At 40.2% G+C, this 72,089-nt stretch overlaps 1 long non-coding RNA gene across 2 annotated transcripts; it reads right to left on the reverse strand.

Annotated features, from left to right (window-relative positions):
* Positions 1-23,320: 23,320 nt before the first annotated feature.
* Positions 23,321-29,437, reverse strand: LOC122556005. 2 transcript variants are annotated; one of them, XR_006313425.1, is made up of 3 exons: positions 29,278-29,437; positions 24,436-24,582; positions 23,321-24,086 (listed from the first exon to the last, which is right to left on the reverse strand). It is a non-coding gene; the product is annotated as an uncharacterized LOC122556005 (long non-coding RNA). The 2 variants fall into 2 exon arrangements; XR_006313424.1 differs by lacking the exon at positions 29,278-29,437 and adding an exon at positions 29,043-29,267.
* Positions 29,438-72,089: the final 42,652 nt, after the last annotated feature.

The following is a 72,089-nucleotide window of genomic DNA, read 5'->3' on the forward strand; positions in this document are numbered from 1 at the left end:
ATGAAAATATTGTGCCTGCCTCTACCACTTCCGCTGGCAACCCATTCCGGGCATCCACCACCATCTGTGTAAAGAATTTTTCCATGCATACCTCCCTTAAACCTTTCCGCTCTCACGTTGAAATCATGATCCCTAGTAATTGTGTCCCCTACTCTGGGAAAAAGTTTCTTGTTATCCACCCTGTCTGTACCTCTCATGGTTTTGTAGACCTCAATCAGGTCCCCCCTCAACCTCTATCTTTCTAATGAAAATAATCCTAATCTACTCAGCCTCTCTTCATAACTAGTGCCCTCCTTACCTGGCGAACCTCCTCTACATCTTCTCCAAAGCATCCACATCCTTTTGGTAATGTTGCAACCAGAACTGTACTCAGTATTCCAAAGGTGGCCGAACCAAAGTCGTACACAACTGTTAAAAATCACATAACACAAGGTTATAGTCCAACAGGTTTATCTGGAAGCACTAGCTTTCATACCACTGCTCCTTCTTCAGATAGTTGTGGAGAAGACACAGAAGTTATTGCAAAAGATTACAGCATCATGCAACTGAAATGATATACTGAACAAACCTAAATTGTTAAGTCTTTCATCTTTTAGATTGGGTTGAAGGTTTCAATTCATTAATATGTAAATCCTAGAACTTCTTTTAAGTAACATTCTCAAGAGAACTTAATGCTTTATTAAAAATGGTGACATCACAGCTCAGACAATACATTAAAGGTGTAAGGTTAGAATCTGGTTGTATCCCAATCTTGAGTCAGACTGGTTCTATTTCCAAGATGAAATTTACAAAATACTACATCAATTAACTGCCTGCATTGACTGCCTGCAGGTTGTGCATTTTTTGAGCAAAATAGTATGTATTTGCAAATAAAATTTTGCAAATACACATTCACCCCATAGACTTATATGTATGTGCGCGTGCATGAGAGAGAAAGAGAGTGAGTGCGTGCATGTGAGTGTGAGTGCATGAGAGAGTGTGTGTGTTTGTGTGTGTGCAAGCTTGGTAAAATGTATGTATGAGTGTGATGGAGTGTAAGCCTGTGAGAGGATGCATACATGGGTGTGTGTGGGGGGTTGGATGTGTGTGTGCATGTATGAGAGGGAGCGTGTGTATGAGATAGGGTGTGTGTGTGTGTGTGTGTGTGCGTGCAGTGGGGTCACCTGTAGTGTGACATGAACCCAAGATCCCAGTTAAGGCCATCCTCATGAGTACCGAACTTGGCTATCAGCTGCTGCTCGGCCACTTTGTGTTGTTGCCTATCTTGAAGTCTGCCTTGGAAGATGGTCACCCGAAGATCTGAGGCCAAATGTCCCTGACCGCTGAAGTGCTTCCCAACTGGGAAGGAACACCCCTGTCTGGTGGTTGTTGTGCGGTGTCCATTCATCCGTTGTTGTAGTGTCTACTTGGTCTCGCCAATGTACCATGCCTCAGGGCATCCTTGCCTGCAGCATATGAGATAGACAACATTGCCCGAGTCACATGAGTACCTGCCGAATACAAGGTGGGTGATTGTTCAATATATCATTTCAGTTGCATGACGCTGTAATCTTTCGCTATAAATTCTGTGTCTTATTATCTTGCTCCACAACCACCTGATGAAGGAGCAGTACTCTGAAAGCTAATCTTGTTGGACTCTAACCTGGTATTGTGTGAAACTTTGTCCACCCCAGTCCAATGCCGACTCCTCCACAACTGGCTATAAAACTGTAACATGACCTGCTAACTCTTGTACTCAATACCCGATCCGATGAAGGAAAGCATGCTGTATGTCTTCTCGACCAGTCTATCCACCTGCATTGCCACCTTCAGGGTACAATGGACCTGAACACTCAGATCTCTCTGTAAGTCAATTTTCTCCAGGGCTTTTCCATTTACGGTATAGTTCGCTCTTGAATTGGATCTTCCAAAGTGCACCACTTCGGATTGAACTCCATCTACCATTTCTCTGCCCAATTCTCCAATTAATCCATATTCTGCTGCATTCTCTGACAGTCCCCTTCATTATCTGCTACTCCACCAATCTTAGGGCCAGCTGCAAACTTGCTAATGAGACCACCTATACCTTCCACCTTTATGTATATCACAAATAACAGTGGTCCCAGCATGGATCCCTGTGGAACACTGGTCACAGTTCTCCATTTTGAGAAACTCCCTTCCACGACTACTCTCTGTTTCCTGCTCCCCAGCCAGTTATCTATCCATCTAGTTAGTACACTCTAGACCCCATGCAACTTACACTTTCTCCGTCAGCCTACCATAGGGAACCTTATCAACAGCCTTACTGAAGTCCATGTACATGACATCTATAGCCCTTCCCTCACTGAGAGAAGGACAGTGCTTTAACCAGCTAGCCACCAAAAGGAAGCCACGCTACCAGGCCAAGATAATCTGGACTGGGATAACAGCCCAGGTCTGTGTCTGGATGAAATGTAATGCACAACACTGTAGGAAGAAGGTCAAAGATTTTTTGTGTTTCACAGGGGTCAGTGCCACAATCTTCTCTCTGCTACCTTGCATTCACTTGGCCATTACTCACACAACTACTAACCCTTCCTAACCTCATCTCTCCCACCTCAATCAGTGGGGACCAACTCTCACCAACTCTCCTGTTCCTGCATCACCACTAAATGCTCATCCATTCACTGTCATCATATTCAGTCCCTCCCTCTGTCTCCTTGCAGGAATAATTAGTTCAAAAGTTTTGTGATTGGGTGACACAGTAGCTCAGTGGTTACCACTGTTGCCTCACAGCGGCAGGGACCCAGGTTTGATTCCAACCTTGGGTGACTGTCTGTGTGGCATTTATAAGTTCTCCCCGTGTCTGCATGGATTTCGTCTGGATACTCCAGTTTACTCCCACAGTCCAAAGATGTGCAGGTTAGGTGGATTGGCCATGCTAAATTGCCCTCTGGTGTCCAAGGATGCGGAACCTAGGTGGCTTAGCCATGGTAAATGCAGAGTTATGGGAATAGGGTAGGGGGAACTGGGTCTAGGTGGGATGGTCTTCAGAGTGTCAATGCAGACTTGATGGACTGAATGGCCTCTTTGGCCACTGTAGGGATTCTATGATTCTATGAATTGGGCTGAGAGATCTAAGCAGGCATGGTTGGGGGGAGGGCGGGGGATGGAGGGGGGGGTGTGGTGGGTGGATGTGGTGTGGGCAGTGGGGTTCTATTTAGAGTCATTGAGTTGTACAGCACAGAAATAGACCCTTTGGTCCAACTCATCCATACTTATCTGATATGGAGAGAAAATTCTTGAATTAGCTGGAGCAGAGCAATCAGAAAGACTTTCACCCACACCCTCCACAGCCCGGAGGTTCCACCTCAGAAGACATCTCAAGGATGAAAGCCATTGTAATGGCCAAGAATTGCTCATCTCTCCCAGTGAATCTGCTCCTTGACAACAGATAACCTCAGACGTCATGGATCCTTGAACCATGGTATTGATGACAGCAGCCAAAATATTGCACTTTAATATGGACAATGTTGAGGTGAAACTCAATGTGCTAGGGTGTGGCCTGCACACATCATTCCACAATTACACTTACCTTGTGAGTGAAAGTATGCAATCAGTGATGATTCAGCACATCTCTGGAGAGAATATTTCATTCCATGTGTCAAACTTTCAGGGGAGTGCAAAGGTTGGGATGTGTAAAATAGCCAGCTAAGGTTTGCTCTTCACCATTAAGCATTAACTTGCTGAGAAAAACTGCTCACAAAGCTGCCCGTCAAGTTCAATACTAGCTTGCAGAATGCTCAAGCATTTCAGGGCAACTTCTTAGTCTGCACACACTTTGAAACATTTAAGGGTTGCCAATGATGGAAGGGTCTAAAGGAAATTCCTCTGAATTCCTCTCAACCTCCTGTCTATCATGGAAGTCTTTGCTGCAAAATCTTCCGATGTTACATACTAACAGAAGTCATGTGATGTTAATGGACAACCTCATTGACTGATGCTTTCTCCCCAGTGGTGAGGAGGACCTGTATATGTGAAGATACTTGAAAGTGCGACCACCTGAAGGTATCAAGATTATAATCAGAGACATAATGAAACATAAATTCAATACCAGAAAAAGTGAAGGACTGCAATAGCAACAAGGTCAACTAATGTTTTGCAATGAGCAGGGGCTGCTTGCCCTATCACCCACAGATTGTTAAGCAACTAAAGAATTCCAAACTCAGATCTTTCTTTGTAGAAGCAAGTTTCAATTCAGATTTCTCTGGCTTTTTGGGCTTGATTATGCATTGCTCTATTATGTTCTCTTGGATGTCCCTTCCAGTCAATGTTCTGATTCTCATTCACTTAGTGTTAGAAGTCTAGATGGAGCAGACTTTGTAAGGAGCATCCAGGAGAGTTTTATACAGCAGTACATTAATAGTTCAACTCAGGAAGGGGCCACACTGGACCTTGTGTTGGGGAATGAGCCCAGTCGGTGTTTGATGTTTCAGTAGGGGATTACTTTGGTAATAATGATCACAATTCCGTAAGTTTTAGAATACTCATGGACAAAGACAAGAGTGGTCCTAAAGGAAGAGTGCTAAACTGGGGGAAGGCCAACTATAGCAAAATTTGGCAGGAGCTGGAGATTGTGGATTGGGAGCAGCTGTTAGAAGGTAAATCCACATTTGATATGTGAGAGGCTTTTAAATAGAGGTTGATTAGAGTGCAGGACAGACATGTCCCTGAAAATGAGGGATAGAAATGGCAAGATGAGTGAACAATGGATGACAGGTAAAATTGTGAGACTAACCAAGAGGGAAAAGGAAGGATACATAAGGACTAGGTGACTGAAAACAGGCGAAACTTTAGCAGAATTTTAGGAAAATAGGACCAATCTGAAATGAGGAATTAAGAGGGCTAAAAGGGGTTATGCAATAGCTTTAGCAAACAGAATATAGCGCTAAAGACTTCATTGCTGTTATACATCAATAACATTTACACAATTCCCCACTTTTCAGCAACAAATGCTTCTTATTTTAAAGGCCATTAAAAGTGGTTTGTCACATTGACCATGTTAAATTGCCCATAGTCTCCAGGAATATGCAGGCTAGATGGATTAGCCATGGGAAATGCAGGGTTACAGGAATAGGGTGGGGGAGGGGGAGGGGTGCATCTGGGTGGGATGCTGTTCGGAGGGTCAGTATGGACTCGATGGGCTAAATGGCCTGCTTCCACAATGTTGGAATTCTATCATTCCAAGAACAGTGTCATAGAACTCAGATGCATAATCACTGAGGGGAAAAGTGGCAGAAAAGTTATTCCAAGCCATGGCAGACTGGACACCATGAATGTCACTGGACAATACAATATAACTTCAGTTGAGAAGATTCAACTACATATGTTTTCCAAATATTCACCTGCTTCAAATAAACTAATTCAGTTAAGGTCTCCGTTAAGCAGATGAATACCAGATAAATAAACGAAACTATATTTAGCTCATTTATAGAAAGCAGGAAGAAATTCAGACTGTGATAGATTCTATCTAGTCAAATCACGTTTTCTTGAAAACTAAGCTTTAAACTTTTATGCCATTTAAATTCTGCTGAATCTGAATGTTAATCATATATCCAATTCAAAGGTTAGTATTGGTTACTTGTACATTATAGGGGAGGTGGTTGTGTTGTGGAAATGTCAATAGCCTAATAGCTTGGGAATACAGGGTCAAATGCTACTATTTAAATGTAAATTCAATAACTTAATAATTCTGGAATTGAAGAGTAGCTTTAATAAATGTTGTTAAATGCCCACCTGATTCACAGATGTCCCTTATCAGCTGGTCTGGCTACATGTGACTCCAGACCCATAACAATGTGGCTTACTCTTAAATACTTCTGAAATGACCCAGCAACCAATTCAGTTTGATTGCAGATGTTGGAAATCAGAAATAAAACCAAAAAATGCTGGAAAACTTCAGCAGGTCTGGCAGCATCTGTGGAAAGAAAGCAGAATTATCCTTCTTCAGAACAAAAGGATCACTGGACCCAAAATGTTAACTCTGCCTTCTTTCCATAGATGCAGCCTGGTGAGTTTTTCCAGCAATTTTTGCTTTGATTACAAAAACAACCTGTGTGCTAAATCCTAAGCAATACTGTGTAGACGTTGAATATGAAATAAAATTCAATATATGTGATTTATGGATCCCCTATTGTAAAATGGGATCAAGACAGGATTAAAGGAAAATACTGCATGAAAACTAAATGGTGTGTCCCAAATGACAGCAAGAAAAGAAAGCTAACCACTCTCATCGGCTATAATTTCATGTATTAGAATTAACTGCAGAGCTGACAATGAAGCAGGGAAATTAATATCATGATAAATGATATTATTATAAAAGACTTGAGAACTGATATTGTAGCTCTGAACAGTCTGATACCTTGATGTGGCTAATTACTTCTGCAACCTTACCTACATAAATGCTAAAAGTAAATAGAAAAATCCCAGATAATAATCAAACTAATATACACTCTGAGCATTTCTGGTAACAATGGAATAGTTTATGACAAACCACTTTTAATGGCCTTTAAAATAAGAAGCATTTTCTGCTGAAAAGTGGGGAATTGTGTAAATGGTATTGATGTATAACAGCAATGAAGTCTTTAGCGTTATATTCTGCAGCTGAGTATTTTCTAATTATTCCACCGGAAATTGTTTGCATTGCTATTCTACTGTCTATCAGAAAATTACTTTGCATTCTTTAAAGTGATTCCCATGCACTAATTCACAGGTGTAGTTTAATTTGCCAAAGAGCTTTAACAATTGAATTGAAAGTGAGAAAATGCAAACAGTGCTCTAAGAGTGTAATCATCTTAAATATATCAATTTAAACAATTCAACTGAGTATTAGTAAGGAGGCTAAGAGCTACTTTTAACCAACAGTTCACAGCAGGTGTGCGGTTTATTTATTTAATTAGTATTCCTTCTTACTTAAATCAATTGAAATATTAAAAGCAAGGAAAAGGCTCACAAACAGAAGGATGATTTTATACTGAGCTTTCCCAGACTTCAGCTAAACCTCATCTATTCTTGTCAGTCATGGTAGACAGTTGAGAGCAATATTAGAGGAGGTAATTACATGCATCAGTCAACATCCTTTGTCCCACAGCAACTGAGACTTACAGTAAAGTTGGTTTAAGGGAGCACTGTATGAGAGCTTTCTGGAATTTCACTCAGTGCACCAGCTGTTGTTCTCAACCATATGCAGAGACTTTAGCATATTTGAAAGAAACAAATAAATACATTAGTAGGCTTTTATGATGAATGTATTTAATTCATCTTTACTCAGGGAATAGACTAAGTAAATGCTCATTATTGAAAAATCTACATAGCAATTATTAACTGAGCCACTTGGATGGAATATTATGCTGCTTATAAAGGTGTTGAAATTGCTATCCTGGGACTTTGAGCAAGTATAGTGCTGATGTTTATCAGAGATACATTTAATTAACCAGTTCAGATATGCTATAACACCTCTAGAGGAGGTAGGACTTGAAACTAGGCCTCCCAGCTCAGAGGCAAGGACATTACCATTGTTCCACAAGAACCCACCTGATTTTTCTTGTATACTTTCTAAAGCTTTAATTCAGTTTGATTCACATCAAGGAAGTGATGACAATGTAGGGAGCATTTCCACATTTCCAGCCCCTTCCCTAATATCAAATTCAACCAGAGCAGATATTGCACCTTTTGAAGCAAAGTAAAACTGACTTTATTTTGTCATGACAACATGTCATCAATATAAACGGAACAGATGTACTGCACTGACGTGCCTTCTTTTCATTTTCCAGCTGATGTATAGCCTCTGCGAGCAGTAACTAATTTAGTGCCAGTTAGCTCTAAATTGAGGAAGATTTTATAGTATACCCTCATGTTGACAAAGCACTGTTCAATGTTAATTTACAAAAGGATCTTTATAGAAAACAAAGAGAGGAAATTTTCATTCACCAATTGGGGCTGTAGTCAAACTCCAATCTCTATGGTGGAAACGCAAGTTTACACCTCAATCCATTTGCTGTAATTACACTTTTGGAAATAAATTACATTTTCACAAAGCTCTCCCCAAAGTTGAGACACACTTTGCATTGTTTATATATTTGGCAAGATATTCACAGCTTGATTGCCTGACAAAATAGAATGCCAATTTAAGAATAAGGGTCCTGAATAAAGCAGTCAGTACACTTTGTGGAATAACACAGTATCTGCTTTTCCATGAAGTTCAAAACCAACAATTTAGACTCTAAAAATGTTAAATCATAAAGCAGAAGACAGATAGTGGTAAACCTATCAGGCTTAGATATGTTAACTAGACCACCAGAGAAATTTTGAAGCAAATCCAAACCAATGCCTTCAAATTATGTTTAGACTCATCTTATATCTTTCCCTTATATGTTTCATTAAAAGGGAGAGTGACAATACAGCATCAGGTTAATAGCAGTTGAGAATGCTGGAGAGGAGACTACAGACATTTATAGAATCAAATAAGTGCGAGGACATATCTAAAGGATGAATCTCTATTACTGGACTCAACAGGTGAACTAATTCAGTGATATGGGAAACAATAGGGCAATGGATTTTGTGGAAATTGGTACAAGTTTGGTGGCACGGTGGCTCAGTGGCTAGCAATACTGCCTCAGGGTCCCAGGTTCAAGTCCAGCCTTGGGTGACTGTCTGTGTGGAGTTTGCATATTCTCCCTGTGTCTGTGTGGGTTTCCTCTGGGTGCTCTGGTTTCCTCCCACAGTCTAAAGATGTGCAGGTCAGGTGAATTGGCCATTCTAACTTGCCCATAGTGTTAGGTGCATTAGTCAGAGGGAAATGGGTCTGGGTGGGTTACTCTTCGGAGGGTCAATGTGGACTGGTTGGGCCAAAGGGCCTGTTTCCACGCTGTAGGGAATCTAATCTAATCATATGCCATTGCCATCCAAAAACATCTTATTTATTTCTTTACAATTCAAGAATATCAGAAAACTACAGACCTGTCAGCTTGACATCAATAGTGGGAAAAATAATGGAGGCCATAATATGGGATGGGGTAAACATAGAGAAAAGTAAGTTAATACTAGGCAATCATCATGGCTTTGTCAAGGGCAGGTCATGTCAAAAAAATTTGATAAGTTCTTTTCTGAGGTGACATAGGCAATACAGGAACATAATGCTTTGGACCTTGTACATGTGGACTTTCAAAAAGCATTTGATATGGTGTCACATGGTAGGTTGGTTAGCAAATTTGAAATGTTTGGGATTACAAGTTGGCTAAAAGACAAGAAGCAGAGGGTAGATATAGATGGACACTTCTCAGATTGGAGATGTGGTGAAAGTGGTGATCCCAGGGATCAGTAATGGGACCCTTTTTCTGATATATATATATGGCGTTGAAGGCAAAATCTTTATATTTGCAGATGATACTAATTTAGGAAGAATAATGAATTGTCAGGATGTTGCTGAGGGACTTCAGAGGGACATTGACAACTTGACCAAATGAGTAAACACCTGGCAAATGAATTTCAATGCAGAGAAATATGAGGAAATGCATTTTGGAAGAAGTAACATGGAGTGACAATGCAGTATCAGTGGTAAACTTTTGAGGGGAGTACAGGAGCAGAGGGACCTTGGAGTTCATGTGCATGATTCTCTGAGGTGGCCAGGCAAGTTGGAACAGTTGTTAAGAAGGCTGATAGGATTATTGGGTTTATAAATAGAGGCACAGAGTTCAAAAGCAACAAAGTGATGCTATAGTTCATTGGTCAGACCACAACTGGAGTATTGTGTCTAGTTCTGGGCACCTTATTTAAGGAAGAATGCTAAAGCCCCGGGAAGAGTTCAAAGGAAATTTACTAGAATAATACCAGGAATTAAGAATTTTAAATACAAGGAATGATTGGAGAGATTCAGGCTTATTCTCTTTGGAGCAGAGAAGATTGAGAGGTCACCTTATTGAGATGTTCAACATTATGAACAATTTTGACAAAATAAAGAAAGGTATTCTGCTTCTACTAGTTGTCGTGTCAGCAACTAGGGGTCACAATTTCAAGATTGTCAGCAAGAGAACTAGGAGTGAGATGAGGAGAAACAGCTTAATCAAAGAGTTGTTCGGATTTGGAATGCACTCTTTGGGGAGTAGTGGCGATGATTCCTATAGGAGGTTCAAAGGAGAGCGGTTATGTATAAAATTAAAAGTGATGAAGTTAGAGGGCTACAGAGATAGGGCTGGAGAATGGGACTAGTTGGGTAGCTCTTTTGTGAACCGGTACAGACACAATGGGTTGAATGGCCTCCTTTTGTACTGTAAAATTCTATGATTCTATAATATTCCCAGGACCCAAGAAAGTCAAAATATCCCAATAAGTCCAACTCCATATCCCATTTTGAATTAGGATTTAAGATTAACTTTACACCCCAAAACCCCTTATTACAATATCATATAAGCTGTGACTGGTACTATTTAAATGCAAATAAAAGATAGAATTCACTGCAGTATCTTTAAAAAATAATTTTCATATCCTGCCTTCCGTTAGTAAGAATGTCTATTTATATGATTCATTAACAGATCATTAGGATGTCACAATGCACCTTGCAAGAAATGAAAGATGACATTGTTTTTATGGAAAATATAATGGGCTGAATTTTACCAGAAACTAACTAATTGTCAATTTTGGTGATCCTTATGAAAGATTTCGTTGTATGCACTAAACAAAAAAAAAACAAATAACTACAGAATCTGGAAATTAGAAACAGAAACAGAAATTGCAGGCAAAACTCAGCAGGTCTGGCAGCATCTGTGGAGAGAGTTAATGTTTCAGATCCAGTGATCCTTCTTCAGAATTTTCTCTCCACAGGTACTGCCAGACAGACCTGTGGAGAGAGTTAATGTTTCAGATCCAGTGATCCTTCTTCAGAATTTTCTCTCCACAGGTACTGCCAGACCTGCTGAGTTTTGCCAGCAATTTCTGTTTTTGTTTCTTTCCATGTGTCCTGACTTTGTGTCTGTGCTAAACAGAAAGGCAAGACAGAAGTATTGTGAGCTCTTAAGCTCAATCTTAAAGGTGTCCCTGCCCTTTTCACAAAATGTCACAGTAGCAACAGTCAATGAGAGGTGCTGGTGGACTCCAAAGTGCAAAATTGTATTGTAACAGGTTGGAGATGGGTCTGGAGGGTGCAATGAGTATGTGTCTGATGCCAGTGTACATGGATGAGGGGATTGCAAGCATTTGCTGCCATAGAGTGCGCCCGGAAACCTTGAGGACTGCTATCAAAGATGGAGGTCTGGAGGAGTGAGCAGTGAGGTGGAGCTACCAGGTAGCTGCCCTGACATTCATGTTGCAGTCACCATTTTACTTGAGTGCCAACCCTCACATTCAGATATGGCGATGGGGAGGGGGACTTAAATTTCAACCCATTTGATTATTTATATTTGTCTGTGCATAGAACCAAACATTATCTTTGATTTGTGTGGCCAGACAGCTTTCATTCTAGCTGTACACTTAGATGCAAAATAATTGAGCTCTTGCAGTGAGAACACAGCTTTCCCATGCTGGGAGTAATTTCTTTTCCTTTGCTTGATCTGCAGTATCGGCATCCTTTCCTTTGTTCAGGATTATTCTGTCCTTTGCGCCTGGAGTATTTGTCAGCATAACGCAAAGCCTGGAATATTCTATCATGAATGTGCTTTAGCTGCTGATTCACAAACTCACATGTCAGTTGCTTCCCTCAGTGTAAGTTTCTCCTTTATTATTGGACATCTTCGCACTGTAGGATCTCTTATATCTAATACAGTCCTGTTTTTAATTAGATCAACTTTTACTTCTGCAAATTCACAGGATTCTGTGAGTTGAGTTAAGTCACGTATTGAAGTCACAATTGACTCTTTTACAACTTGGGCCCTAATATTGAACATATACTATTCATATGTTACATTCACTTGGGGTTCAAAGCATATCTTCAAGGCTTTCAGCCTGTTTCTATTTTCTGTTCTTCAGAAAGATTCAGGTAGAATACACTTTGCACAATCTCTTTCCAACAGTGATAAAAGTGTTGCTACTCTTAGCTGTTCTAGGATCTCTTGCTATTTCATAATTTTGCCATTGTGCATAGAAAAACAGCCAGTTTTCCTTCTTCTCACTTTTCATTTTGACCAGAACTTAGAGAGGAAAAGCTGCGATTCATTTGTGATGTGCCTTTATGCCTACATCTGAGTGTTTGGATTCTGGGAGGGGACAAACTCAAGCGCTGTTTTGAGATTAGATTAGATTAGATTAGATTACTTACAGTGTGGAAACAGGCCCTTCGGCCCAACAAGTCCACACCGACCTGCCGAAGTGCAACCCACCCAGACCCATACCCCTAAATTTACCCCTTCACCTAACACTACGGGCAATTTAGCATGACCAATTCACCTAACCTGCACATTTTTGGATTGTGGGAGGAAACCGGAGCACCCAGAGGAAACCCATGCAGACATGGGGAGAATGTGCAAACTCCACACAGAGATTTAAGCTTCCTCAGAATGCTACTTATTGCATTTATTAGCAAATACAACTACATATGCTAATCGGAAGTATAACAGACCCTAAACTTACTTTCACATTGTTAAGAGATTATTTTCTACATGTACACTTTTTTTCACTCTAGTCTCTATCAATCTCATCCAATGTAATCTTAACTGTTGTATTAATGCCCAGTAGGTATGTGATGATATTGTGACTTGTGTGTTTTGTCCTGGTTTCTTTGACAGCAAACTTGGGGGGCAGGTTCCAAGCAGTCTATGGGATGATAAACAACTTATGCAGTTTTCCATGTCTTTTTTTAAAGTTGCAACAATAGAAGTAGCCTGAATGGGTGTGGTCAAGCTCCCCTGCAAAGAACCAGGGATTTTAGGTTTGGCTTTCAGTTGCTGCTGGGGCCCTGAAGAAGTAAAAATTATTCTATCCCCCTCTCAGCTGGAACCAAAAGCTGGGGGTCACCTGCCTACTATGGTACTTGCATGTGAGACAATTTGTTTTCTGAATTTGCCAAGGGTGTATTTATGGGATGTTACTGTATTGGAACAGTTAATTAGTAATAGTTACCGTATCTACTATTCTATTAAGTTTTCCAATAGGGCTAAGTTTTCCAATTTCTTCTTTCTTTGGTTGTGTTTTAACTATAATGCATAAATAAAGTGTGTTTTGCATCAAATCCAGTAGTTTGACCAATCAAATTGCTTCTGGAATATGACACCTTAGATTTACCTTTAAAATAAGAGATAAATAGGGTCTAGACTATCTTCTGAATATTTTTGGGGTGTTTGGTCTGGCCCATAACAGGCAACAACTCCGTGATATCATTACAAGTTTATTTCAGGGTCCCAAAGCCCTTACACGATAGTAGCCATTGTCTCTGACTTGGTGTTTCAGTTGCACCTTGTTTTTTAAAATTTTTGCTTTCTTCCTTCTGTTGAAATATTCAATCACAGCTTCACTTCTGACACCATGTTCTGTGTTCACCAAACAGCAGCCATATCTGTCCAGTGTATTTAGTGAAGTACATGTAAAATGGCTGCTTCCAGTGCGTTGCCTCATGGTAGAGGTCACATGACTATGTCAGACCAGGAAGGATATTTGTCCATGATTGCATTCCTTTCCAAACAACCTTAATGTTTCATTCCACAAACAGCCCCATTGCCAGTGTAGCAATGACTACTTGAAGTTACTATTCCAAATTATAAATTCAAATTCTACAGGGATGTTTGAACCTATCATTGTTCAACTCAAACAAGACTGCTATCTCTGAACCAATCTGATATTTATAATCATAAGGCTGTGAACAAATCTTAGTCCAAGTTATGAACACCACATTTATCACTTTCAATTTAGTTACTTGCTTTGTTTTCAATATTTTTACTTTATTGAAGAGAATAGGTCAAAATGAAAATTGTTAACAAATATATTCTGTGAACATTAAACCAACACTACAACACCATCTCACAAAAGGAAACCACAAAGATATGTTCAATCACAGTGATGGAAGCAGATTAGTCGCTGTGCAATAGATGAAACTTAGATATGCAAACTGCATGTCTATCAGACTCATAGCAGGGCAATACAACACTCACTAAAGTCTGTTGGTATTCAAGTTTTGTTATAAATTACCTGGTCCAGGAGTGAACTTGTATGTTTTGGCCTGTAATGAAAATTCCTTTGTTGACTCTCCATAGGATTTCCCACCAATTTTCCTCTGATGAAATTAACTCCCCATGGTTGGTCCAGCAGGATAATCTAATTTTAGCCAATCAGCTTGGGAACTGCCATTTATTTCACAAAAGAGAAAATGTATCTGCTGCTATGGTAACAATTGGCTGGGCTCTGAGCATATTAGGATACTTTGACATAATGAAAGCCACCAGCTTGCTTTTTAGATGATTAATCTTTTCCCTTGTGAACCTGGGAGAATACATTAGCAGAACTAGTATGATAAATTTGTTTATCCCAAGACAATCATTAGAAAATTACCTGTGAACCAAATTCTCATTACTGTATAGTTCATGAATGACTGACCATATGGTGAATGATACCAGTCAGACGTGATAATGTCTGTTTCAGCAACAGGCTGAAAATGTTTATGAGCTGCCGCCAACACTTTTTAGATCTCTGTTGGAGCAGGTTAATTTCAGACACTGTACAAATGATATTGTTAGGACACAGCTGGTACTTAATCCACATACAGTCAATACCTCTTTAAATGGGTAACCAAGTTTCAGTATTTCACAGATTTATCGGCATTTCATAACAATAATCATTTCTGAACATAAATCCCTGTACATTTTAATTATAAAGTATCATTTTTAAAATTGTATATGATCTATATCATCATGTTCAAACTTGCCTAACTGGGTAGATTGTTAAAAATCACGTATCAAGCAACACACTACACAGAATGTAGTTGTATGGTTTTTGTTCTAAATGTGTAAAGTAATCAATCACTTAAAGAGAAACAATTAATTCAAATTATAGTCAGTACGCTTCATGTCTGTGATGTTTCTAACTCCAGGTTTTCTGGTAATATCTCATTTCTCTATGAACAGTTTTTCAGCAAAGTCACATTCATGTACTGAAGGAAATCTCCTAACTCTCCATTTAAACCGACTGAATTAGCCACATGTTCATCCAAGGCTTGAGAAAGAAGAAAGACAAAATGTTCACCCCAACCTCCCGCTCCAGCCTTGCCCACCTCCACCTTCCATCAGCTTCCACATTGAAGTCAACATTTCTGTTGGAATAAACTCTACTCCACTCTTCACATATAATTATGACTGGGAAAGAAAAGTTAATCAATCCATTTTAAATTATTTTTCATGGGATATGGCATTGCTGGCAAGACCAGCATTTCTTGCTGATTCCTAATTGCCCCATACCTTTCAAAACCATTTCAGAGACAGTTAAAAGTCAACCACATTGCTGCAGATCTGGAATCTGGAATAAGTCAGAGAGGGTAAAGATGGCAGATTTCTTCTTTTCAGAGGAAAACAACGAATGAGATGTATTTTTACAGCTTCATACTAACCATTACTAAAGTCTAAACTCATAATTTCAAATTTAAAGTTCAATTTCTCCCAAAGTCCACCCAGGTTGAAACCAAAGCAATGATACCACGTTAACAAAGGATTACCAATGATTAGATTTTGTTATAGCGAGACACTGCACGAGCTCCCCCCATTAATTATCATTCTGGACAGAATATCCCAAATTGTTAAGATTAATGAAGACTTAAAAACTGAAGATGATGTACATGTGTTTTAAAAGGAGCCAATTTAACCAGGCAATTTTTGAATTAACAAAAAGAGTAAATATATTAATTACTACGCATGAGAAGAAATTTTATTGGAATATACATTCACAGAATTTAGAAACAAGAGATGAGTCCAAAAATATAAAAGTAAAAGATAGGCTATGTGGATCAGTTTCTGAATTGCTCATGAAGAACAGATATAGTGATGTTGCAGCCATTTTTGGGATGCACTTGCAGCATTAACGCTGACAGTTAAACAGTTGATTTTTGAGATTCTTGGTTTTGTTGGCTGATTGAAGATCCTATGTCCTGATTCTTGTTTATACTGGTTCATAGCACAGAGTCCTTTTAAACTTGTGGCGCAAGCAGGTTTACTGACTGAACTGTGAGTTCTACAGTATACTAGACACATTGTAGTCCATAGCAGCCTTATAATAATGCACAAATTAGTGCTGGAGCTCTCTGTTAACCCTTCTTTTGCATATTCCTAGAAGGGAAACCATAAAGATGTCTGCAAGAAGTAGCTGTCTGCCAACAATGAGATTGGAGAGGGGATTGTCAACCTCTTCATTATTTTAAGCGGTGGTCTGTCTGCTCGAAATCTCTTTGATATTTTGCGTCTTACATTCCATTTATTTTTGCTCACCAACCATTGAATTTACAACGAAAGCCTTTTGTCTCTGTTGCAGTCCGAATTAAGAAACACATTTTGGAATTAAGATGAAAAGTACGCATAGTTTTGTCTGGGTTCCAACTTATTGTTGTAATAATTTCCAAAATACACTTAATAAGGTGGCACACAAGATGCTATAAATATAATGAGGGCATGTAGATTTGGTGTAAAATGTTTTCATGGATTCAGGATTGATTAATGTTTAGAAAACAAAGGAGGGATAAACAAATATTTTTTAGGTTGGCAAGCTATAATTAGTAGGCTACTGTAGGAGTTAATGCTTGTACCAAAATAATTCACAATCTATATCAATGACTTAGATATATATACCATATCTAAGTTTGCTGATGATGCAAAGTTCAATGGTAAAATAAACTGTGAAGATAATGCAAAAGGTGTCCTCACAAAAAAGATAAACAGATACGGCAAGCAACTGGGAAAATAATTGATATCTTAACTTTATGACAAAGTGGTTGAGGTATTTGAGTTAAGATGCCTACCAATAGTTCTACAGAGTCTTGGAAAGATAATGTGCAGTTTGTTCTCTTTACCAAAGGAAGGCATTACTCAGCTTAGAAGCTGAGAATCTTCTACAGCACCTCATTAGTCACCACCTTCCTCTTTGAGGAAGGCCCATTTATTCCCAACTTATTTCCTGTCTGCTAACCAATTCTCAATCCATACCCATAAATTGTCACCAAACCCAATGTTTTGATATTGCACACTAACCCCAAACTTCAGACCCATTATTTTTTCCACTTTTTTTAAAACTAATTTCCTTTAATTCCTCTTTGCCAATAAACCTTTGCTTCCACAGCATTTCTGGGAAGTTATTTGTGTCTTCTTCTCTGAAGACAGCTTAAGTAGTTGTTTACTTTTCTGCCATTTCTTTGTTCTTCATCATCAATTCTCCAGAAAGTAAGGTGTTTTTATAGTCTTTAGTAGTCTTTTCCTTACTTATTAAATTATTTATACTTTTGAAGCTTTTATGTAACTGCTTTTATGTGAATTACAAACTAACTCTATAACTTTATTTTCCCCTCTTAGTCAAACATTTTTCCTCCTTTCCTGAAGTCTAAACTGCTCCCAGTCCTCAGGCTTCTATATTTTCTAGAATTTTATATGACTCCTCTTTGGAACCAATACTATTCTTAATTTATTTTGATAACCATGGCTAAGCCAGTTTTCCTGTTATGTTCTTTTTCTCAAAAGGAAAATATAACTGCTGCAATGCATGTAGTCATTACTTAAAAATTAGTCATTGCCTATCCACAGTCATGACTTTTAATCCAATCTATCATAGCTAATTCCCACCTCTTTCCTTCACACTTTCTTCCTTTGGTGTAGGACTCTAGTTTTGGGTTGGGTTACCAAACTTTCTGTTCCTATGAAGAATTCTATCACGATTATATATTCCTAAAGGAACTCTCACAACAACCATTATCAATCACCCCCTTATTGCACAAAATCAAATCTAGGATAATATGTTCCCTTGTTGGCTCCTTAACTTTCTGGTCTACAAAATAAGTACTGTAGCACCTTTGTTGCCGATACAATTAATTTACTTTTTCATCTCATCCTTATCCCTTATATTCTCTGTAATTCTTTTGCCAATATAAGGTCCTCCAAAGTCCAAATGTGGCAGTGACTGCCACATGAGGAAGTCAGTGCATTAACATGCAAATCAGCATGTGCAGAACTCCGAGTGACTGTCCAACTGTGTAGCTCAGAGGGAATATTGCTTAATACTAACATACTTTGTAAGCCACACAACCATATGACACATCAATTGACATCACAATCAATGGCTTCTGCTTCTGGAAAAATGCAACAAAGATTTTCTGCCCCTTGTTGCTATTTTTCTTGACCCAGACCGATTCTACATCTACATGTTTTTATGCACTGATATTTTTTCTCAGTATTGCACAGATTTCATCTTTCATCAACAACATTAACTCATCTCCTTTTCGTTTTCACCTGTTCTTCCTAAAGATTGAATAGCCTTGGATGTTCAGTTCCCAAACTTGGTCACCCTGCAGCCATGTATCCATAATTGCAGTCACAACATACTTCTTTAAAAATTTTTCACTTTGTTAATTCATTTACCTCCTGTGAATGCTCCACATATTTAAATATAGTATCTTTAGACCTGCTTTGTTTGACATTTTTACACTTTTTGCATTGTTGCCTTGTTTCCTCAGTCTTCCACTTACATTTTCTACTTTTCTATCTTTCACCCATCTTTGTGATTTTTACTTTTGTCTCTCCAATCAGGATCCTGACCCTTGCCACTCTAGTTTAAACCCTCTGCCACTGTACTAACACATGTCCCTGTGAAAATATTTGTTTAGGTCCAGCTTGTATAGATTCCATCTTGCCAATAATTGGTCCCAATGCCTCAAGAAACTAAATCTCTTCCTCACACATTATACCTCCTGCACTTCATTCATTTGGTCTATTCTCCCCTATTCCTGATCTCAGTAGCACATGGCAGGAAAAATGGCCCAACCATGGCAACAAAAGAATTCAGGTTAGTGTTAGATCTGAAGAGGAATCATATAGAGTTCTAGAAAAATAGCAAGCTTAAGGGCTGGGAACAGTTTGGAATTCAGCAATGGAGAAACAAGAGGGAAAAATGAAGTGTGAGGGCTAGTTTAAATGCACATAAAAACAATTGCAAGAGCTTCAGTAAGTATGCAACAACAAAAAGACTAATGATGATGAAAATAAGCTGCCAACAGTCTTGAGTCAAAGGAATGGCAGAGCAATTAAACAATTAATTTAGCTTTGAATATGAAAGCCAAATTGTACATAGTAAGTTTTTATGAAACAAGATGAACTATCAATAGTATGTTTGAGGAATAAGTGTTGACCAGGGCAACAGTCCATAGATTTAATGTTCTTCTAACTTGTCAATCTTTGTAACTAAATTGTTTATGTAACTGACCCCCCCCGCCAACTCTGTCAAAAGGTCACCAACTGTCTGAAAGAGATCAAAATATCTACTTTTGGTAAAACATGGAGGAGAGTTTGACTAGATACAAAGAAGTGCTATTGAGGTTTACTATATTAGGTGGATGCTTGATGCATTAACGCATATCAGGCACATAGGATTAAGGCCTGCAATTCAGAGATATGCTCAGCAAACCCTAAAGCAAGAAGCAAAGAAAAGAATTTGGAAGTCTATAACATGTCCTGCATTGGGTTATTTAGGATCCCAAACTTGCTTTGCTTGATTAATTCACCAACTTGTCATGTGAATGTAGTATTTGAGCACCTTTCCAGATACACAGCACCTAGCTTCAATTAGGCACGAAAGGGAGGGTGGAGGGAAACCTGCAACTGAAAGGTGGCCTAACAAATTCAAGTACCTCTACACTTTCCTTGGTATCTCTGCAGCAATTTCCTACTGCCCAATGTCCACTTTCCCATGCTAGGTAAGTGCTTATTGCACAAGAGGAAGCCAACAGTTCTTTGTAGGCTGCTGATATTCAACAGTGCAACTCTGGCATTCCCAGTGCTTCATGAACAATATACACCGGAGCACCAGTGATTTGTGTAAATAATCTGACCTTGCATTATCCTGAGGTTAAACCATTTGTATAGAGCACAAATATTACCTTGGCAGCATCAGTGCCACAGTACATGAGTGCATTATCAGCCCCATTATCTATAACCACTGAACAATATCCACCAGGGAGAGGATTCTATAATTAATTACTGAACCACAGGTAATTAGTTACTGAGTGTGCTGTGCAAATTGGCCACAGACCCCATCTAGTCTGCCAAGTGTGCCCAACCACATAATATTATGCAGTTTTACTGCTTCTGGGTGATGCCAGATCACACTGCCATTGACACCGTACACAGTCTACTTCATCAAACAAATGCAATCCTCCAGAAAGCTCTGGAATGTCTTGGGGCTGTCATATCCCACCCTATTTGGGCAAGTGTCTCTTGGTCATTGACATTCTTCCAGGCAAGCTACTTTAGGATCCGGTGACATGCTTTAACACCCTTCACTGGATGGAAGGATAGTCCACACTTAACTAGCCTTCCTTGAAACAAGTTTATATAAATCAGAATTTTCCCAATGTTTCATCTGTGTTCAGAAAAGTGATTTTGAACTCTCTACCAAGATAAAGGAAAGATCAACTTCAGTCAAGATTGTAAATGTCAATAGAAATGTTGTGGATCTTTGGAAGCAGACATGTTAGATATCATTTTGGAAAAAACTGGAGCAACTACAAGTTATTGTCAAAGAAGTTATTGGTATTCTGTTTAAGTTAGATTTATACACAAGGTTTTTCAATAAATATTATTATGGAAGATTGCACAAAAAGACAAACTGTAATCTAAACAAACTGGAACTTCAAAGATGCTTCAGATTCTGGACTGATTTTGAAGATGTTTGATATGCTTTATTCCAAACAGGATAGACCTTTTCTTCATCATTCCATTACCACAGTAATATAATTTTCATTACTAGCTTTGAAATTCCACAGTTTGAAAGCCCATTCTGGTTATTGATTGTATTTCAATAATCCTACGTTATTTAATAAGCTTACATTGTTTGCTATCATTTTTGGAGCTCAATGTCTATGCAGATGGCTTTTCCTTGGATGTTTATACAATATTCCAAAAGATGTCCTACTATTTTTAAAACTGCTTCACAAGAATAAATATCATTGACAGGAAGAAACATTTGATTCAATTTTCTGTATGCCAATAACAGCATATTTATCTCCATTATTAACGTAAATTATCATTCATTGTTATATATACATAGTATTGATGAAGTGATAACAAGAAATAACAAGAAAGAATAAAAACATTGTATGTATGTAGAATATTTCAATATTTCAAGACACCTCAATGTCCTTCATGGCAAATGAAGTGTTTTAAAGTGTTGTAATTTAAGAAAATGCATCAGCCAACTTACTCAGGGCAAGACCACACAACAACCATGTCATGTTTCTGGTTCTGATGGTTGAGGGATAAGTGCAGAACAAAGAAATCACTTCCATACTAAGAACCTTCTGTCTTTTTTTTAAACTTTGTTTTCTTGGTAAATCAAAAGATTGACTTTTTAGGAATTTCAGCCTTCATGCTTACAATCAAAGCCTAGGACTAATTCTAGCATGTGCAGGGTTGATCATCTCCAGAGAAACTGCTCCAATGCTTTTTTAAAACAATATCTTCATTTGAATTCATATGTTTTTTTAAAATAATCCGAAGTACAAAATGTTTATAACCAATAAATCATCTTGATTTCTTTTCGTTCATTTAAATGTTTCATTTGCCCATTTTCCCTCTTTGTAAACCTACAATTCTTCTGCTTCTGTTAGCTTTATGGTACTTGGTAAAGTTTTTCACTATAGGTTTCCACTAGGGAATGTTCACAGGAGGTGCACATTGGGTGCATTCAGTGGTCATATTAATTAACAAAATGCTTAAACGTGTCTTGAGATGACTTGAAGATCAAGTTCTGTGAAGGATTATTCCACTAATTATTTGCGCTTGTAAAAAGGGAGTTAGTGAAAAAAACAAGTTGGGCTGTATAGAGTTAGAAATGTTATAGTGTCATAGAGTCATAGGGATTTACAGCATGGAAACAAACCCTTCGGTCCAACTCGTCCATGCCAACCAGATATCCTAAATTAATCTAGTCCCATTTGCCAACACTTGGCCCATATTTCTCTAAACCATTCCTATTCATATTCCCATCCAGATGCCTTTTAAATGTTGGAATTGTACTAGCCTCCACCACTTCCTTTGACAGCTCATTCTATACACACACCACCCTCTGCATGAAAAAGTTGCTCTTCAGGTCCTTTTTAAATTTTTCCCCTCTCACATTAAACCTATGACCTCTAGTTTTGGACACCTCCACCCAAGGAAAAGACCTTGTCTATTAATCCTATCCATGCCCTTCATGGTTTTATAAACCTCTATGAGGTCATTCCACAGCCTCCGACACTCAAGGGAAAACAGCTTCAGCCTATTCAGCCTCTCCCTATAGCTCAAGCCCTCCAACCTTGGCAACATCCTTGCAAATCTTTCATGAACCCTTTCAAGTTTTACAACATCCTTCCTATAGGAGGGAGACCAGAATTGCATACAATATTTCAAAACTGGCCTAACCAATGTCCTGTACAGCTGCAACATGACCTCCCAACTCCTATACTCAATGCTCTTAGTAAAGAACAATAAAGCTTAGTCACTTTTGGGCTCAATGTACTGCTTAGAAATATTTAATTGTTAACTTGAAATTTTGTAGAGACATTTGAAGCTGTGGACATTTTTTTCTGCTCTGGAGACTATGCCAGTCAAGTGGAATATCCACCAAGGAGACATGAGTATCTTGCAAGTAAATGTTTGTAGTGAACTGAGAAAACAGGTATTGAACTTTCTCAAGAAATGTAATGTCTTTCGCAGTATCTGGGTTGTAACTAACTACTCCATACTCCAAGCAGGATCCAACTAGTATCTGGTGCAACATTTCATTGCCTTGTTGTCTGCGTATTGACTTTGTGCATGCAACTTTATATTATTTTGGATTCTGAAGTAAGTCTTATCTCTTTTCTTTTGCTTTTCTAACTCGGCAATCACCACTTAGCCAGTTAGTACAACACACTGCACTGGACAAAAATGTCCTTGAGGATTTTAGAAATGAAATACATAAGATAATTAATTTTCTTCCAACAAAAAAAAAATCTATCAATAATTTAGACATTTAGAATCAACAAAATCCTGTAGATAAGTAAATAATTTCTGAAACCTTTATTTGCTTCAATCAAGTAAAATAAGAAATCCTGAGAGAAACAGAAAATAATTGTGAAAGATTAGTACAGGATTATACTATCACTTATGAGCCCCAAGAAATTTGTAGAATAATAAAAACAGACATTTCTCTACAGCTTAAGCAGTTCAGTTGTTCTAAAATAATATCCAAGTGTCTTTATGACAAATTTTTATAAAATTTTCATCTTTCATATCAAGTGATTCAATGATGTCACCCAATCATTTGGTCCTTGAATCTCTTCAAACAAGCTGAGGAATCCAATCTTCGTACTTCTTCAGAAGGCATCAAAATCTCATTCATAGTGCACGGTACACCAACAATCAGTATAGATAATAATATGGTAAGGGGGAAAGTATCTGAATAGATGTAATTTAATTCAACCAGCCATATTTACTAAATTATTTCTATTTAGACGGTCTTCCACAGCTAATCAGGCTGTGTTGGCAGCACCATCTGGTGCCACAAGACTGGAATGCAGTGAAGTGCAATGAGGAGGAACAGATTATTAACACGATCTGTACCAAAATCCAAAACATTCTTCACACTGAGTCTCAGAAGACAATAAATACTTTGAACATGATGACTATCTGTATACTGAATTGCTGTGTTGACAAGTGCAAAAAATATGGAAGAAATCATAGTCTTCTCCCAAGACGTCATCTGTCAGGAACTAATATCCATGAATAGAATCAGGCCTGGGTGTGGTAGATACAGGCATAATCTCTTCAGCTGCCTCCCTCATTATGCCACTAACAGAGACACATACAAGTAGAAAACTAATGTACTGCTCCACTGGGACCGCAGTTTTTCCAATAAGGATCCTCCTTCATTCTGTTCAAAATTACCTGAAGTGAGAAGAACAGAAGAAAATAGCATGATCAACACCATCTCAGAACATAGCAGAACTAAAAGTTTCCAAGTCTGTTTCTTCTAAAAATTCATTTTCCAAATGATCTTGTGTGAATGAGGAGGAGAGTGACATTGTAGCTATGTTACTGAACTTGTGATTGAGAAGCTTGAATTATAACTAATGATCTGCAGATATAAATTCAAAACTTGTAATGGCAACCAGAGAACATAAATTTGATTAATTAAATTATAATCAAATTAAATAAAGCTACCATCTATGACCTGGACTTGTCATAAAAATCCATTCCGCTCACTAAAGTCTTTCAGGAAATTTGTTATCCTTACCTGATCTGGGCTTTATGTGACACCAGAACCTTGGCAAAGTGTATGACACCTAACTGCCCTATGAACTGTCCAGAAGACCATTGAATTGTATCACAAGGGCAATTAGAGATGGTAATAATTTTTCATCTTAACAGGAATGCTCAAATCCTGTGCATAAAAACAGAGGCAATAAAGATAGATATCAGAACATAAGACCATAAGACATAGGAGCACAAATTAGGCCATCCAATTTGCTCTGTCATTCAATCATGGTTGATAATTTTCTCATTCCATTCTCCCACTTTCTCCTCATAACCCTCAATCCCCTTGATACTCAAGAACCTAACTATCAGTCTTAAATTAGCTCAATGACCTGGCCTCCACAGCCTTCTGTGGCAATGAATTCCATACATTCACCACTGTGTTGATGAAGAAGTTTCTCCTTATCTCCATTCAGAAAGGTCTTCCTTTTACTCTAAGACCATGTCCTTAGGTCCTAGTCTCTCTAACAAATGTAAACATTTTCCCAACATCTACTCTGTCCAGGCCATTCAGTATTCTGTATGTTTCAGTTAGATCCCCCCCTCATCTTTCTAAACTCCATTGCCTATAAACCCAGGGTCCTCAAACATTCCTCATTTGTTAAGCTTTTCATTCCTGGGACCATTCTCGTGAACCTCCTCTGAACATGCTCCAAAGCCTGTACATCCTTCCTGAGATATGGGGCCCAAAACTGCACAGAGTACTCCAAATGTGGTCTGACCAGAGTTTTATAGAACCTCAGAAGTACATCCTTGCTTTTATATTCAACTACTCTCATAGTAAATGTCATCATTGCATTTGACTCTACCTGCAAGCTTACCTTGAGAGAATGCTGCCAGACCTGCTGAGATTTTCCAGCATTTTCTCTTTTGGTTTCAGATTCCAGCATTCGCAGTAATTTGCTTTTTACCTTGAAAGAATCTTGGACTAGAATTCCCGAGTCTAGCCAGAATGCCCTGAGTTCCTACATCTAGATTGTTAATGTATAAAGTGAAAAATTGTGGTTCCAACATTGAGCCTTGCAGAACACCACTAGTCACTGGCTGCCACCCTGAGAGGGACCCTTTTATCCCTACTCGCTGCTTTCTGCCAAGCTTTGTTCCATGCTAGCACATTGCCTCTGACTCCTTATCATACTCAGTAGTCTCCAATGTAGCACCTTGTCAAAGGCCTTTTTGAAGTCCAAGTAGATAACATCCATTTACTCTCCTTGGTCTAACCTGCTCATTATTTCCTCAAAGAATTCTAGCAGATTTGTCAAACGTAGCCTCCCCTTGAGGAAACCACACTGACTTTGCCCTATTTTACCATTAACTTACATGTATTCAGAAATCTCGTCCTTCAAAATGGACTCTAGCATCTTACCCATGACCGAGGTTAGGCTAATCGGTCTGTAATTTTCCATCTTTTGCCTTACTCCCTTTTTAAACAGGGGTGTCACATGAGCAATTTTCCATTCCTCTTGGATTCTTCCGGATTCTAGAGAATCCTGAAAGATCACCACTAACTCTTTAGCTTTCTCCCTTAGAATTCTTGGGTGTAGTCCATCTGGTCCAGGCAATTTATCCATCTTCAGGTCATTCAGTTTTAATCCTTGGTAATACCATTATACTCAGCTCTGCCCCTTCACTCTCTTGAATTTTTGGGATATTACTCATGTCTTCCACCGTGAAGACTGGCACAAAGTAATTATTCAATTGCTCAGCTATTTCCTTGTTCCTCACTACTATCTTCCCAGCATCATTTTCCAGCCATCCAATGTCTACTTTTGTTTCTCTTTTGCCCTTTATATATCTAAAGAAATTCTTACAGTCTTCCTTTATTTTACTGGACAGCTTAGCCCCATACTTAGTCTTCTCCCTCCTTATTTCTTTTATTGTTGCCCTCTGATGGTCTTTGTAAGCTTCCTAATCCTCTGGCTTCCCACTGCCCTTTGCTTTCTCGTTTGCTTTTATGCTATCCCTGACTTCCCGAGTCAGCCATGGTTGCCTCATTCTCCCTGTACCAAGCTTCTTCTTCCTCAGGATGAATCTCTGTTGTGTCTCCTGAATTACTCCCAGACAGTCCTGCCATTGTTGTTTCACTGTCTTTCCTGCTAAGCTCCTCTCCAAGTCAATTCTCCCCAGCCCCTCCCTCATGCCTCTGTAGTTGCCTTTATTCAGCTATAATACTGTTACTTCTGATTCTGTCTTCTCCCTCTCAGATTGCAGAGTAAATTCAATCATATTACAATCATTGTCTCCTAAGGGTTCCTTCACCTTGAGTTCACTTATCAAATCTACCTCATTGCACAACACTAAATCCAGTATTGCCCATTCCCTAGTGGGCCCCACCACAAACTGTTCCAAAAAGCCATCTCGTAACATTCCACAAATTCCTTTTCTTCCCATTCATTACCAACCTGATTTTCCCAGTCAACCTGCATATTGAAATCCCACATGATCACTGTAACTTTGCCTTTCCAACACATCTTTTCTATCTCCTGGTGTATCTTATGCCCCAGCTCCTGTCAACTGTTTGGAGGCCTGTAAATAACTCCAAATGTTTTTTTTAAACCATTGCCATTCCTCAATTCTACCCACACAGATTCTACAGCATCTGACCTTGCTTTGTTTTTTACTATTGCTTTAACTTCATTTCTCACTAGTAAGGTAACTCCACCATCTCTGTCCACCTGTCTATCTTTTCAATAGGATACATAATTTGAATATTCAGCTACCAATCCTGATCCCTTTGCAGCCACGTCTCCGTGATACCCACCACATCATTCCTGCCAATTTCGATCTATGCCACAAGCTCATTTTCCTAATTCCTTACTATGGGTGCATTCAGATATAACACCTCGAGTCCTGTATTAACTGTCCCTCTTCTCATTGTCATTTGTTCAGTGTGCTTGAAGTTTGATTGCTAACCCTTTCCATACACTGTCCTATTTGTGTCTGTGCTGGAGATTTTAATAACCTTTCCTGAGTTCTGCACTCTTATGTTTTCCTTTAATTTAGGTTGTCTAATTTCCCCTATAATTGAACCCTCCCCCTGCCAATTTACTTTAAAGCCCTGTCTATGCCCTAAATTATATGATTCGCTAGGACTGTGGTCCCAGCACTGTTCAGATGAAGATCGTCCCATCGGAACAGGTCCCTTCTTCCTCTGTACTGGTGCCAATGTCCCATGAATTCAAACCCATTTCTCTGACACCAATCTTTCAGCCATGCATTTACCTATCTAATCTTATTGACCCTGTTCCAATTTGCTCGTGGCTCAGATAGTAATCCAGAGATTATTACCTTTTGGTTCTGCTTTTTAATTTAGCTCCTAGCTGTTCATATGCCCTTATCAGAATCTCTGCCCTAGTCTTATCTGCAGCCCAGAGGAGATATGCCAAACCCCGAGCACTGGGCAGGCAACACAACCTTTGGGACTCTCGATCCTGGTCACAGAGAACACTGTCTATGCTTCTAACTATACTATCCCAGATTACAACAACATTTCTCTTCTCTCCCCCCTATTTGAATGGCTCCCTGCACCATGTACTGTTGTCAGTCAGCTCATTGCCCCCGCAATCCCCATTTCCATCCACACAGGGCAAGCAAAACCCTTAAACTTGTTGGACAAGGAAAAGGGCTGAGGCTCCTGCAACTCTACCTCCTGGATTCCTCTACCTGCCTCACTCACAACCACACCCTCCTGCCCCTGACCACTGGCTGAATTCAAGTTAGTTAGTCGACAGGGTGTAACTGTCTCCTGAAACATAGCATTCAGCTAACTCTTCCCCTTCTCTGATGTGTCACAATGTTTGAAGCTCAGACTCCAGTTCATCAACTCTGAGCCAGAGGTCTTCCAGCAACCAACATTTATGATAGACAGGGTCACTGGGAATCACAATGGGACACACCAGCTACCACATCATGCAGAAAAGACATATCACCTGACCCTCCATCCTTATTTATTTAATTTGTTTTGAATTTGTTCTTTTTTCAAATTTTTAACTGTTTTTGTATCTCTGCTTATGCAAGTTGCAACCAATAAATTAACAAGATTCAATTTAACACTGATTCAAATGTGGCAGACTCTTTATTAGCCAATCAAATCATAGTCCTCCTGTGATGTCACTTTTCAGTTTCTCCTCAGTCAAAACCATTTTGAATCAGAATCTCTTACCTTCCCAGGCTGCCCTCTGCTCCAGTCCCAAAGAGGAGGCCTCAAATCTGCAAGGTAAGTTTTTATATCTCTAATCTTCCCAGGCTGCTCTCCACTCATCTCCAGTCCCAAAGTGAAGGCCTCAAATCCACGAGGTAAATTTTTATAATCTTTTATCATGCCAGACTAGTCTCCATTTACACCCACTCAGCTCCAGTCCTAAAGTGCTTCCAAAGCCATATTATTAGATATAGTCCTTCATCAGAAACTAGGAGGTACACTATAGTTCTTTATTACACCAAGCACCTAGAATGAAATTTATCCTAAATAGAAGCAATGAAAAATCCATGCTTCCCAAGGATGCAATGCTGTTAAAATTTCATTAAGGCAACCACACTGAGAAAATGGCACTTTTAGGCACTGGAAAGTGGGGTTAAGACACTTACCAATCCAAATAAATTATGCAACCTGTTTGATTGAATCTTCAAAGGCTGTCCTGCTGAGGAGAATACAGTAACAAAAACCATAGGGAGAGTAAGACCATCTTTTATTAACGGTCTAATTGCCGCAATGCTTGCTTTAGGATCCCAAATCCAAGACACAATAATTTTTTGGAATTAGTTCATTTGGAAAACCGTTACTGAAAATCTGAAGGAACCAGTCCAAAGACCTCTCACATACCCACTGTTTATGCTCAGAGAGCGCGGGGGGACATCATAAGAAGATATCCTTCAGAAGTTGAATAGGAACAGCCAGCTAGCACGCACTGGGTTTTTTTCCCATTATTTGGCTCTGCACAAGCGAGAGTAAGGACCACTTCTAAAAGCAAAATATAAGCCACTCAGAAATGACAATTTTCACATTGATGCATGCCCATTAGAATTTGCTGCAAAAAATAGCAATGAGCCAGTATGTGCCCAGTGATTGGTCATGCAACCATCCAGTCATATTTCTTTCCTTAATTAGGAAACCACATCTCCAAAAGAAAGCTTAGCACTTTCAGAGATTCAATACAAGTGCCAACAAATGGGCAGAGACATTTCTAATTTATGATAACTGTGGCTATTATGATATATGTACTTCCCTCACTTCAAAGCTGGCAAAAAACAAGTAAGGTAAAAAGTTGATGTGACTGCTTTTCAGGATCAAGGCTGACAACATGCCTAGTCTCGTTAGGCAGACAGCTTGCATTCCTTTATGGTACTATGGAGACCATTGTTGCATAAAGTTATTATGGAGTGGCTTTTCAATGGTAGCTTTCATTTTACTATTTTTGAGGATGGTGCATTTATGGACTGAAAGGTGGAAAATAGTAGAATAGTTGTAAGGTTGGTTTACAATCTCAGGGGAACTGGAGTCAGAATTTTCTCATAATCAGCTCGTGCCCTTTTCCTACCTTCTCCCAAGCTAGGCTCTGAACATCTGCAAGAGCTGCATTCTCATGTTAATAGGGTTCCTGAAGATGCAGCAGATCATCATGAACTTGGAAACTCATTCAATGAGTACTGGAGAGGTTATCCCACACCGCCTAGACAATAGAACTACTGCTTCAGCTCATGGTTTGCTCCATGATATTCTTGATTACTTCATAGCTCTTCATAGCTCTCTTTGTTCAGCAACACTTCCCAGGGCCATAACATTAACTGTATAAGGCCTGCCCTGGTTTGTCTTACCAAAATGCAACACATCACATTTATCTAAATTAAACTCTATCTGTTGTATAGTAATTGGATGTTAATCAACAGATTGTTCTTTCCACAACAGAAGATCCCCCCATTAAAATGTGGGGTGTAGAGTCAATTTACATCCGTAAACCTGACAATAGCGCATTCATCTCCATCACCCAAGAACTAACATATATTGTAAAAATTGTGGCTTCAGCATTGATTCCTGTGGCATTCCATTGGTTACAAGTTGCCAATCTGAAAATGCCCCTTTATCCCAACTCTCTTACTTCTATTGGTTAGCCAATCTTCCATCCATGCAAATAAAAACCCCAAATGACATGGTCTCTTATTAAGTAGTTCACATGCAGTAACTTATCAAACTCTTGGAAATCCAAATTACATTAATCTATCCTGTTTGCTACCTTTACGAGGAATTCTAATAAATTTGTCAGACTTGATTTCTCCTTCATGAAGCCATGTTGACTGGTCATATTATACATTTCTAAATGTTGCTATTAAGTTATTTAAAATATTTTACACCTCTTCCAATAATAGTGAACTCAGCATTCCAAATGGGTCTGCAAACCAAAATGAAAAACTTAGAACCTAGCTGACTCTCCCTTTAATTTGTAATCACTGGTCCCTTGTATAGCTGAATACATGTTCAGCCGGAATGCTTAATAGAGAGCAGTCACTGGACCTGAGTAAGCCAAAATGGCAGATCATCTTGTGCCAAATCAGCAGTAGAGGTTATTTGACATTATAGTTCACCAAGTCTGAACGTTTTTGGTGCATGTACAGCACACCAAGCTTGCAGCCTGTCAGGTTCAGCACACTGTGGAAAGCATCCTGGTTGATATTTTTGGAGTTCAGCCCTTTTGTAGCCCTGGCACCAGCAGCAGTATAGAATTGAATTTCACAGCCATACATTTCATGGTTTTGTTTTGCCTCCAGAGCCCTGTAGGCAGCTAGCAGTAAAATTGCCCCAATCACAACTCAGACAGATACCTCAGTTATGCTGGAAGCAGTGATAAAGATAGCGAATGAAATGATTCTGACTAGAGGATTTTTAATGGACTTAATTTCATGGAATTGGGCAGGCTGAGGTCAAATGCACCTGATCCACATCACCAAGATTTACTCAGAAATTTCAATAAAACTTTTACTTTTATTGGTACTTTCTTGTTTTTATGGATGGATTTCCATGTTAATTGTTTAAATTGTGTTGAAAACATTGAAAGCAAAATACAGTTAATCGAAGGTAATTTATTTTAAGATTCACCGTCAACTATTTTCTCATTTTACTAATTTTAATTCTCCTTATGAAAACTAAGAAAGGGATTGATCATGATTTAATGCTTAACATAGTTTCCCAAAGTTCTTTGAAACTTCAGCTCCATAATGCAGAAAATATTGATTACTTGGGAGTAATTACAGTGGTTTAATCTCGGGCTACAGATGATATCATGTACAGTGAGAGCAAAGGTCAAGTGATTGATAGCAACAATCCTAAATTCCACATCAAACTACAGCCTTAAATTCTCTCCATGATTTTTTTTCATAAAATGTGCATGATTTTAATTGTACGTGGGGAATTTATTCTATTATGTTTCTGCTGTTTTGCTGGCAGTAGCACTGAATGCTGATTGCTGCTATGAGTGACTCAGCTTCCAGCAATCATGTTGTCCTGCATGACGTGAGAACACCACGGCATTGTGCAAATGAGCACAGGCTTTGGTGACAGTTGCATTTATCCTGTTTCAAAGAGCGGCTGTTTGTGGATGAACAAATAAAATAACTTACTTGAATAAATGTACATTTAAATTCTTAAAGCAAAAGGATGACAAATAAGTTCCTGTGAACCTTGTCTCGGTTTCTCCTTTCACCTTCTTTCACCTTTGGTAAAATAAGTGATAAGGAGAAGAACTTGTGTATGTCAACAGGACTATTTAAAAGGACATTACACCTTTAATTTCAGGAAATATTACATTTGCAAAATAACAAGTGTCGCCAAATCAACCTGAAGAACCTGATAAAAGTGGTTCAGCTGTATAACTAATCATGAGTGAAGGAAGAGTACTTTCTCAATTTACATTAAATAAGCTAAGACATTTATAAATTAAATAGGTGGAGTTATGTCCTGCCAGCTGCCAGTAATTTTAGCTCAATCTGTTAGACATTTACCAGAAATGCGTGTGCAGGAAAGATAAGGTTAGTGAGATTCCAAGAAGGATAAATATGAATAGCTCTTTTTATCCATTAGTAAATGACATTTTGAGTAGTTGTTTTCTATGCAGACTTAACAGCCTGTCAATTTAAATCATCTTCAGATGGAAGCTACTTGGTTAGCTTTGTTGGAGTATCCACAAATACATCTGAATGTTTACAGGTGTGCAGAAAGACACATGGAGGATTAGCTGTTCTCCAGGAAGCTAAATAATGACCTGAAATTCGACGCCTTTGACGAACTTATAATTCACTTATTGCTTCTGCCAGTGTTTGAAGCTGGCTTTGATCCAGCGATACATGAGGTGTTTCTGTTCACCAAGATAGGTAGCAGTTGACTTCACATTCTAATTAACACACAATGTGGATTTTAATTATAAATAATACTTTACAAAATTAGCAATCCAGATTCAAAATTGTAAAACAATCTGAAAACCATATGAAACACCAAGGTAACAAAGAAAAATAAAGCTTTTTGTTTGTTTAAGATGTAATTTTCTGTAATTTTGTCATGGCACAGATGGAGTTAAAAGTCTGTTTCACCTACTGGAAAGAAAGTGTTCTAATATATTTCAAAACAGTAGTTACAATCAGTAATTTGTTTCACTAATGGAGTGTTGGGTCAAACCATAAAGTTCAAATAGAATCTTAACAAGATTGGTTTATGTATGTGTGTTTATTTAAATATATATTTTTTGATTACATGTTGTTTAGAAATTTAAAAGCCAGAATTTACATTTATTCAGCTCCAACTTAGCCAGGCTAGAAAGTTTCTGTGGACAATATTCAAAAAAAAGTCTTGCAAGAATTCTCTGTGGCTTGTTTTTTAAGTCAGCTATTACTACAATAGTGTTTGTCAAATATTCTAGGAGAGATTATGCTGAAAAATGGCAGTCAGATCTTCAGTTTTTCATGGCTACTGATTTATTATTTTGTGAGTTAATTGATTTGTCTGGCAGTGAAGTGTCAATTCATGGCATCAGGGTACAGTAGAATACAGCACAGGAATAAACCTTTCGGCCTACCAGGCCCACACCAATTCCTACCCTTATTCAGACCCACCACTTATTGCCCATGGGCATTATCTATGCCTCTTATCAAGATATGCCTTAAATCTTGCTAACGTTCCTACTTCCACCATCTCCATTGGTATAGTATTCCAGGTACCCACCACCCTTTGTGTGAAATATTTTCCCACACTTCTCGCCCTCTCACCTTGACCAAGTTTCCTGAATCCTGCCATTCCTGTCCTTCATTTTCACAGGAACATGCCTGTCCTGCACTCTAATCAACTGATCCTTAAAAGACTCCCATATATCAGATGTGAATTTACCTTCGGACAGCTGCTGCCAATCCAATTCTTGCTTAATTCAGATATAATTGCCCTTCCTCCAATTTAACACCTTCATCCGAGGTCCACTCTTGACATTATTCATAAGTATCCGAAACCTTAAGGAATTGTGATCACTATTCCCAAAATGTTCCATCACTGAAACGTTGATCACTTAACTGGGCTCATTTCCCAATACCAAGTCCAGTATGGCCACATTCCTCACTGGATTATCCACACACCGTTTCAAAAAAGACCCCTGGACAAACCTAACAGATTGCTCCCCATCCAAACCCCTGGCACTAAGGGTGTACCAATCAATATGGGGGAAATTAAAATCACCAACCACAACAGCCCTGTTACTTTCATATCTTTCCAGAATCTGACTACATCTCTCTTCCTCTATCTTCCACTGGCAACTTTGTGATTACACCTTTCCTACTCCTGCGCTCTACCCATATATCATCTGTGTTATTATGTCACATTCAGAAGTTAAGAAGTTTCACTTGAAGATCACACCTCAGATTAAAATAGCTTAACTTTTACCAAGTTGCTTCAAATGTTTCCATGATTTTGAAACTGTTTTAATAGTTGCTGGCCTTGATTTTGTATTATAAGCCATAGCAAAGTCAAGTGAATTATTTGTTTGATTCCTATTTCTGCAAATCAATAAACTCTTTAGGGATCTGGAAATGAGGGGTGAGGTCTGGGGTGGTTAATGACACTGAGTGGAAGATGACTTTCATCATGCATTCATGGTATATGCGCATTACTAGCAGCGCAGCACAAATGTGTACAGCACATCTGCGACAGGTCAGTGTGGTATAACTTCGCCAAACTTCAGTTAAAAGGCAAAAAGAAGCATATATAAGATTTAGAAAGCTAAAATTGGACAGGGCCCGTGAGGAATATAAAGAAAACAAGCAGGAGAGCAGGAAGGGGCCAAGAAATGACCTTGGCAAGTAAAATTAAAGAGAATCCCAAGGCATTCTATTCATATTTTAAAAAACAAGAGGATATCTAGGGAGAAGGTAGGATGACTTAAGGATAAAGTAGGGATCTTGTGTTTGGAGGTAGAGGATGTGGACAAGATCCTAAATGAGTACTTCACGTAGGTATGCACCCAGAAGAAGGATATGGAGAATAGTGAGATTTGTGTGGAGCGTGCAAATACGAAAGAGCATTTTGAGTCATAGAGTCCTACAGCATGGAGTCAAGCCCTTTGGCTCAAACTGGTCCATGTCGAACAAAATGTCCATCCACGCTAACCCCATTTCCCTGCACTTGGCCCACATCCTTCTAATTCTTTCCTATCCATGTATTAATCCAAATGTCTTTTAAATGTTGTTAATGTACCCTCCTTAATCACTTCCGCTGGCAGCTCGTTCCATATGTGTATCACCCTCTTGTGTAAAAAAAGTTGTTGCTTGTGTTCCTTTTTATTCTTTACTCTCTAACTTTAAACTGATGCCCTCTAGTCCCCGATTCCCCAACCCTGGGGAAAAGACTGAGTGCATTCACCCTATCCATGCCTCTCATGATCTGATACACCTCTATAGGTCCCCCATTAGTCCCCTACGCTCTCAAGAAAATAATCCTAGCTTGTCCAATCTCTCCTTGTAACTCAGACCATTGAGTTCAAGCAACATCCTTGTAAATCTCTTCTGCACTCTTTCTAGTTTAATAACATCCTTCATATAGTAAGGTGACCAAAACTAGACACAACACTCCAGCCTATAATCATACCCACTCCAGTGACTGTCTCTGCCCCCACACCCATCTCCAGCCCCTCCCAGGTCCTAGCTCCCAGCCCTGTTGTGTGTTTACTATTCCCCCAGACCTTCCCCTCATTGAGGACCAACATTTAGTGCTCAGCAAGTGCCTCACCTTCATCCCTCTCCACTCCCAGATTAATGAGTTCGACACATGTCGCAACCTTGAACATTGCTTCCGCCGCCTCCGTCTCCACCTCTCGGCCCACTTTTTCAATCAAGACTCCTGCCCACCAACTGGGAACCCCTTCTCTCACCTCCAACACACTCCATCCACCTGGACACCCTGTGCTTGCCTGTTACCCACCCTCGATCTCTTCATTTCTAACTGTCGCCATGACATTGACCACCTCAACCTGTCCCATCCGCTCAAACCTCCAGCCCTCTCAACGTGCAGCTCTCCACTCCCTCTGCTGCAAACCCCAAACTCTCCATTAAACCTGCAGACAAGGGGGGGGGGGGGGGGGGGGTGCGGTTGCAGTAGTAGTAGTAGTTTGGTGCACCAACCTCTACACCACTGAGCCAGGCGCTAACTCGCAGATACCTTCTCCTACTGCCCCCTTGACCACGACCTCACCTCCCATCACCAAACCATCATCTCCCAGACCATTCACAACCTCATCACCTCTGGGGATCTCCCATTCATATCCTCCAACTTCATTATCCGTGAATATCGCACCGCTCGATTCTACCTCCAACCAAAAATTCACAAATCTGACTTCCCCGGTAAACCCATTGTCTCATCCTGCTTCTGTCCCACTTAAGTTGAAACTTTAGCCTGTGCCCGAAACGTCGAATCTCCTGTTCCCTGGATGCTGCCTGACCTGCTGTGCTGTTCCAGCAATAAAGTTTCAACTTTGATCTCCAGCATCTGCAGACCTCACTTTCTCCTCTGTCCCACTTAACCCATCTCTGTGTACTTTGACACCGTCTTGTCCCCCTTATTCTAGGAACTCCCACCTACGTTCAGGACACCACCCATGCCCTTCATCTCCTCCAAGATCTTTGTTTCCCTGGCCCCCATACCTTATCTTCATCTGGACAACCAGTTCCTGCACACATCCATCCGCCATGATAAAGGCATCTAAGCTATCCGTTTCTTCCTCTCACGCTATCCCAACCAGTACCCTTTCACCCTCATCCGCCTGGCTGAACTGGTCCTCACCCGTAACTACTTCTCCTTTCAATCCTCCCACTTCCTCCAAACCAAAGGGGTAGCCATGGGCACCTGCAAGGGGCCCAGCTTTGCCTGCCACTTTGTATGGTGAGTGGAACAGTCCATCTTCCACAGTTACACCGGCACCACCCCCCCACCTGTTCCTCCGCTACATCAATGACTGTATCGGCGATACCTCGTGCCCCCACAAGGAGGTTGAACAGTTCATACACTTCACCAACACCTTTCACCCTGACCTCAAATTCACCTGGGCCATCTCGGTCACTTCCCTCCCCTTCCTGGACACCTCCATCTCCATTGCTGGCGACCGATTAACCATAGACATCCACTACAAGCCCACCGACACCCACCGCTACCTAGAGTATATCTCCTCCAACCCTATCTCCTGTAAAAACACCATCCCTTATTCCCAATTTCTCCACCTCTGCTACATCTGCTCCCAGGTCGACCAATTCCACCTTAGAAAATCCCACTCGGCGATCTTCTTCCAAGATCGCAATTTCCCTTCCCACGTGGTCGACGATGCCATCCAGTGCATCTGGCCCAATTCCCACACCACAGCCCTTGAACCCCTCCCCTTCCAATGCAACAAGGACAGAACACCCCTGCTCCTCACCTTCCACCACACCAACCTCTGCATACATCGCATTATCCTCCGCCAACTACAACAGACCCCACCACGAGAGACATATTTCCCTCCCCACCCCATCAGTATTCCAGAGAGACCATTCCCTCCACAACTTCCTCGTCAGGTCCATACCCCCCCACCAGCTCACACCCAACTCTCGGCACCTTTCCCTGCCACCACAGGAAGGGCAAAACCTGCGCCCACACCACTCCGTTCACCTCCATCCAAGGCCCCAAAGGATCCTTCCACATCTGACAGAAATTTACCTGTACCTCCACCAATGTCATCTACTGTATCATTTGCACCCAATGTGGTCTCCTCTACATTAGGGAGACAGGATGCCAACTTGCAGATCGTTTCAAAGAACATCTCTGGGACAACCGTACCACCTAATCCCACCGTCCCGTGGCTGAACACTTCAACTCCCCCTCCCATTCCGCCAAGGACATGCATGTCCTTGGCCTCCTCCTTACCACCCAGCGCCTGGAGAAAGAACGACTTGTGTTCCACCTTGGGATTCTGCAACCACAATGGATCAATATGGATTTCAACAGTTTCCTCAATTCCCTCCCCACAATATTATCCCAGTCCCGAGCCTCCAACTCGGCACCCCTCTCTTGACCTGTCCATCACCTTTCCCATCTATCTGTTTCTCCCCCATCTTCATCTACCTATCACTTTCTCAGTTACCTTTACCCCCAACCCCATCCCCTTCCCATTTATCTCTCAGCCCCCTAGCCCACAAGCCTCATTCCTGATGAAGGGCTTATGCCTGAAGCCTTGATTCTCCTGCTCTTCGGATGCTGTCTGACTTGCTTTGCTCTTCCTGCAAGACTCCCTCAACGATGTGCCAAAAGCTGCCTTCACTGCTCTGTCCACCTATGACTCCACTTTTAGAGAACCGTGCACCAGAACTCCAAGGTCCCTCTGTTCCACTACAGTCCTCAAGGCCCTATCAATCACCATGAAACTCCTACCTTGATTTGACTTTCCAAAATGCGAGACCTCACACTTACCTATATTAAACTCCATTTGCCATTTCTCCTCAGCGCACTTTCCCAGCTGATCAAGCTCTTGCTGCAATTTCTGAGAACCTTCCTCACTGTCCACAATACCACCTATTTTAGTTTCAACAGCAAACTTACTAACCATTGGACATTCCCATCCAAATCATTGATATAGATAACAAACAGTAATGGGCCCAGTTTCAACCCCTGAGGCACTCCACTAGTCAAGGCCTCCAGTCTGACAAGCATCCTTTCACTATTACCCTCTACTTCTGACCATCAAGCCAATTTTATGTCCAATTTTCCAGCTTGCCCTCAATTCCATGCGATGTAATCTTCCAGAGCAGCCTACCATGTGAAACCTTATCAAAAGCCCACTGAATTCCATATAGACTACATCTACTGCCCTGCCTTTGTCAACCTTCCTGGTCACTTCTTCAAAGAAGCTGGAATATGCTGGTGGTGGTGGAAGCAGATACAATAGACCTATTTAAGATAAGCTCATGAGTACGTAAGGAATGGAGATTATGGACTAAAGGCAGGCAGAAGGAATTAGTTTAATTTGGCGTCATGTTCAGCACCACACTCATCGATTCTTGATTATTGATTTGTAAATCTTTCCATGATACCTGTGGCAGGAGATAAAAGTGGAACAGCTTCCTGAGAAGCAAAAACCATTTTGTAGTTACAGTGCAGTGCCTCCTCGTGTTAAAAGATTCCATGCACAGCTTTTTGCAATGAACAAGCATCACCATGGTTCCAAGGTATCATCACACAGTCACAATTCCATGTGCCTGTCCCAAATATTTATTTTCCTATTGAGAATACTCCAATATGATTGCCTGCTGATCCTGTTTGATGATATCACTGTTGCTGGACTTCAGGAGGCCTTCTTAACTTTGCGCTAAATTCAAATTGGCACTGGGAAAAAGGGAATCACGCCATTAAGAGAAGGAAAGAACAGGAAAAATGGTTAAGACCTGTCATAAATGGTATATCTTTGTGAAAGAGTTTTTGTTTCTTTGAAGCTCATAATATAGACTGACTGAAGTAAGTAATTAGACATAAAGAGAAATGGACAATTATGGGGCCAAAACACCCTGTGGTATCCTCTCCCTGTTCTATACTGTGTCCTATAATTTGGACTCTGCCTCTGTCCTCAGTACTCATAAAACTTCTGCAAAAGTTGTAAGCATGTAGGCTCAGTCCGATCCTTTCCCTGGTAACAGAAGGAAAGGAGGACACAAACTAAATAATGAAGCATCGTTGACTCTTTGCATGCACCCAATCAAAATTAGCGTTCTACACCATTTAGAAACCAACTTACAGACTTGGCAATGAATAGTGGAAGAAATAAGTTCAAAGTGATTGGAAGGTTCTTGAGTAATCTCGTATGGTGGCAGGTCTCACTTAATGTACAATTTTTGAAATCCTGATAATTAAAATTGTAGATGTTGTTAAAGTTGACATTCTGACATAAACCCATTAAATATCACTCAACTATAAGTTGTCATCCGTCAAGGTGTGTGTGTGTGTGTGTTTTGAGAAAATCTAGTATGGTGTCATGGGAAGATTAAGTGTGATGTCACGGGAAAACATTTTGATTGGTTTGTTAGTGTTTTACCCAAAACTCAGACAATTGTCACAATTGTACATTTTTATTTACAGAAGAAAGTTAACTAATAGTTGCAAAATGATTAGATAGGCTGGTGAATATATCCTGTATATCTTAACTAAGGAATTTTGATGAAGTAAATAAAATACTCATTAAGATTATAAGAATGTAAGAACAGGCAGGATTAAAGATATTAATTAAAATGTAATCAGTAAAATAAGTTATTAGTAATAAAGTAACTAATTGCTATAAAGATGGTAGTGTAGGTGATGTGCTGTGGCTATGAGTATGGGGAATGATGGCAATGGTTAACTTTACTAGGCTAACAATGCAGAACCCCAGCTTAATGCTGTTGAGACATGGGTTCAAATTTCCACCCCTCGCCGGCTGGTAAGCTTTGCATTGAATTGCCATCAGTAATCATTCACCAATGAGTTTGATTGTCCACCAAGAAAATTCTGTTTCATTGGTCATGGATTTTTTGGGTCCCTCTATAGCTGATGAGCTTGATCCTTGACCCACATCTCTCACTACACACTTCGTAAGTGTTTCCGGAGGTGAAAATGGTTCTTGGCCTTGAGATCATTGGCATTCCTTTTCTGTATTTGTCCTTGCTTCTGGGTTGTTTCAATGAATTTCATCCCTTTATAAAAGAGTTTCTATTAAGTCAGTTTCTCCTGAACAAGGGTGTTCTATGCATTGACATCCATGTTGTATTTCTTGAGAGAGAAGTCCTGAGGGAGTCTTTGAAAGGCTTCCTTTACCTTCTGCTCTTTCAAGTACCTTCCTAAACTGGGCAAAGAAGATTTGCTTTGGTAGTAAAAGTTCAAGTATCCTCAGTATGTTTGCGGCCTAGCAGAGTGACCATAGCCTTGATGCTTGTTCTGTTAGCTACTGCTAGTAAGCCTATCCTCCCAGCTGAGGTTAGGTGTACTAGTGTTGATGGTACTTCGCAAGGATCTTGAGGTGGCATCTAGACGTAGTCCATGATATAGAGCCATTTGGAAGAGTCAGAAGAATGACTTCCTTATACACAAAGATCTTGGTATCAGCACAGATGTCACGGTCATCAAAGATACTCATCCTTAAGTGTTCAAAAGCTATGGTCACAGATTGGATATAATGTTAAATTTCTGCATCAATTCAATTTGAATTCAATTTTGAAAAAGCTAGCCTAACAGTGATTCTGTAACCGGTGTTGATGGTTGTAAAAAACCCATCTGGTTCATGAATACCATTCATTACCCATTCTTCTAACAACACCAATTCTTTTATTCCCTCGTAACAGATATCTCCAGCTGCCATTTGGTTCTGCTCGGATTTTCTTTGGTTAAACTTGCAACAAACTCTTCTTATAACATAAGTCTATAGGACTTACTAGTATTAAATGGTGAAGGGTTGATTATTCTGGCAGAAGAGGAATGCACTTCAGTAAGAAGCAAAACCTTATCACATGCTAGTAAGATAGCAACTTAACTAACTTGGTTAGTAAGATGGCAACTAGCAACTGGGGTGGGGGGAGGGGAGGGGGAGATGAGGGTGTGTAGCACTGCTACTCAGAGTGTGTCACCGCTACAGAAATTAAGGTTGTCGAGAAATGTTTGTCTACTGAGTCAGTATGGATGGAAGTTAGAAATAGCAAGAGAGCAGCCAACCCATTGGGGGGTTATCCACAGACTCCCTAATAGCAGCAGAAGAACTCACAGGCTGGCAAATTTTGGAAAAATGCAGATGTAGTAGGGTTGTTGTTATGGGTGACTTCAACTTTTCCAATATTGACTGGAACTTCCTTAGTACAGATGGTTTGCATAGAGCCATTTTTTTTCAGGTGTGTGCAGGAGGGTTTATTTACTCAGGCCGACAAGGGGAGAGGCCATTTTGGATTTGGCGATCGGCAATGAGCCAGGACGGTGTTAGATCTCACAGGGGAGAATACTTTTGTGACAGTGACCACAACTGCCTCACATTTACCATAGTCATGGAAAGGGAAAGGAGTAGTTACCGTGGCAAGATATTTAATTGGAGAAAAGGAAATTATGATGCTATCAGACAGGAGTTGGGAAGTACAAATTGGGAGCAATTGTTCTAAAGAAAGGGCACAACAGACATGTGGAAACTGTTTAAGGAATTGTTGTTGTGAGTGATCCATAAATTTGTTCCTCCTGAGGGGTAAGATTAAAGAGCTTGGATGATGAGAACAGAGGAGCTTCTCATCAAAAGGAAGAAGGCAGCTTATGTAAGATGGAGGAAGCAAGGATCTAGCACACCTTTAGAAAATTACCGGTTTGCTAGAAAGGAGCTCAGAAATGGACTGAGGAGAGCCAGGAGGGGGCACAGAAAAGACTTGGCGGGAAGGATTAGGGAGAACCCAAAGGTATTTTACTCATATGTGAGGAATAGGGGAATGATCAGGGAGAAGTCGGGCCATTCAGGGATAGCATAGGGAACTTGTGCGTGGAGTCTGAGCAGATAGGGGAAGCCCTAAGTCAGTTTTTTGCTTCGGTTTTCACTAAGGAAAGGGACCTTGTTGTGAATAAGAACTTTGAGGAGCTGGGAAACCGACTTGAACAGATTGAGATTGAGAAAGTTGATGTGCTGGAAATTTTGGCAAACATTAAGATTGATAAGTCCCCAGAGCCAGACCAGATTTATCCTAGGTTGCTCCGGGAAGGAGGCTGCTAAGCTGCTGATGAACATATTTGCTTCCTCACTTGCCACAGTGGTTGTATCAGAGGATTGGAGGGAGGAGAATGTTGTTCCCCTTTTCAAGAAGGATAATAAGGAAATCCCTGGCAATTATAGACCAGTCAGTCTTACCTTGTGGTCAGCAAGGTTTTGGAAAGAAATCTGAGGAATAGGATTTATGACTATTTCGAAAAGCATAGTGTGATTAAAAGCTGTCAGCATGGCTTTGTGAGGGGCAGGTCATGCCTCATAAATCTTATTCAGTTTTTTGAGGAGGTGACGAGACAGGTTGATGAAGGTCAGGCAGTGGATGTGGTGTATATGTTTTCAGCAAAGCATTTGATAAGGTTTTCCACGGTAGCCCCATTCATAAAGTCAGGAGGTATGGGATGCCAGGAGATTTGGCTAGGAGAAAGTGAGGACTGCAGATGCTGGAGACCAGAGTTGAAAAATGTGGTGCTAGAAAAACACAGCAGGCCAGGCAGCATCTGAGGAGCGGGAGAATCGACGTTTCGGGCATAAGCCCTTCTTCAGGAAACTTTGAGTTAACACTTTCAAGCCAACTATCTTCTATCACAGTAAGTACATTCTATTCTTAGTGACCATACCCATCAATCAAATGACATCTTATTGTAGTCATGAACGTAATGATTGAAGAATGTTTGAAATCTATAGCTATTGCTACTTAGAGGTAAGCATTGCCTTCCCATAATAGCTACTATCCTCACTAGGTTGAATGAGGAAGTCGCTTAACTCTGACATGGTTTCCAGTTATCTGATCCAACATCTAAAATGATGGTTCATCAGACAGGTAAGGATTGAAAATGTGTATATTTACACATGTGAGTTTCCATTTAGAATGCAACATCACCTGTGCTGGCTATGTGCCTGCAGAGAGATTTGCTTGCCCTCCCACTATATCTAGATATGGTCCCATGGTCTGCAGCTAGAGTGGAGGGAGCTTGTTCTATTGTTGAGCCTGTTGGTGTACATGATTTGGGCATATGACCCTGTAGGTATTTGTGGTTAAAGCAGCCAGACATATTTAATTTCCTGCCCAGGTGCAGGCTCACCCTTCTCTGCTGCAACTTTCTCAGGGCTCTAGATTGCAGGCAGAGTGGAGATGGTTTGGCCTATCACCTCTGGAGTGTTCTGAGAAGAGACTCTGGGGATCAACGAGATTCTTCCTCTATCAAAGTTCCTCCTGGCACCATCCTGATTCCTTGTAAAAAAAGAGTACCTGAGGTCAAGGTCCTTCAGCCCCATGTCACCTTGCTGCTGCAGTCGAGCACCAATGGAGAAAGTGATGCAGTTCAGCTCTGCGTGCATTTTTAGCAACCACTAATTGTTCTACTCACCTGGCTTTCCATGGTGAGCAACAACCTATCCATGGATACAGCCGGATCCATACATGGTGGAGCCAGCATTGTTCTGATCTTTTGGTGAACTCCTCGAACCTTCCATTCAGTTTACTCAGTGTCTCACTCAAGGCTGCCTGTTGTCCCTGTCACTAGCTGTAGCATTAAGCAAAGTTATTCATGGTTTATACAATGGGAAGTCATCTCTTGCCTGAGGCTGAGCAGTACCTGGTTTCCAGTAATCCTCTGAGTGTAAGGGATCTGCGGCATTACTTTCTTGACCAGCTGGCGAGACATGTCAGTGATGTACTCACCAGATTATGGCCCTGAGTCTAATCTTGATAAACTATCCACTGAGATGAAAATTTCTGAGCAGGTTGTTTTGAATCTGAAAAGAATAAGTTAATTGGAAAAGACAAACATGAGCAAGTCAGAGAATGAAGTAACTCTGAAGAATTAAATTTCATTTATTTCAATGCAAGAGGTCCAGTAGGTAAGGCTGATGAACCTAGGGCTGTTTGGGAACATGGGATTGGAATGCCATTGCTATTACAGGAACTTGGCTGAGGGATGAACAGGACTGGCAGCTCAATATGCCAGATTTCAGATGCTATAAGAAACATAGAAAGGGAGACAATAGATGAGGGAGAATGGCGTTTTTGATGAAGGAAAACATTATTGTTGTAACTAGAGAAGATAATTTTGTAAAATCGTCCAGTGAAAATATTTGGGTTGAAACTAGAAATAAGAAGGAATGATCATCTTGATGGGCTTATACTATAGACTCCCCAATAGTCGGAAGGAAATTGAGGAACAAATATGTGGAGAAATCTCAGGTATATGTAAGAATAATAAGGTTGTAACAGTAGGTGATTTTAATTTTCCAAACATTGACTGGGACTAACATTTTTAAAGGTTTGGATAGTGAAAAATGTGTAAAATGTGTTAAGAAAATTTTCATTATCAATACGTAAATGTCCCGACTAGAGAAGGAGCAAAACTTGACCTTCTCTTGGATAAAAAGACAGGGTAAGTGACTGAAGTGATAGAGGAGAAGCACTTTGGGTCTAGTGATCATAATTCTATTTGTTTTAAAATAGTTATGGAAAACTTAAGCCTTCCATTAAAGTTCAGGCTTTTTTTAAAATTGGAGTAAGGCAAATTATAATGGCATGAGACAAGAACCTTCAAATGTTGATTGGAGTAGATTATTTGCAGATTATTATGTATCTATTAGAGTACAAGGTAACATTGGCAGGATTAGAGAACAAACGATGAAAAAAAATGTAGAGGTTCTAGTAAAGAATGAAAAAAGTTATATTGATATAGACAACTGGATTCAAATGAATCTCTGGAACAATATAAAGAGTGAAGGGGAATTCTTAAGAGGGAGATCAGGAAGGCAAAGAAAAGATGAGATAGCCTTGGCAAAGAAGGTTAAGGATAATCCAAAGAGATTCTGCAAGTACATTAAGAGCAAGAGAGCAACTAGAGAGAGAGTAGGGCCCATTAAAGATCAAAGGGGTTGTCTTTTGTTAAACCTCAGGAGATGGGTGAGATATTAAGCGAATATTTTGCATCAGGTTTTATTGTGGAGAAAGAAATTGAGCTAGAGAACTCAGGGAAGTTTGATAACAGTTCATTTACAGAAGAGGAAGTGCTTGAGTCTTAGAAAATATAAAGGTGTATAAATCTCCAAGACCTGATCTTGTTTATCCCAGGACATAGTGGGAAGCTAGGGAAGAAATTGCGGGGCCCCTTTGCAGAAATGTATGTATCATCTTGAACTACGGATGAAGCACGGGATGACTGGAGAGTGGCTAATGTTATGCCTTTGTTTAAGAAGGGATGTAACGATAATCCTGGAATCTTTAGACCTATGAATCTGAATTCAATGGTGGGTAAGCTTTTGGAGGTAATTCTGAAAGATAGGATTTACATACATTTAGAGAGGCAAGGAATGACCAGGGATAGTCAGCATGGTGTTGTGTGAGGGTAATCGTATCTCATGAACTTGAATGAGTTTTTTGAGGAAGTAACCAAGACAATTGATGAGGGCAGAGCAGTAGACACATTATACTTGGACTTTAGTAAAGCCATTGACAAGGTTCCGCATGGTAGACTAATTAGTAAAGATAGAGAACATGGGATTCAAAGTAAGCTTGCCAATTGGATACAAAATTGGCTTAATAACAGGAGGCAAAGAGTGATGGTCGAGACTTGTTTTTCAAACTGGAGGCTTGTAACCAGCGGTGTTCCACAGGTATCAGTGCTGGGTCTACTTTTATTTGTCATTTATATAAATGATTTAGATGACAATACCTAAGGTAATGGTTAGTAAGTTTACAAATGACACCAAAATTGGTGATATAATGGACAGTGATAAAGTTTATCAAGATTACAAAGAGATCTTGATTAGTTGGATCAATGGGCTGAAGAGTGGCAGATAGAATTTAATTTGGAAATAAGGGCAGGATTTATGTCATTAACAGTAGGGCCTTGGGTACTGTTAGGAGAAAGTGAGAACTACAGATGCTGGAGATCAGATTCGAAAAAGGTGGCGCTGGAAAAGCACAGCAGGTCAGGCAGCATCTGAGAAGCAGGAGAATCAACATTTCGGGCTTAAGCCCTTCATCAGAAAAAGTCGATTCTCCTGCTCCTCGGATGCTGCCTGACCTTGGGTGCTGTTGTAGAACAGCGAGACCGAAGAGTCCAGGTACATAATTCCACATGTTAACAAGGTGGTTAAAAAGACATTTAGCATGCTTGCCTTCATTACTCAGGCCTTTGAGTATAGGAATTGGGATGTCATGTTGTGGTTGCACAGAACGTTCGTAAAGCCTCTTCTGGAGTACTGTGTCCAGTTCTGGTTCCCTGTTATAGGAAGGATATTATTAAGTTGGAAAGGGTTCAGAAGAGATTTATCAGGATGTTGCCAGGAATTGCATTATAAGTAAAGGCTGGGACGTTTTCACTGGAGTGTAGGAGGCTGAGCCGTGACCTTATAGAAGTTTATAAGATCATGAAAGGTAGAGGTAAGGTGAATGACAAGTGTGTTTTTTTCCACTAGGGTGGGGAATTCAAGACTAAGGGGTATACTTTTAAGGTGAGAGGAGAAAGATTTTAAAAAGACATAAGGGGCAATTTGTTTTTACAGAGAATGGTTCGTGTGTATAATGAACTTCCAGAGGCAGTAATGGATGCAGGTACAGCTACAATGTTTAAAATAAATTTGAATAAGCACATGAATAAGAAATGTTTGGAGGGAAATGGGCCAAGTGCAGGTAGGTGGGACTAGTTTAGTTTGGGATTATGGTCAACATGGACTGGTTGGATGGAAGGATCTGTTTCCATGTTGTATGACTCTATGGAGAGTGCAGGCAATCTTATTAGTCTTTCCTCTGACGGACCTGTGGCTTCTGTCTCCGAGAGGGAGCTGGTTGCTTGAAGACTAGTCTTTTAAGGGCAGATGCTGTGTGGATGCAGCTGGTGTCTGCATTCGGGCAGACAGTTGTGCAATAGGAATAGAAACTTCAGCATGGTGATAAGGTGAGGGGAATGCAGCACAGCATGATGAAGCTTCTTGGGTTTCTTCAATTTTGGAGATCTCAGCATCCCCACATGAGTGCTTGCAATTCTCTTCTGTTAACTCAAGCATCTTCTATTCACGGGGGGGGGGGGGGGGGGGGGTGGTGAAGTGAAACCATCACCTATCTTTGCATTTTCTGATTGATTATGATACATTTTTACTACAATGAGAAATATAGTGGGATTGATTGAGATGAGAGCTGGTGGTGGTGGTGCAGGAACAGAGAAGGTAGTATGGTGTCTCCAGGGAGTGAGTAGGAAGTGCAAAAGGTGGGAAGACTTCATAGATTGAGAGGATGAGGTGGTCGCGAACCTTTGAGGAATGATGCTGCAGGCAGTAGTGAGATCTGTAGCCTTGGTGGGAAGAGGTTGCTGTGGCAGAGTTAGATTTTGTGGATTCTGAACAATCCAAGATGGAGGACGGGAAAAACCTGTGGCTGTAAAAGCTGCTCCCTTTTTGAAGTATTCTCAAATTTGGAGTTGATTTCCTTGAATTCTAGGATCAGTAATTGCTATTTTATTAGCTGTTGTATTATTTTGCAACTTTGGGAATTCAAATAGGGAAAGAAACCGACATTGCTATCTGACCCAGCAGTGTAGCTGCACAGCCACTGCATCTGTTGTTTGATTTTCAAGTATCTCTGGACATCGGAGGTTGTCTAAGAAAAAATAACAAACAGCAAAATTCACAGCTGACCTTGGAGAAACCTGTGTGTGGGAGAGCTCACAGCATGGGGAGCAGCTAAGTGGTTTTTTAAAGTGTAACCTTACGGCTTATTTTGTAAAGCTACAACAATGAGTAGAGTAGGTTCTTTTTGAGTGCAACAGTGACGAGAGTGGGATTTGAGCCCACGCGTGCAGAGCACAATGGATCGGCAGTCCATTGCCTTAAATTCTTGGCCACCTCGTCACACATCTGACTTTTGATTAAACTTTAAAAATATAAAACATGGGTACTAAGTTAGCCTAGAACAGTATTTTATAAAACAGTAAGACTGAGCTATTTTCTGGGTCTGCAGACTGTTAGGGTGCAAAGATGGCCTTTAGTAGAGTGATGTGTTCTTCCTGTTGGATGTGGGAGATTATGGAGAGCTTCCATGTTACTGATGATTATGTCTATATGAAGTGTTTGGTTGAGAATTTTATTGGATAGCATGGATCAGTTGGAGTGGCAGTTAGAAGCAATGAGGAATTTACTGGAGCTAGAGGGTGGGATGGATGGCAGTTGTAGGAAGGGAGATAAGCTGCAGATACAGTCAGGTAGATTGGTTATCTCCAGGAAAGGTAGGAGAGGGAGGCAGAGTGCAGGAGTCTCCTGTGTTTATCCCTGTCTCAAACAAGTTTGCTGTTTTGGAAAATGTAGGAGGTAATGAACACTCAGGGGAATGTAGCACTGACAGCAAGATTTCTGGTACTGAGACTGACTCTAACATACGAAGGGTACGTTAGGTTCCAAGTGATCGATTGTGATAATGGTCTCTCTCAAGTAAGGCACAACAGATGTTTCTGTGACTGATGGCGAGACATCAGAATGTTGCCTCCCTGTTGCCAGGATCAAGGGTATCTTGGAGAGGGTGTAGAATATTCTCAAAGGGGAGAGGGACCAGCAGGAAATCATTGTGCACATTGGAGCTAAAGATATAGGAAGAGAAAAAGACAAGATTCTGAGGACAGAATATAGGAAGTTGGCAGGGATTTAAAAAGGAAGTCCTCGAGGGTAGTATTATCTGGATTACTCCCGGTCCCACGATCTGGTGAGGGTAGGAATGGGAAGATAAAGCAGATAAATATGTGGCCGAGGAGCTGATGTAGGAGAGAAGGATTCACGTTTTTGGATCATTAGAATGTCTTCTGGAGTAGAAGTGACCTGTATAAGAAGGACAGATTACACCTGAATTGGAGGGGGACTAATATACTGGCAGGGAGATTTGCTACAGCTGCTTGGGAGGACTTAAATTAGTAAGGTAGGCGGTAGGACCCAGGGAGATAGTGAGGAAAGAGATCAGTCTGAGACTAGTATATTTAGGCAAAGGAACGATTGAAACAGTCAGGGCAGGCGGGAACAAAACAGAGAATTTAATTAATCAAACCCTCAATATCTCTAGTCATACAGCTTTCCCTATACCTCCCAGTCCTGCCCTTTTCCTTAACAGGAACATACTGTCTCTAGACTCTTGTTCTCTCATTTCCTATATTGAGGGACTGATAAATTAAATTAAACTGCATTTATTTCAAAGCAATACCTAACAAGGAAGGCAGATGAACTCAGAGCATGATTGGGAACATGGGACTGGGATATCATAGCAATTACAGAAACATGGCTCAGGGATGGACAGGACTGGCAGCTTAATGTTCCAGGGTATAGATGCTACAGGAAGGATAAAAAGATGGGGGGAGAGGGGGTGGCGAGACATGAGGGATAACATTATGGTTTCTTATGAGGGATAACATTATGGTCGTGTTTAGGGAAAATATTCCTGGGAAGTTATTTGGGTGAAACTGAGAAATAAGAAAGTGGTGATCACCTTATTTGGATTGTACTATAGACCCCCTCATAATTGACGGAAATTGAAAACCAAATTGTATGGAGATCTCTGCTATCTGTAAGCATAATAGGGTGGTTATGGTAGGAGATTTTACCTTTCCAAACATAGATTGGAATTGCCATCGTGTTAAGGACTTAGACAGAGAGGAATTTGTTAAGTGTGTACAAAAACATTTTCTGATTCAGAAGGTGCAAAACTTCACCTACTCTTGGGAAATAAGGCAGGGCAGGTGACTGAGGTGTCAGTGAGGAAGCACTTTGGGGCCAGTGGCCATAATTCTATTAGTTTTCAAATAGTGATGGACAAGGATTGACCAGATCTAAACATTAAAATTCTAAAGTGGAAGAAGGTCAATATTGATGGTAAAAGTTTTCAAAAGTTTCCACACTGTAATCTAATCTAATCTAATCTAATCTAATCTAAAAGTTGATTGGAGGGAGATGTTTTCAAGTAAAGGGACAGCTGAAAAATGGGAAGCCTTCAGAAATGAGAGAACAAGAGTCTAGAGACAGTATGTTCCTGTTAAGGAAAAGGGCAGGACTGGGAGGTATAGGGAAAGCTGTATGACTAGAGATATTGAGGGTTTGATCAAGAAAAAGAAGGAATCATATGTAAGGTATAGACAGCAGAAAACAAGTGAATCCTTCGAAAAGTATAAAGGCAGTAGGAGTATACTTAAGAGGGAAATCAGGAGGGCAAAAAGTAGACATGAGAATCCTTTGGCAAATAGGGTAAGGAGAAGCCACAGTGATTTTATAAAATGCGTTAAGGACAAAAGGGTAACTAAGGATAGAATAGGGCCCCTTAAAGAACACCAAGGCCTCCTATGAGTGGAGCCACGGGAGATGGGAGGTGGGTGATACTAAATGAGTATTTTGCATCAGTATTTATGCTGGAGAAGGATCTGGAAGATAGAGAATGTGGAAAAATAGATGATGTCTTGAAAAAATGTCCATATTACAGGGAGGAAAGTGCTAGATGGCTTAAATCACAAAAAAGTGGATAAATCTCAGGACCTGATCAGGTATACCCTAGAATTCCGTGGGGAGCTAGGGGAAGTAACTCCTGGGCCCTTTGCTGAGATATTTGTAAAATCATTAGTAGCAGGTGAGATGTCAGAAGGCTGAAGGTTGGCTAATGTGGCACTATTTAAGAAAGGTAGTAAGGAAAAGCCAAGGAACTATAGACTGGTGAGCTTGACATTGGTGGTGAGCAAGTTATTGGAGGTAATTCTGAGGAAGAGGATTTACATGCATTTGGAAAAGCAAGAACTGATTAGGGATAGTCAACATGGCATTGTGTGTGGGAAACCATGATTGAGTTTTTGAAGAAGTAACAAAGAGGATTGATGAGGGCAGAGCAGGGGGCGGCACGGTGGCTCAGTGGTTAGGATGGCTGCCTCGCAGCACCAGGGACCCAGGTTCGATTCCTGCCTCGGGCGACTGTCTGTGTGGAATTTGCATGTTCTCCTCGTGTCTGCGTGGGTTTCCTCCAGGTGCTCCAGTTTCCTCTCTCAATCCAAAGATGTGCAGTTTAGGGTGGATTGGCCATGTTAAATTGCCAACAATGCTAGGTGCATTAATCAAGGGTAAATATAGGGTAGGGGAATGGGTCTGGGTGGGTTACTCTTCAGAGGGGCAGTGTGGACTTGTTGGGCCGATGGGCCTGTTTCCATACTGTAGGGAATCTAATCTGGATGTGATCTATATGGGCTTTAGTAGGATGTTTGAAAAGGTTTTCCATGGCAGACTGATTAGCAAGGATAGATCTCATGAAATACAGGGAGAACTAGCCATTTGGATACAGAGCTGGCTTGAAGATAAAAGATAGGGAGTGTTGGTAGTGGTTTGCTTTTCAGACTGGAGGCCTGTGACCAGCGGTGTACCACAAGGATCGGTGCTGAGTCCACTGCTTTTTGTTATTTATATAAATGATTTGGGTTTGAGTAAGTCTGCAGATGACACCAAAATTGGAGGTGTAGTGGACAATGAAGAAGGTTACCTCAGAGTACAATGGAATCTTGATCAGATGGGCCAATGGGCTGAGGAGTGGCAGATGGCATTTAATTTAAATAAATTTGAGGTGTTACATATTGGAAAGGCAAATCAGGGCAGGACTTATACACTTAATGCTAAGGTCCTGGGAAGTGTTGCTGAACAAAGAGACCTACGGTACAGGTGCATAGCTCCTTGAAAAGAGTTGCAGGTAGATAGGGTGGTGACAAAGGAATTGGCATGCTAGCTTCATTGGCCAGTGCATTTAATATAGAAGTTTCAGTGGTTAGCACTGCTGCCTCACAGCGCCAGGGTCCCAGGTTTGATTCCTGCCTCAGGCAACTGTCTGTGTGGAGTTTGCACATTCTCCCCGTGTCTGCATGGGTTTCCTCCGGGTGCTCCGGTTTCCTCCCACAATCCAAAGATATGCAGGTTAAGTGAATTGGCTCTGCTAAATTGTCCATAATGTTAGGTGCATTAATCAGGGGGCAATGTAGGGGAATGGGTCTGGGTGGGTTACTCTTCGGATAGTTGGTGTGAACTTGTTGGGCCGCAGGGCCTGTTTCCACACCATAGGAAATCAAATCTAATTTAATCTTTAAAAAAAAGTTCGAAGGTCATGTTGCAGATGTACTTTTAGTTAGGCCACTTTTAGAATATTGCCTGCAATTCTGATCTCCTGCAATAGGAAGGATGTTGTGAAACTTGAAAAGGTTCAGAAAAAATTTACAAGGATGTTGCCAGGGTTGGAGGGTTTGAGCTATAGGGAGAGGCTGAATAAGCTGAGGCTTTTTTCCCTGGAGCATTGGAGGCTGAGGGGTACCTTATAGAGGTTTATAAAGTCATGATGGGCATGGATAGGGATAAATAGACAAGGTTTTTTCCCTGGGGTGGGCAGTCCAAAACTAGAGGGCATTGGTTTAAGGTAAGGGGGAAAGATTTTAAAGGGGGCAACCTTTTCACGCAGAGTATGGTGCGTGTTTGGAATGAGCAGCCAGAAAAGTGGTGGAGGCTGGTAAAATTACAACATTTAAAAGCATCTGGATGGGTATTTTCCTTTGAGATTAGTGGTGAGCATCATCATTTCACAGCCTACAAATACTGGCTTAAAAATTACACATGAATACAGCCATTCACACTCAATTATTTTTTGACTGCATTGCAAACATAATACTGCATTGCAAACCCTACTATAATGCAAACCTACATAAAAGGCACAAAATTCAGTTACATAGCTGCCTTATTTTTGGTGAAATGATTACCGTTTAGAATTAAATCAAATATTTTTATTTAGAGATGTCTTCACCCTATCGACAGGGACTTCACCTTTTTTTCAAACCCACATAAATGTCACATGAGGATTGACCTCTTTCTGGCTGCCTCGGCCCTTCTGGCTTCGATTATGGGTTGTATAATTGGGAATATAGCTATCTCTGATCATGCGGCAGTATATTTGGAGGTTAAGGCCAAGAGTGAAGGGCTAGGTTTGCGGCACTGGCATTTGGACCCTTTTCTCCTTGAGGATTCCAAATTTGTGGAATACTTTTTGAAGGAGTTTCAGGAATTCTTGACTATCAACTCAGGCACAGCTAGTAGTCCATCCGTGTTATGGTAGACTGCTAAGGCCTTTGTTAGGGGATTAGCTATTTCCTATTCGGCTAGCCGGAAACAACAGAAGGAGGAACAGCAGCGTCTACTTGAGACGCGGCTGAAAGCTGCCAAGGCAGCACATTTTGCACGGCGTTCGGTGACTAACTATAACAGATCACAGCCCTCCGGGCTGCCTTGAATTCAATACTGACACAAAGCGCAAAGAAAGAAGTTGCTTTTGCTAGACAAAGGCTGTTCGAATATGGGGATAGGCCAGGGAAGTATTTAACATACCTGACTAGGAAAAAGCGTGCTCTCCAATTCATTACTGCAATCAGAGACAGCGCAGGGGTCCTTACATACGATACTAAAAAATTATTCAGGCTTTTTGGAGCTTTTACTCTGAATTGTATCGGTCTGAAGGTTGCGAAGACAGGAGGACTAAATTGGAGACTTTTTTTAAGAACCTGGACCTCCCAGGGGTAACCTTGGAACAGACCTCTCTCCTTAAGGCCCTCTTGACAGTTCAGGAAATACAGGAGGCAGCTAGGCAACTTCAGAGTGGGAAAGTGCCTGGCCCTGATGGTCTCCTGGGTGAGTTTTATAGGGAATTTATAGGGATTCTGTCAGGGCCGATGTTGGAGATATACAATCACTCCTATATGCATGAATGTCCACCACCATCTTTGAGAGAAGCTAATATTTTCTTAATTCTTAAGAGGAGGAAAGTTCCTGAGGATTGTGCCTCATACAGGCCCATTTCTCTATTAAATTCAGATTTCAAGATTCTGTCTCAGATCCTGGTGCTGAGATTGGAAAGGGTGTTGCCCCATATTATTAAAAAGGACCAGACAGGCTTTATACAGGGCCGTAGGTCCTCTAATAATATTAGAAGGTTGCTGAATGTGGTCCAAGTTGTCAGCCACGATCAATTCAGGGGTTGGTGATTTCCTTAGATGCAGGTGGAATGGCCGTATCTTTTTTATGTCTTAGAACAATTTGGGTTGGGTAGAGTCTTTGCTAGGTGGGTGGAGGTTTTATATCACTACCCTCTGGCCGCGGTCATCACCAATGGGGTGAAGTCTTGGAATTTTAGGCTGGTTGGGGTAGTTGGTAAGGCTGCCCCCCTCTCACCATTGTTGTTTACGTTGGTGATAAAGCCGCTGGCAGAGGCCATTCAAGAGAACGTCTACATAACCGCTCTGGAAGTGGGATCGAGGGCACACAAGATTACACTGTATGCGGACAATGTCCTTCTGTTTTTATCGAACCCGATCACCTCCGTACCTCATTTGATACAATGTTTCAAGTCATTTGGGGCTATTTCAGGATATGAGATTAACTTTGCAAAATCGGAGGCTATGCCTTTGGGAAACCTTAAGGATGTGCCAGAAGTTGAAGGTGGCCTGAAGTTCCCTTTTAAGTGGTCACGGGCAGGGTTCCAATACCTAGGCATTTTTATTACCCTCAGATTTGATCTGTTATTTCAGACTAACTTTGCTCACTTCCTCGACAATATTGGGCAAGATTTCCAGAGATGGGAGGCTCTTCCAATTTCATGGCTGGGCTGAATATCTCTCATTAAGATTAATGTTCTTCCTCATTTGCTTTATCCTATGCGTATGTTCCCTATAATGTTTCCCAGGTCAATGCTGCGGAAGCTTATGGGGTGGTTTGGTTCCTTTGTCTGGCATCATGGGCGGCCCCTCATCAAACTTACTAAATGGCAGTTGCCTCAAGGAGGGGGAGGAGTTGATTTCCCAGACATCAGAAGGTATCAATTGAGTTCCCTGCTGTCCTTTGTCTGCGATTGGGTAAGTAACGATCCAAACTCAATATGGCTGATATTGAGGCCTCCTCTTATTAACCTGTTGTTCATGGATAATATGAGGACAGTTATGGAACACTGCCAGAACCCCATTGTCACTAGTACAGTCAAGGCATGGAGGGCAATGCGTTAGAGTGAGGGTTGTTTATCCAAGACTTCGCCACTTGCACCTATAGTTGGCATGCCAGGGTCTGACCAGGGATGATGGACTCAGGGTTCAAACGATGGGCAGTGAGAGGAGTTTCTAGTTTGGGAGACTTGTTTGAGGGGGAGGTTATGATGTCTTTTGAGCAACTGAGCCACAAATATGGGTTACCCAGCAGAGATTTTTTTCAGGTTAGGGATTTCATCCAGAAGAAAACTACACTTCTCACTGAGGACCCTATTGGATTTGCAGCCAAAGTCTTATTATGCTATTAACAGAGATAAATTGGTTTCAATTTTACCAAAATTCGGCTGTCAATTTTGAGGATTTTCTTGGAGGTTTTCTCTCCAAGCTCTAATAAGTTATCTCACCCAATTCTCCACTGCTGACCTCATTATGTACGTACCACACCTCTATGGTACCACCCTTGTGTTATCTTCCACTCACCAGTGAGGGAGGCTATAGCCTAGTGGCTTTATCTCTAGATTTATTAATCCAGCAACTCAGCTAACATTCTGGGGAGTTGGATTTGAATCCTGCCATGGCAGATGGTAGAATTTGAAATTGATTTAAAAAGTAACTGGAATTAAGAATCTAATGATGACCATGAAACCATTGTCAATTGTTGGAAAAACCCATCTGGGTCACTAATATTCTTCATGGAAAGAAATCTGTCCTCTTCACCTAGTCTGGCCTACATGTGACTCCAGACCCACTGTTATATTGGTGACTTTCAACTACCCTCTGAAATGGCCTAGCAAACCATTTAGCTGTCTGAATTGTTATGGAATCTCAACAAAGAAATCAAACTGGAGAAACCACTAGGCATTGACCTAGACATTGGAGAAGACAGCAGCAGAAACAACCCTATCAACCATGCAAGGTCCTCCTTACTAACATATAGGTGGTAATGCCAAAACTGGGACAGCAATCAAGCAACTGCCTGACAAAATCATATTCAAGAAATCATACTTTTTAGACAATTCCCAGACACCACCATTGCCAACTCTGGCCTACCAGCAGGACAGACCCAGCAGAGGTGGCTATATAGTGGTATACAGTTGAAAGGGAGATGCCCTGGTGTCGTCAACATTGACTCTAGACTTTATGAATTCTTATGGCTTCAGGTGAAACATGGATAAGGAAACTACCTGCTGATCACCACAAAAAACCCTCCCTTGGCTGATGGATTGGTACTCTTCAATGTTGAACAACACTTGGAGGAAACACTGAGGCACATGTGGTGCAAAACATACTCTGGGTGGGGGATTTCAATATCCACCAAGAGTGGCTCGACAGCAGCACTACAGGTCGAGCTGGTTCAGTCCTAAAGGACGTAGCTACTAGACAGGGTCTGCAGCAGGTGGGGGAACCAACAAGAAGGAAAAACATAGTTGACTTCATCTTTGCCAATCTGATGACTGCAGATTCATCTCTCCATGACAGTATCAGTAAGAGGGACCACTGCATAGTCCTTGTGGAAACAATATCCTGCCTTCACATTGAGAAGACCTTCTATCGTATTGTGTGGCACTATCATTGTACTAAATGGAACCAACTTCAAACAGATCCAGCAACTAAAGACTGGGCATCCATGATGCACTTTGGGCCATCAACGGTGGCAAAATTGTACTCCAACATGATCTGCAACCTCATGGCTTGGCCTCTTATGAATCATCACCATGCTTATGAACCATCAATGTGTAACTCTGCTAGCCCTGTTATAAAGCTCTGCCTATTCACATGCAGACAGAATAGGCAGACATGAGAAAAATGCTGTTATGAGCAGAGGGAAAAACTCGGAAGAGAGTTCAGTGCTCCTTGTTCAAAGGATTGGTTGAGTGATCATTTTGGCTGATCAAGTCTTGCTGCTGCTCAATCTTCCTTCTCCAGGTACTTCCTCTTGCTTGCAAGAGGCACGGGGTATGTTTAGACTTATGAAGTATCTAACTTATTGGTTAAGAGTTTACAACACTTGATTAGGGGAAACTCTTAACCAATAAGTTAGATACTTCATAAGTAGGGGAAATAGGTTGGCTTTCTTCAGGCTTAGTGCACTTTTTGTTGCAGAGAAAATGGATTGCACCTTCCTTGTCAGAGGTCCAATGGCTTCTGACTAATCGTTCACACTCACAAGCTACTCTGCATCATGCTTACTACTGGCAACCACAACAAGTTACCTAGTGTCATGTCTGTACTAAAAAAGCAAGGCAGAGCAAAGTTCTTCAGCTTGTGAGTAGAACTCGTGAATTTACCACTGATATCCACTTATTTGTTGTTTCTTTCCATCCTTACAGCATCTGGTGCTATATAATCAATTACATTTCTTCCTCACTCAATAACCTTGTCCCTATTTGTAGTAAACATGGAATTGTTTCCTTTTTAGAATTAAATTCCCTTAACAGTCAATTTTGAACAAGTGAATATTGGAAGGAGAAATGCTATACTATAAGACATCATTCATTAATTTACAGACACTTTCAAGCAGTTCATGCACTATCACATTCAACATTGACATCAATGTAAAGCCATAACATGCTAGAAACATTCTGCTGATCTCTAGTATTGATGGAGAGCAGAATGTAGGGTTAATATTTCAGGTCAGTTGTCAGACATCCTAACTCTCTCTCCACATGGCACACTGTCAGTTTCCAGTGTTTTCAGGTTTTATTTGAGACTGTCAGTACCTACAGCATTTTGCTGTTTCTTAATTTCAATAGGTTGTGACTTGCAAAATAGTGGAACAACAGAAAAAGCAATTGTTTACCTCATAAAAGAACTTTGAGAATTGATAAACATAGGAGAAACAATTCAAATGTTTACTATTAAAACTGTTCCAAGCTAACATTATGTAATAAAAGTATAAAATACAATTGTTGAAGAGGTCAACAAGAAGGCATAGAAGACTACAAGCAAGTCGAGACTGAAACTACATGCATAGGCTGGCTATTGTCAGATGTAATTACACCGTGCCACAATGAACGATGTTTCAACAAATCACAATTACTTTAAGAACAATTTTGTTTGTGAATATCGTTGCATTTCCCTATTTAGTAAATTGTTTCTGGTGACACATAATTTCACAAACCAGAATTATTCACTTAACAAGAATTTACTCTAAATCTCAGAATGTATTTTGTGTAAATCAGGAGATGATTATTTTCAGGTGTAGCTGTACGAAAGTAGATTACGGTCTTGTACTTTTCCTGACCTTGATTGTCATACATCCACTAACCAGGTCTAACAAACAAAGGGCAGAAACCTGAGACAGTCTTTTTTTTTAGAACGAGGTTACTCTCCACGCATACAACTCTGTATATCACGAAACTTCTTATGATCAGCGGCTGTAAGCCAAAAGTATAGTCGGAAAGACAGCTTTACTAGCAACTCATCACTTGAAACTGTACAGCAAGTTTTATTTCCAATAAAAGCTACATCCTATTGCAGGTTAAAAGAAACTTTTGACACCACTGAAGCTCTTACAATGGAATAAGGGTAGGTTTCTCACTCACACACAAATAACAAGGGTACATTTACATCATTTTCATGGACAAGAGAACTGACACAAGATTATGTAGATGTTTGCTGATCTGCTGTTGCTGGTTACAGAACCATTGTAGAATCTGCTGATTTTGATTCCATCAATTCCAAATCAAGTTAATTGCACAAAAACAGACAACCCATTTTCACTAGACCACTATTCAGGTGAGGAGGGTAAAATTCTACACTTTCAGTCCCTCTGTCAGACTTCTGCTATATCCAAGGAAGAGGAAAGTTTTCTTCGATTTGATGGGGCAGGACAAGTCAATCCATCAATAAATTTATATCATTTTAATTGTGCTCCAGATACAGAGGTACCCCAGTCTTGGAATGTCCAGTGGAGTACATGTTGACTGGGAGTAAAGTAGTTAAACTCCTGGCCCTGATGGTAACCAATCAATTCTCCTACTAAGATGTGACCCAGGTTAAAACCTGTCATCATAAACTGCCATTTGGCTCTGGAAATAATCTAGAGTATAGTCAGCTAGATGGAAAGTTATGAAAAATAGAATGTCTCACAATGCAAAGAGGTGAAGATTTTTCAGAATTTACTTTTAAAACAACCAGCCCACAAAAGGTTTAATTTGAGTTTGCTTTTTAAATAGTGCTGGACAATTAAACAACTCGCTGGAGGAGCGGGCTTCACAAATATCCCCATCCTCAACGATGGAAAAGCCCAACATATCAGCACAAACGATATGGATGATGGATTTGCAGCAATTTTCTGCTAGAAGTGCAGAGCGGACGATCCATCTCAGCATCCTCCAGTGGACTCCAGTATTACAAATACAAGTCTTCAGCTAATTTGATTCACTCCATATGATATCAAGAAACAGTTGGAGGCACTAGCTCCACAGCAAAGCCTATGGGTCCCGTCAACATTCAGGTTGTATGTTCTGCAGCACAAGTCTTCAGTACTATCATACCCCTAGCCAAACTGTGCCAGTACAGTTACCACCCTGGCATCTAACCAACAAATTGACAAGATTTGGCCTGCACACATAAAAGCAGGATAAATCTATCCCAGCCAATTACCGCCTTATCAGACTACTCTCAATCATCAGTAAAGTGATGAAAAGTACCACCAACAGTAGTATGCAGCAGCTCCTGCTCAGCAATCACCTGCTAAGTTACGCTCAGTTTGAGTTCCACCAGGGCCACTCAGTTCCTGATCTCATTACAATCTTGGCTCAGACATGGACAAGAAAGCTGAATTCCAGAGGTGGGGAGAGAGTGCACTTGACTGAGTGTGAAATCAAATAGCTCCAGCAAACCTGGAATCAATGAGAATTAGGGGAGAAACCCTCTGGTAGTTGGAATCATACCTGACACATAGGAAAATGGTTGTAGTTGTTGGAGGTCAGTCATCCCAGCTCCAGGACATCTCCGCAAGAGTTCCTCAGGGTAGTGTCCTAGGTCCACCCACCTTCAGCTGCTTCATCAATTACCTTCGCTCCATTATAAGGTCAGAAGTGGAGTTGCTTGCCAATGACTGCACAATGGTCAGCACCATTTACAAATCCTCAGATGTTGAAGCAATCCATATTCACATGCAACAAGATCTGGACAGGCTGAAAAGTGGCAAGTAACATTCACACCACACAAAGGTCAAGCAATGTCCATCATCAATAAGAAACAATCTAGCCTCCACCCTCTGACATTCAATTGTGCTACCATCACTGAATCCCCCACTATCAACATCCTTGGAGTTAATATTGACCAGAAACGCAACTGAACTCAGCATATATAAACAATGGCTACAAGAGTAGGTCAGAGAGTAGAAATATTGCAGCAAGTAATAGTCCTGATGAAGGGCTTATGCCCAAAATGTTGACTCTCCTGCTCCTCAAATGCTGCCTGACCTGCTGTGCATTTCCAGCACCGCAATTACAACTCAGACTCTCCAGCATCTTCAGTCCTCATTTTGTCCCACAGCCTGACTCCCCAAAGCCTATCCACCATCTACAAGGCACAAGTCTGGAGTGTGATGGAATATTCTTCAATCCCTTATGTTATGACACAGGGTAAATCCTCCTGCTTAACGTAAACCAGCAACACAGAAAAAAATTATCCCATGCAGTAATCTGTGAAAATTTGAGAGGCCAAGAACTAGTTAAAGTAAAAGTAACAACTTTATTTCTTAAAGTATAACAGAGAATAATTAACTAACAACTATTTGCAACTCCTTCCTCTAACCTATCTTTTATCTTTCCCTTCTACAATACTAGTCCAATAAAACCTCCCGATTAAGATTTACCAAAATTCAACTTTTCAAAAAAATCCAGCCAGATGTCGAATCTTCTTTTCTTCTTGGGGATTTCTGCCTTACAGATTATTGATTGATAAAGGTACCTTTAAGAGATCTATTCTCTGGGAAATCTGCAGGTGCCATTGGCTTGGCAGTTCTCCTCCCAATTGTTCAATTTTCCCCAGTCTTATACTCCAAAGCATCGGATTGCTTTATTGGTTTTTAATGTTATCCATATACTAAATTCAAACTTGATTGGAGGTTGGTGTTTTGGGGTATAATTTAAACTGATTGGCTGAATTTGAATTTGTTTTTGCCTCCAGGCAACCAGCTATGCTAATTGCTGGACCACATGCTACATTGTATCTTGTTGAGAACACTTGGTGCTGTCAGGTAGTTCTGCTAGGCTTTAACTTTCTAAAAGATACAGTACATCCACATCTTTTTAACACCTCAATGAGTGCAGCTCCATCAATACTCAAGAAACTTTACACCAATTCAGGAACAAAGCAGGCTGCTTAACTGGCACCAAATCTGCAAACATCCACTCCCTCCACCACTGATATTCAGTAGCAGTGTGCCAGCTAAAGATGCAGTGCAGAAGTTTGCCAATGATCCTTAGTACCGTCCAAACCCACAATCACTTCCATCTTGAAGGGCAGCAGGTACAGAGGAACATCAAGTTCTTTCAAGCTCTCCTTCCAGCCACTCATTATCCTTACTTTGAAATAAACCACTGGTCCTTCACTGTGTCTGAGACAAATTCTAGAATTCTCTCCTCAGGAATTGGGGATCAACCACAGCACATAGACTGCAGTGGTTGAAGAAGGTAGCTCAGTACCATCTTCTCAAGGGCAACAAGGGATGAACATTAAATGCTGGCCAAACAGTGATGCCCACATCCCATGAGAGAATTTTTAAAAATGCTTTGAAGGTAGTTTATCTTAAATATCTTATAGTCACATAGTCTGAATAATTTACATACTGCTACATTGAATTGTATAAGGGTGATTTCAGTTAGAAGATTGACTTAGAAGATTGCATTATTTTACAAATAATTAAAGTAATGACAATATTGTATTAGTTTTATTGTCCTTACAGTCTGTTGCCCATTGAAAAACTCAGAAATAGAATTGGACAGTATCAAGAACAAGAGAGCACAGCCTTCCACTCGATCATCACCAGGCAGTAAAGTTTAAAATCCATTTCATTCATTTAAAACGGGGATGTGGGGAATAATATAAAGTTGTTTAGTGGTTTTAAGGAGAGAGGGATTTTATTTATCAAATGTTAGCTTGGTTCAGTGGAGGTACTTTTACCTGAGTTAGAGGTTGTGGACTCAAGTCTCACCATAAACCTGAGCACATAATCTTCATTGGTTAACATTCTTCCCTCATCCAAGATCTCCTAAAACAAATAACTTGATCTTTCATTCAAGAATGCCTGTGGGACTTCACCAAATATATTTTGGTTGCCATGCTTGTCTTAAAAGTATTGACTTAAAAATGAGTACTAATTAAATAGATGTAAAGTGATGTACAATATGAACAATTTGTTGACCTGTTGCTTCACTATATAAAATTTTGAGCAATATCAGTCCAAATCATTGCCTTGCAGTAGTTGGGAAACCAGTCATTGGAGCACCATCAACATGGACAGGAAGGGAACCTAAAAAGAATGCTTAAAATAACAAAATAATAAGCTAGAACAAAAACTAAAGCAAACAGTATCATTTTTTAAACTGATATAACGTTGTGCCATTAAAACTAAAAGTTTGCAAATGTTTCTGGCTGCAGCAGTCTGTATACAAAAAACAGCATCATGGATTCTGATTCCTGCAAATCTGTTCCAAAGTAAACCCTTTCCAGCTGAAACGGTCACACGGACAACATCTCCCATTGAACTGGGGGTGAGGAAGCATAGTCCTTCTCAGTTTACTTGTAGCATTTTACATCAAGGTAATGATTTCTCTTCCATGTCAATATATTTTAGTAGCTAACTGGCATACTAAAAAGCAGAGTTTGAAAGGTGTAGTGCTCTTTTTTGATATAAAAGTTTAAACTCCCTACCCTCTGACCTAAAACCTAACCGAGCAGGAAATAATATTAGATCAAGTGCATTAGAAACAGCTGTAAGGTATTAGGTGTTAAGTGTTAGGTTTGTTCTTCCATGAAATGGCTTCATGTTAAATATCATGCAGCAAAACCTGTTGTTAAATTACTGTCTGCTTGCACTAAGCAATTTACCTTTATTTGCATTGCTATTTGTTTAAACAACTGTATATCCACCCACGTGATCTATACATTTTTCCAGTAAGGTACATTTTCTTTCAGCAATTTTCAAATATAAATATGTTTGTGTATTTATTTACATTTCCAATATGAATATACATCTAAACAGGTTGATTTACAATATCCATAAATATAGTTAATTTTATCTTTCTGTTCTGTATAAGCTTATTAATAGTGATGATTTTAAATCTGGAAGAAAATAAAAACCAATTTATTTTTAAAATCAGTTTAACAAGAAAACATTTGAAGGGTATTAAGGTAAAGGTGTATGTCTAATTATAGGATCAGAAACCTAGTCAGGCAGAATGCTTGTTAGTTCTTTAGGGCATTATGGAAACTAATGAAAAGACCCGATTTCCTGGTTTAAACAATTAAGCAATCTGCTGCTGTGGTTACCCCTAACAACTTCCAAAGAACAGAACATTGCTAAGCAAACAGGGCAGAATTTGAGAAGCCTGAGCCAACAAGCAAGCAGAAAGTACTTGTGCTCTTAAACTCACTACCTTTTTAGATTACAAAACAGGAAATGAGAGCTGGCAGTTCTTGGCTGTGCTCTATGTAAAGTATTATGTGCATTAACCCTTTGAAAATTGTCAGCAATTTGTTTGTTTTTGAGAAAGCACATATTTTGTTCACATATTTTTATTTTAACATATGTACTGGAGTTTTACAGTGCAGGATATGTAGAATATACAGCTGTAAGCACTATGCTTGAGCACAGGTGCATGGCCCCAACTTATGCCGCTACAAAGCAGCTGTTGTCTTTGTCAAATGTTAGCATGCCATAGGGTCGCAATGAGGCCAAATGCAAATGAGATTGAATGAGTAGTATGGCTACTAAGTACTTTGGCAATCATGATGTCATACAGTCATAGAGTTATACGGCACGGAAACAGACCCTTCAGCCCAACTCGCCTGCACTGACCAGAGATCCTGAAATGACCTAGTCCCATTTGCCAGCATTTGGCCCATTTCCCTCTAAACCCTTCCTATTCATGAACCCATCCAGATGCCTTTTAAATGCTACAATTGTACCAGCCTCCACCACTGCCCCTGGCAGTTCATTCCATAAACGCACCACCCTCGGTGAAAAAGTTGCCCCTCATGTCCCTTTTAAATCTTTCCCTTCACACCTTAAACCCAAGCCCTCTAATTTTTCACTCCCTTACCCTGGGAAAAAGATCTTAGCTATTCAGTCTTTCCATGTATCTCATGATTTTATAAGTTTTTAAAGCATCACACCTCAGTCTCTGACGCTCCAGGGAAAAAGCATCAGCCTATTCAGCCTCTCCCCAGAGCTCTCAACCTCCAATCCCAACAACATCCTTGTAAATCTTTTCTGAACCTTTTCAACTTTAACAACATCTTTCCTATAGCAGGGAGACCAGAACTGAATGCTGTACTCCAAATGTGGCCTCATCAATATCCTGTACAGCCACAACATGACATCCCAGCTTCTATTCTCAATACACTGACTAATGAAAGCAAGCATGCCGAATGCTTTCTTCACCACCCCATCTACCTGGGACTTCATCTTCAAGGGACTATGCACCTGCACCCCTAGGTCTCTTTGTACCCTTCTTCAGGCAGATGTAAGACTATGGAATACCTGATGAATCATCAAAACACAATTAAGACTGGTTGAGGTACTTTTTAAAGTTATAATAAAAATACACAAAGCATGACATTGTACCTTCACTCCTCTGTTGTAATTGTTAGTACATCATATAGTATGACAAATAAAATACATTTGCTTTGTTAACTCTCTAATCTTCCTAACTGTCCCTTCTTCAGTCCTATTCGAATTATCTCAGTGAAAACAACATATTAACATATCAAAATTTGCTGATCCTTGATGAAGATGTCATCTTATGATTACACTTCGTTTATTATAACACCTTGTCCTTCCAATGTAGACTACATCTATAAAAGCACCAGAAGAGGAAAGTGGAGCTCACTGGAACAAAATAATTTTATCTCTCTTCAATGGATTGACATTATGCTGATGATGTTGTTTTTGACTACTAGAGTGAACATTATCCTATCAAAAAAAAATAATATGGTGCACTCTCCGCTAAACGAAGATTCAGGTTCCATAAACATATGTTTGTAACCGTGCAAAGATTATGCTAAACAACCAGATTAATGCTTTTCTAAACCATAAGATTGGATCTAATAACGCAGCTCATATGTTTTCTTTTCTGCTTTTCACATCCGGTATGCGATTACCACCTCTGCTCCTCAGGCTGTAGCCTAGATTCTATCAAGCATGCTGTAGATGAAGATCCTAACTCATAAATTTAAAGCTATAACTCTCCTAGAGCTACCAATATTAGACCAGTTGCTTCCATTATAACAATCACTCTTCTGCATTTCATAAGCATTTCATAAGTTATCTGAAAGTGCTTCACAGCCAAGAACATGAAAGGTGCTTGTATATAAATGCAAATTATTTGCTTTTTGCTGCATTATACTGAGACTGAAATGCTCAGTTAACCGATTCAAGTTTCCCTGTTAAATATACTTCACATTAAGAAAAGAAACACAAATGACTAATTTACTACTTTCTATAAGTTAAAGTCTACCCCCTTTTTACAAAGAAAATAAATCCCATACATGTACAAATGAACACGCAGAGAGACCAGCCAAAACACAGGTAGTACAGTGGGAAATAAACAAAAAAGTCATTGAAGCACAGTGCTAGCACCAGTCTGGATTACATGCATTGATGCGTTGGTTTCCTTCAGTTCCTTTCTGGGGTTCCTCAGGACTTTTTGAAGGTGACACTAGTTTGTGGACACAGAGATACTTTACCTTTCATTCACTAGTTGAGGATTCACCCTTTTGGTGTCTCAGAAGGTGGTTTTCCTTTTGTCCTTTCAAGAATGGAATTTATAAAGAAAGAGAGTGGTAGATGTTTGGAATGTTTTTATACTTCTCTACTCACCGAGAACAATGTGAATGAGAGAGAGAGATGTTTTTGCCTTTACAGTCAAAAATAGGATGTTTCTACGATATTGTTCAAATGCCACAGTGTAACTTCTTGGCCAAGTCCAATCAAGAAGTTGTTACTGTGCTGAGTACTCCTGAAGACATACAATGGTCTTGGCTGGAAAATCGATCAAAAGTTTATCATTGCCAAAACTGCCCTGGACACACACCCATGGAGTCAAGGTGTCTAGCAACCTACCTCACTGCGTGAATAAGGCAACATTGTTGATACTACACTAAATAAATTCCATTAATTTATTATTTTAAAAACTGCAATGTCTTCTTCCATAGTCCCCTGCTTTAAAGCAGTAGGTTTTCCCATTTTTAAGTTCGTAGTTCTACTGCACTCCTTAAAAGACATTTCAAAACAGTTTACAAAGCAGAAGCTGAGTAGCAAGGTAGGAAACAGAAAGGTTTAGCTACAGTGGCCCTAGGAATCTGTACTTGATTTCCTTCTTCCTCTCCTACATTCTTCTCCTCCATTCTTCTCCTCATTGATGACATCCATTGGCCAAGGGTAAACTGTCAAATGAAAGCTGATGATACACAGCCCTTTTTACCATGTGCCCAACCCAATGACGACTGTCCTTGTCTGCTGTCAGACTGTTTGTTTTAACAGAGTCCACTGAGTGGATAGTGGCAATTAATAATTTTTAAATCAGTTCATTACCCAGTGGTATCTAAATTAAAACAGGCTTTCACAACACTTCAAACATATCATTTGGAACTTCACAGTGGAGAGCTAGAATGGCAGCTCTAACACATCATGACTCATTTATGTTTAATTTTTTAAAATTTATATTTATATTTAAAAACAGAATAAAGCAAAGGATGGAAAATTACGGACTGATTAGCCTAACTTTGGTCATGAGTAAAATGCTGGAATCTATTGTGAAGGATGAGATTTCTGAATACTTGGAAGTTAATTGTAAAATAGGGCAAAATCAGCTTGATTCATCAAGGGGAGGTCATGCCTGACAAATCTGCTAGAATTCTTTGAGGAAGTAACGAGCAGGTTAGACCAAGGAGAGTCAATGAATGTTCTCTACCTGAACTTCAAGAAGACCTTTGACAAGGTGCCGCACAGGAGGCTACTGAGTAAGATAAGGGCCCATGGTGTCAGAGGCAAGGTACTAGCATGGATAGGAGCTTGGCTGTCTGGCAGAAATTAGAGAGTTGGGGTAAAAGAGTCAGGATGGCAGCCAGTGACTAATGGTGTTCTGCAAGGCTCAGTGTTGGGACCACAACTTTTCACTTTATACATTAATGATCTAGATGAGGGAACTGAGGGCATTCCAGATAGGTTTGCAGACGATACAAAGATAGATAGAGGGACAGGTAGCATTGAGGAGGTGGGGAGGCTGCAGAAGGATTGGACAGGTTAGGAGAGTGGGCAAAGAAGTGGCAGATGGAATACAACATGGGAAAGTGTGAGGTCATGCACTTCGGTAGGAAAAATAGAGGCAGAAACTATTTTCTAAATGAGGAGAAAATTAAGAAGTCTGAAGTGCAAAGAGTTTCATCCAGGATTTTCTCAACGTAAACTTAGAGGTTGAGTCACTAGTTAGGAAGGTAAATGCAATTATGGCATTTATTTTGAGAGGACTTGAATATAAAAGCAGGGATGTACTTTTGAGGCTCTATAAACTCTGGTCATACCAGATTTGCAGTATCGTATGCAGTTTTGGACCCCATATCCCAGGAAGGATGTACTGGCCCTGGAGTGTTCAGAGGAAGTTCACGAGAATGGTCCCAGGAATGAAAAGTTTAACATATGAGGAACGTTTGAGGACTCTGCGTTTATACTCAATCGAGTTTAGAAGGATGAGGGGGATCTAATTGAAACATACTGACTGGCTTGGACAGAGTAAGTGTTGGGAAGATGTTTCCATTGGTAGGAGAGACTAGGACCTGAGGGCACAGCGTTAGAGTAAAGTACCTTTTAGAACAGAGATAAGGAGAAACTTCTTCAGCCAGAGAGTGGTGAATCTATGGAATTCACTGCCACAAAGCTGTGGAAGCTACGTTTAAGACTAAGATAGATAGGTTCTTGAGTATCAAGGGGATCAACGGTTATGGGGAGAAAGCAGGAGAATAGGGATGAGAAATTTATCAGCTATGATTGAATGGCGGAACAGACTCGATGGGCTGAATGGCCTAATTTCTGCTCCTATGTCTTATGGTCTTATTTATAATCTGCAAGTCTAAATTTGGCTGCCACTTTAAAATGTTCAATTGGAAGGGATATTTATGATCAAAATAGATGGCTTTAAGTGATATCTCCAATGGCAATGCAATTTCAATTCCAGTTTACATGCAGGCCTTGAAGGCAGAGACTACAAAGAAAAATGATGACAATTTGACTGAATCATAATGGCATTCCCACTCAATTCCTTATAGGTAGCAAAATGGTTTTGCTACTTCTGGCCTCCACACACCTTTGCAAGTCCATGGAAACAACACAAGTATGAACAGCAAATAATATCAATCAGTAACTTTAAAATAACTATGTACTGGTGTCAAATTATGGAATTGCTTACAGCAGGAAAGAAATTAAGCTTGTGCAGGAAGATAATTCCTGAAGAAGTACTCTACCCTTAATGGGGTATCAGATACAATGGTTACGTGGTGAGATGTTTTTGTCAATCATTGAACCAGAACTAAATTGTTAGAAATGTTCTGAAGGTAAGCAGTCAATGTAAAATCAATGCTTCCATTATTAAATCAAATTCTATTACAATTCTATTAATAAATTAATGATAAGGCTCAGTCTGGTTTCATGACACAGGCCAAAATTGTACAACGGAAGTGCTGGGAGGTGAGGGCAAAAGATCAGTTGTGATGGAAAGAGGTGGCATGGCAATTGCCTCCCCCTCATCACTGACATTTTTTCCAGCTGTGGGGAAATAATAGACAGCTTTCCCACCTTCAGGCTAATTCAGGCCCTTATTAAAACAATCAGGGATATCTCCCCACTATTTCTGGTATGTTGCCGCGGTGGTAGGCAATTCGACCTGTGGGGAGACCACCTGGTAATCCCTGACATCCTCAGGGCTTGGTAGAGGATGGAAAGGACTCCCTTATGGCAAGAGCTGACCACTCAGTTGCATTGTCTGCCCTCATAAAGGACACTTCTACCCTTCTTCACCAAGGCTAGTCTGAATGACCCTCATCTCGCTCACCTGAATTCTCAGCCTTCACCATCATTGGGTGCTCTCACTGGTTGCAGTCAGAGCATTATCCTGGTGGCATTGCTAAGACTTAATTCATCAATCCTCCATGAATTGGTCAGCAACTCTTCAGAATGGAACTTCATCCATTAAAAGTCTGGAAGCAGTGACGGCAGGCAATTAATCTGTTTGAGTCTCCCAAATCTAGCTGAAGTGAGTTTGACTGTGTCTTTCTAGAAGAAGGATAGGGCCCCATGAAATTCTCGCAATGATGTCACATCTCAGCTCTGAAGTATAAGCAACTGTAGGGAATCTAACCTAAAAAAAATTCAATGTGTGAATGTTTAATTTCCTCTTAAACATCCTTACTCTAATTTTATTTCCTCTTGTACTGTGTTCCCCCAAAAATACTTTTGTTGTGTCTAGCCTATTTGGTAATTGTAAGATCGTGTTCAGATCACTAATGAGTTTTCTATACTGAAGTAACATTTGTCTTACTTATTTAGCCCTCTAAATTTTGGCATTATTCTGGTGAATTTATGTGAAAAGCCAAAATAAACTTCTTGAGGTGCGGTACTCAAACCTGCATGCAGTATTCCTGACAGGATCTGACCAAGGCTCTTGTAATGCTACAAGTTTTGAATATTATATACATATCTTTGAGAATGCAAGTGCAAATTTTAGTCCAAATAGACAATAAAGCTTAAAACCAAAACTGACAATGCATCATAGAAAACTCAGTTAACAATATTATTAAAATATAAATGATATAATTTACTGTCAAGTTGGATGCTTAAGAAATAAATCATTAATAAATGATACACATCTAGATCTTGTTGCATATGATACTCTTCCAGCAAGCAGACTAAACTAAATAATTCATAAGCAACAAATTCATGACTTTGTTATGACATCTGGTTTGCTTGTAGGATGAATGGCATGTACACATGACCCTACTAGTCTTTTTCTCAATAAAAGCAATAATGTTTGAAATACAATAGATAAACAGAAAATGGATCTGTCACTGAACATTTTAAATTTAAAGGTTTTAAAGGTTTTCACAACAGTTTCTCCTCCAATGAACGTTAAATAACATGCTGTCCCGGAGAATTTAATTTTCAATTGTTACTCATTCATATAACATTAACTGATTATTTTGTTTCCACATCTCCGTGTAAAATGAAAGACTTGCATTTATACAGTACATTGCAATAGCATTGGACATCTGCAAGTGCTTTACTGCCATTGAAATATTTTTGTTGCATATTCACTCTTGTAATGTAGGTAATAGAACAGCCAATGTGTGCTCAGCAACACACCACAAACAAAAATATGATGACCAATCTGTTGTTTTTGTGTTATCGATTGAGGGATATATATTAGTGGGAAACCAGGATAATGCCCCTGCTGTTCTTCAAAATTGTGCCAAGGGATCTTTTCTACCCATCGAATGGGAAGCTCTAACCAAGACACAGCACCTCCAACAGTGCAGTATTCCTTCAGCAGAGCACTAGAGTATCAGCCTTGATTTTTAGTCTCAAGCCTTGGAGTGGGACTTGGACCTCAACTCTGGAACTTAGTGAGCCAGAGATGGGCCTGCCACAGTTATTCCACTCTCTCCTTTCTTGACGGCCTGGCAGGTTGGCAATTTGTTTGAAGGTTCTCTGAAGTTAAAAGATCCGTTATTAAAAACCCCTGAGGATATGCCTGGTAGTAATTTTAACATGAGCACTGATCATGCTGTGTCAATGTAAGTTTACTGAAGACAAAACATAGATAATATTCCTCTGAGAAATTCAAGTCAAAGCTAACTCTTTGCTCTGGTCCTCCTTGGTGATGACCCTGTTCATCATGTAGACTCTTTGTTCTGGTTCTGATAGGCAGCTGCTAAGGAAAAACTGTAAATAGGACTGGATAACACAGATGATGGAGCATTGGGTTAGTTGCTGTCTCAGAGTTCCTCTCTTTGCATATTCTCTATGGCTCTGTAATGCGCATGGTTTCAAAGGAGGACACATACCATATCTTACTTGATTGCATCACATGCAACAATCTTGGGCAGGTTTCTCCCAGGACTTAAAGTCAATAGCTGACAAC

This window comes from Chiloscyllium plagiosum, chromosome 13 (assembly GCF_004010195.1).
Source record: "Chiloscyllium plagiosum isolate BGI_BamShark_2017 chromosome 13, ASM401019v2, whole genome shotgun sequence".
In the NCBI taxonomy this organism is placed as follows: Eukaryota; Metazoa; Chordata; class Chondrichthyes; order Orectolobiformes; family Hemiscylliidae; genus Chiloscyllium; species Chiloscyllium plagiosum.